Source organism: Toxotes jaculatrix, chromosome 15 (genome assembly GCF_017976425.1).
Source record: "Toxotes jaculatrix isolate fToxJac2 chromosome 15, fToxJac2.pri, whole genome shotgun sequence".
Lineage (NCBI taxonomy): Eukaryota > Metazoa > Chordata > Actinopteri > Toxotidae > Toxotes > Toxotes jaculatrix.
Window position 1 is genome coordinate 8610782 of NC_054408.1, and position 56651 is coordinate 8667432.

Consider the following 56651-nt stretch of genomic DNA (forward strand, 5'->3'; position numbering starts at 1 on the left):
TCCATTAACCTTTGCGGCCTGTAGCGTAATTCATGAGCCACTTAAGATAAATCAGGCAAACTGTTTGTATTACAACTGTAAGTTGAAACTAGTGTCGCCCAGGGAGCTGGTGTCACCGAAACTGCAGAGTGGGCCCTCAATGAACAGCGGAAACACCACGTCCTACCGTTTTTTTTTTTTTTATTCCAGGTGACACCCAATCAGAGCAACACTCGGGGCCGCGCCCAGCCCGTATCGGAACCCGCGGACGCGCCACAGGTAAACCACAGGTGTGCTGTTCCGCAGTTTGAAGGAGACACGGCTCGATCACGAAACTGTGGAAAATTAAGGCATCGCTGCTGAAGAATTAAGTGAAGATGGTGGAGTGAGCATGGCAGAAAATTAAAATTATCAAGTTTCAGAGGAGAAACTCAGTTTGTTCTCACTTCAAGTGATTTTCCCCCCTTCGATTCTAAAATTGAATGGCGTGATTGGATCTCAACGACGTGGATATTCACATTAGTTGGGACTGTGGAAAATGGATTCAAGCGTTACCACACGAAGAGGAGTTTTATTTATTATTTTCACAGTGTTAAGTCTTCTGCATGGCTCCAGAGGAGAAATCCCTCCCAAACCAACCGCCGGTGTCACGATTGTTCCCCCAGTCAAGCCCGACAATGAGCCCCAGGCCTATCCAGACGCAGAAACAGCAAGTTTACCGGTCTTTACTATGAATTATCCAAGAATTCAGATACCCTTTGAGATCACTCTTTGGGTGCTGCTGGCTTCATTTGCGAAGATTGGTAAGTAACTGCAAGATATGCTTGAACAGGTGGTTTAATTTACACTGAGGTGGGTTAAAATCCAAGTCTAAGAGATTATTTTGTGAATAATAGCTGTAACCCTCTCAGGGAGTATGCAGGTAAACCCCTTTCTGACAGAGTGTGCTCCTTTCTCATCAGCCCTGTTCCTGTTTTTGAACGTAAGTCACATGTCTTTTGCTCAGGCTTCCATGTGTACCACAAGATCACCATCTGGGTGCCAGAGTCATGCCTTCTGATCAGCATTGGTCTGATCGTGGGTGCCATCATGCACTCTGTCCACGAGGAGCCCCCTGCTGCGCTTTCCAGCAATGTCTTCTTCCTCTACATGCTGCCCCCCATTGTCCTCGACTCGGGTTACTTCATGCCCACCAGACCTTTCTTTGAGAACATTGGCACGGTCCGTTACACATCACCCACTGTCTCTGAGAACAAATTCAAGTTCTTGTTGTCACACAAGGACTATTTGACATTTTCCCTCTGTGTTTGTGCAGGTATTGTGGTTTGCGGTTGTCGGGACTCTGTGGAACAGCATTGGTATAGGCATGTCTCTGTTTGCCATATGCCAGATCGAGGCTTTTGGGGTGCAGGACATCAACCTCCAGGAGAACCTGCTGTTTGCCACCATCATCTCGGCCGTGGACCCTGTGGCTGTGCTGAGCGTGTTTGAGGACGTGTCTGTGAACGAGCAGCTCTACATCGTGGTATTTGGGGAATGCCTCTTCAATGATGCTGTCACTGTGGTGAGTTAGCTCAGGCAGAGACAATGAGGATGTTGAATTTGAGCTTATTGGGATTTTAAAACATTTCTGTGCTTTGAATGATGTTGACACGAAGCTGACACTTGTTGCAACACCGTGGTCTGCTTTGGATACCTCTGGGCTACTGCTTGTTTTGAAAACATACAGGGACAGCTTCTCCTGTACAAACACATAAAACAAAATTAGTGATCAATATCAGTCCCACAAAGACCCTACTATATGTGGTTTTTCTAGCCAGGTCTGAGGTCAGTATTTTACTTCATAAATAACACACATGTAGTTTATTATGGAGACCATTGTGACCCTGCCTACAGTTTAAAAACCTGTTTTGGACCTTTTAATTTTCAACACTACTATAATACATGAAACAGCAGGTTCACTATTGTGTTGCCTGAAGCTTTTCTATTCTTTTACACACTGAAGACTCAGCTCAGGTTTCGTATGATACTGTACAATGTGTTCACTCTCTTTTCTGGGTTAGTATGCATGTATGAGAACATGATGTGTGTGTGAAGGAAAAGGGAAAAGATTGCCCAACAGATAAATTATTCAAAAATGGAAGTGAGGGAATGTTTTCGGAGATGCCAAACAGATGTCTCTACAGTCCCAGGTCTGTTTTCCTTAGATGTCACCAAACCTGTTTCTGAGGTCAGTGTTTCATTTGGTTATAAGGGAGGAGTTAACACACACACACACACACACACACACACACACACACACAGTGCTGTCTGAAATTTGACTGAAGCGAGCTCATGCTCAAATTTCTCCACCTCGCCCTCACTTTATTGTGCTAAAACCCACCCACCTACATTAACCTGCTCTTAGCTTTGGTGTGGTGACCCCTTTGTTTAGTACACAGTAGCAGAGCTGATGCAGAAAGTGAAGACAAACATTTACCCAGGAGACAGGAAAAGCCCAGACATGGTATTTGTGTTACAGAATTGCACCAATCAAACAAGATGTAATATTTGACAAAAACACAAACACTTCTGATTTATTGAAAGCAATGCTGTCACCTGTGAGATGTTGTGTTGCTGGTGTTGACAGTTGTAGGGGCCCAGTGGAATTGTATTACTAACAAGTGTGTTGTGGTTGGTTAATTGATATTATTAGTATAACCACCATTGAAATGCAAAGGCAAGAGTTGCCGTCTTACTTTGCACTTTGTTTGAGACAGATGATTAAAAACAGGACCAGTAAGTTTCCTGTTTGCCTTGTCTCAATCATTCTAGTATGATCGAAAACGTCTTTGCCAGAGTGTTTGACAAACTTGTCCAGAGCAGAAAGGTAATTTTACTTATTTAGGGCTATTTATCAAGACAAAACAAACAACAACAACAACAAGCAAAGTAGCAATTTGCTAGTAAACATGAAAACCCTTGATCCAAATTGAATACCACAATAAAACTGTGACCAAGCTGAAGGTATTCTATTCTATGTATTTATTTTAAGCAAATCCTATGAAAAGACCAAAACCAACAATTTGGAATGGAAAACTTTAAAAACAAGTCAGAAATATATAAACTTTGATATAAAAAAAAAAGGTAAAATATATTTCTTAAACGCCTGAGCACTGTAGTTTTTAGCTAATGTTTTTCAAACAGGAGTATACTGTTCATTTGCTGTTGGACTACTTTCAGCTGCAGATTTGGTGCACTAGTGAGTATTTACAGCAGCAGGACGGTGTATGTGAATTTGATCCAAAATAAACTACAGTGCCTGTGTTCGTGGTAATGAAGGAACATGTCACACAATAGAGCTCTATGGCACAGAGGAACATTGGCTACACATACCTACATTCATCGTCTATGCAGAAGAGTAGGAAAAGGAATAAAAACTGGTTGCTCTGCCGAGTGTTCCTTTTCCATGAGTCATTCACTGTGCTTGGGGAAATTAGATTATCTAATTGCAAACAGTGCAGAGTAAATATTTCAATACATCACTCTTATCTGGAGCAGTGTTCTTAGAGGCCACAGCCCCTGACACCACCCATGACCTCTGACTGGGATGTGTGGGCTGGTGTTTGTATGTGCGTGCATTCAAAGCTGTGCATAAAAGAGTGTGTGTCTGCGTGAGTGTTTCTGCACGTTTGTGAACATGTGTGCATATGCTTTCAGGTGCTGTACAACATGTTCAGCTTTGTGGCGGACATGCCAGTGGTGGAGCCAGTGGACGTTTTCCTGGGCATGGCGAGGTTCTTTGTGGTCGGGCTCGGTGGGATGGGCTTTGGCCTTCTATTTGGCTTTGTGGCCGCCTTCACCACAAGATTTACTTCCAGGGTCCGAGAAATCGAGCCACTGTTCATATTCATGTACAGCTACCTGGCCTATCTGGTGGCCGAGCTCTTCACTCTCTCATCCATCATGGCGTGAGTAGATTTTAAAATGTTGACAGGCCCTGAATATTTTTAATGCTGCTAGAAAATGGCGAACTCACATGGTTGTGTATGTTTTTCTGCAGCATTGTTACCTGCGCCCTCACAATGAAATACTACGTGGAGGAAAATGTTTCCCAGCGTTCCTGCACAACCATCCGCCACGTGGTCAAGATGCTTGGCTCCATCTCGGAGACCCTCATCTTCTTCTTCCTTGGGGTCGTCACAGTAACAACAGAACACGAGTGGAACTGGGGCTACATCCTGTTCACGCTGCTGTTTGCCTTTATATGGAGAGGTCTAGGTAAGCAGAGGGCAGGGGGGTATCTGGGTCATCTTAGAGGTCAGGTTTTGTTTGACTGCACCTGTTTACCTTGTAGTGCTGTGAAGCAGTGTATTTAGGAGAGGATTCTTGTTTTCTTTGTATCGTGCACATACTCAACCACATGAGCGGCATAATTTAACATCCATCCATTTGTTTTACTGATAAACAGTTGCTGGAAGCAATGTACCAACAAATGTGGCAAGGGACAAACAAGGCAGGGAAACTGAAGACTACTAGCAAGGAAACAAGGATGTAAACTATGCAATATTTTTAAAAGAAATTGGCTATACAAGTGTTTTAATGGGTGAAAAAATGAATTCAACTGGTGTGTCAGGCATCAAGAATACACACTGTGTATTTTGGTGGGTAACACTGAATGTAAACACTGCCTTTGTTCCATAGGGTATATTATTTTTGCAGACCTCCAGTGGTTTAACATTTCACCTTGCTGCAGTTATGTACAGGTGTGAGACCCCATGACGTCATTGGGTGTTGCTTATCAGTGAACCCAAAGCAGATGTGTGACCATACCCCATAGTGATGCTGGGTGTGCTCAAGCCATGAAACTTTGAACCAGAGGGGAAAGCAAAAACAGTTTTTGAGCCTGGTGTCAAGTGACTCTTTAAAGCTGCATTGTCTTTTCCTTTTTTTTTTTTTTTACCTCTTGAGGCAGCAGAACAAGCTGTAAACACAACACTGAGAGATCACTGTCTGTGATTGTTAATGGTGAATGTAGCTAAATGTTAAATGTTAAGCCCGACTATCCACTCACCTTCTTGGTCTTCACCAGCTTGTGAGGAAGAAATTGGTGGAACGCTGTTACATTTATGAGCCAAACTCAATTTTTTTCAATAGCTAGTCACTATCTTTGTCTGCTGTTCGCTCCTGGGGAACAGCTACTTGCTGTGGTCTCTTTGTGGGTTCTTGCTGTGGCTGGAATCAAGGTTGATGAGAGAGAACTGAAACAATAAAGTTGGAGGATATAAAGCCAAAATAAGGAGTTGAAAGACGCTACAACGCTTGGAAAAGAGCTTTGAAGCATCTTTAAGGAAATGTAACTGAAAAAAACATGTTGACATTCTTTCCTCCCAGGTGTCTTGGTGCTGACCCAGATCATTAACCCTTTCCGCACCATCCCATTCAACCTGAAAGATCAGTTTGGTTTGGCCTACGGTGGTCTTCGAGGTGCAATTTCATTTGCCTTGGCTTTCACTCTTCCTGATACCATTGGCCGCAAGCAGCTCTTCGTCACTGCCACCATTGCCATTATACTCTTCACTGTGTTTCTTCAGGTAAGAGAGCGCACATGTGGTTATATGCAAAGTGTTGTCATGCTGTTGCTTGCTGGAAAAAGCTGTCACTGAAGTCTGCACATAAAGCAGTCTCTGAGTCTCAGAGAGACACAATAGACTTGAAACAGACTGGAGGTCTGTGTCACGATTTCCTTTTAAGCCTTGAACACACCACATGATTTAAAGTCCAGATAATAACTGATTTAATTATCTATTAAGTGGTAAGGGGTTTAGATTTAGTGCCCTTGTATTTCAACTCAATGTCAGATCAGTCTGACTTACAGCGACATCAAACAGATCTTTGTCCTCCAAAACAACCAAGTTTACAACAGAACAGCTTTGTTTCTGCTGCGATGAGGACTGTGAATCCAGCACCTTCCTCTGCATTGTCCAGTTAGGAATACTGTGATTAGTGTTTTTTTTGTGTAATGTCTCTATGTTGTGCTGCTTACACTGTGTACACAAATTCCATAAACTCTGGGTCATTAAAGTGAAATTAAGTAAAACCATCTTTATGACTAGAATCACTAAAGTTTACTAGTTGTCTACAAGTCCAGTCTGTGAAGGTCGTTCATTACAAGCATGATTCCCAGTCTTTTTTTTTTTTTTTTTGAGAAGACTTGTTTTTTTCCTCGTCTCCACAGGGCATCAGTATCCGACCTCTGATTGAGTTCATCAATGTCCGCAGAACCAACCGCAATCTTGACACCATCAATGTAGAGATCCACTGCAGGGTATGGCACAGCTTGTGATTATTGTACGTGTAGTGGAGAGTATGTTTTCGCGCACTGTGTTAACAGCTCTCACTTTGCTCTCAGCTCATGGAGCACACCATAGCAGGCATAGAGGACCTCTGTGGACAGTGGAGCCACTTCTACTGGAAGGACAAGTAAGAATGTTCTCTTCTCCTGTCTGCTCATTCTGCCCAACTACTACTCACTGCTCAACTGCTCCAAGCTAATCAAACCAAAGAGGAAGAATCTGCAGTTAAACTGGAAGAGAGAATGCAGTTTTAGGTTACCTGCTTTCAGTTTCCCTCTCTGTGGTTTTTGTTTGACGGTGCTTTTGTTCACGCTGCGACTGCGCGGGAATGTCGACCGCTAATTAGACTTTGGTGTCGTGTTCAGCTTCTGCCATCAGCAGCGACACTGATGTTTTTCTTCCTGAAGCTCTGAAATGTTTTCTTTAGTTCCTCTTTGGCTCTTCTGACACTTTCACATGTCCACCAGGTACATGATGCCAGTACTGTTAACAGCATGAAATTCCACTTTAACTTCTGTCAACAAATTTGTCTATCTGTTGTACATGTTAAGAACATACAGTGTTGTAGGTTATAGTACAGTATATCCACAAAATACCACATGTAAAATTACAAGCTTTGTTAGATACGTTATAAATTGTACATTATAGAACACACAGATGCTTTTTTTAAAATGGCACAGTAGACACCTTCCTTCATTATTCTACCGCTTTCCCTTTATCCCATGCCTCTTTTTTTCTTTTTTTTTGTGTTCCCTCTCTTCCTCTTGGCTTTGTTGACACACTTTTCATGCCAGTCTTGTGAGACTGGTTCTTCAAGCTGCAGATTGTAGATTATTTTTTTTTTAGGTAGTCAAAAAGTATTGGGACACAACAAGTTTTGGTTCTGTACTGTGGAAGAGTGTATTTAGAATGGAACATGGAATTTAAGCTTTAAGCACTTTAAAGAAAGAACTGTAGATATTTTTTGTGAGACAACATATTTGTGGTCAGTCTTTATAGATTTATGAGGAATAAATGAGAAAGTGGCTAAATGCCAGAGGGAATTCAAAGCAGTGGGAGACAGACAAACATGCTGGTTTTACCCTTTTTCAGGGGATCTGTTGATAATAAGACAAATTTAGAATACTGTACCTGTCTGATGCAATCATTTCTTGTCTCATTTTTAGGTTTATGAAATTCAACAGTCGAATCCTGCGTAAGATCCTGATCCGAGACAGCCGGGCCGAGTCCAGTATTGTGGCATTGTACAAGAAGCTAGAGCTGCAGAATGCCATGGAGATCCTGGACACGGTGACGGGAGACATCAGTGCCGCTCCGTCCATCGTCTCACTCTAGTATGAAACCTTCATTGTATTGCTGTGTTACTCTGACAGATATTTTCTCTTTATCTGTTTTTAAAATCTGTTTTCGTCTGATTTTTAGTGAGGAAAAGAAAAGCTCTTCTAAACCTAAGAAGAAGTTCCTGGCTGCTGACCTGAAGAACATGCATGACATCCTGTCCAAGAACATGTACAAGATCAGACAACGGGTGAGATTAAAAAATCTGGCAGGAGGATAACAGCAGTGTGTACACCATTCTGCTTTTTTTCCCCCTTGTTTTTTTTCACGTACCACACTGGTGGGAAGCGACTGAGCACATTTACGCAAGTACTGCAAGTATTGCGCTGTCTACTTCGGGGTCCCCTGTTGCCTTTCATTTGACAATGAGTTGTTAGCAGCTCCACCAAAGAGACATTTTCCCTCTGAACTTCTGGGATGGTTTCACTTAAATAACTGTCAGAGGTCCAAAGATTTTCAAACTATCCAATATTTCGTGTGAATGTTGGAGAAAATCCCAAAAATGAATACAAATATCTGTAGAGCCTGTGGCGAGCTTTGATATTTCCTCTTTCATATCCCATTAATCATCTCACATCACATCAGATTTATCAGAATGTGACCCGTTGAAGGTGGCCGACCCTTAGGTTGGGAACCACAAGATCAGATAAACCAGCTCCACCTCAACCATCTATAAATAATGCTGCTTTTACTTTGTTGCATCAGTATAAATAATCTAGTAATGTCGTGAGCCATTTTCTGTTTTATTAAAGTCGGGGTTTGAATGCAGGGCTTTAACTTGTAATGGAGTATTTTTACATGAATTTACTTGTAAATGATGGATCTGTGTACTTCTTCCACCACTGACCACTACACAGCAAACAACAATACTCAGAAACTACAGCCTCTTTGCTCTCAGGCTCTGTAAGACCGAGTAAAGGCAGAAACCTACCACCACTCTTAAATACATTTTCATTTTACCTGTTGTTGTAGTGAACTTCAAAGCTGCTGACAGTACATACAGTCATGTGAAATTTGAACTCTTGCTTGTTTTCCCTGGATGGAACCACAACAGCAGCAGCCCAGTCTCACATGTGCTTCTTCTTCTACAAAGCTCAAAATTTATCCAAGTTACACAATGAAGCCGCATGCAGCTTCTTGTTCAAATCAACTTCCATTTGGTTTTTGTATGAAAAGGAAGTAGGAGTTTTTTTTTTGGTTTTTTTGTTTTTTTTTTCCTGTCGTCTTCGTTTGTCAGATAAATCTATTTGTAATCAGTAAAGGTTCATTTTCATCCTTATTTTACAGAAAACAGAGCTGGACTCATCATCATAGATTTTATGTGACTCTTTCCTCATTCAAGTATGATTCCTCCAAGCACTGAAACTCGGGTTTGCATAGCCGCAGACAGCCGCCTGCAGTACTTTTCCATTAGTGACATGACATCATCCTTTAGAAGAGACGCTTTGATGGGTACACAAATAGAGAGCATGTGCTTCTGTTCTTAGGTAGACGAATTGTCTGATTATCTTAATAGCCCCTCTGCTCTTCACATATTTACAGCTGTGTCTTGCACAAACTGTGCGTCACTTCGGTCTGTGATGTTATTTGTTCTTACGTGAGCTGCTTTTGACATCCTTAGCAGTTCATGAGACAAACTGGTCATGTGTGCCTTTTTAAAAATCCTGTTGCATAAGGGTTATTGCATTGAACAACAGTGTGCCTTGTGCATTTTTTTTTATTTATTTAACATTAGATTAGATCTGATACAGTATTAGATCAAGATGTAAAATTGTGATGCTAGCCAAGAATTTTTGGAAATTTAAATTGTTTCATATTCTCTAACCATTTTGACCTCTTGTGAAATGGACAGGAGAATCTTATAGACATAAATCCTTTCTCTAAAGAACAACGGCTACCTTAAAGCATTTTAGAGGTGCTTTTGTTTGTTTTAAGTCTAACTAACAGCTGTGGGATATAAAGAACTATGTTGACAGTGATGGGTACTCTATGTACAAGAGGCTAGTGTTGCAGCTCGCAATGTCCAAACAGACAGAGACATGGACCCTTGCAGCTGAAACAGGTGTGGCCAGTTTTGGTTGAGTAATCTGAGCTTTAAAGAATGCTGCCTCCTCTCAATGAATATTAACTGTCTGTTTGCCTTGGCCTTTATTGTCTCCTTTGTCAGGATGTTACCAACCTTAAGGTTAAAGCATTGTGGCCACTTGTAGACCCATATGTGAATTTATTACAGAAATGGTGTAATTGTTGAAATGGAAGCAGTCAGCTTTGTTACGTGTGTGCGCGTATGTGTATAATGTTGTGTTTTGTACCTTTGTGTTTTCTTTATTCAGACGGTGGCATACACAAGTAAACATGCCCTGCCTAACGACAGCCAGACCAAAGAGATTCTGATCAGACGCCACACCAGCATTCGCCGCAGCCTCCGACCTGGCAGCTTCCAATCATCGGTAAGCAAGAAGCTTGGTAACAATGGCCGATATTGACCCATGATTCTTGTTACATGTGTTCTCAGCCTCTCAGTTAAAAGTAGGTAAGATAGGGTGGAACTGAACCTCATAAGACGCAGGTTTATTAGCTCTTGACGACACTTAAAGTATTCCTAGTCAAACATGAGGTTCACCATCTTTTTTTCTCATTTGTCATTCTTCCTCTCTGCTCTGCTGTGCCTTATTCATGTTATTCTCAGGCGGTGCCCAGATCTCATAAGTACTTCTCTCTTCCTGCTGGGAAGAGCCTGGACTCAAAATTATTTCCCCCTGAGAGGCAGAGCTATGCAGGTAAGCTTCTTAAACCAACTTCAAACCCTTAACATCCAGTTTTCAGCATTTATCTCTTTAATTAGATTTAAGCTTAGAAACCTTTTCAATGAGTGGAACTTGATCAGGTGTTTATTTGCATATCCTGTTGTTAGAAATCTTCACTGAAGCATTCATTTATAATTTTTAGACTGGATTGGATGAAAATTGTACAAACATTCATGAGCTTCAGAGGATGATGCTTAGTAAGTTTGGTGATCCAGTGACTTTGACCAGTTTCCTCTGGTGCCACCAGTAATTTCACAGACTGAAATGTCTCTGCAGATATTTGATGGATTTCCATGAGAACCCCCGCCCCCCCCAAATTCAGGCTGACATATTTGTCCTCAATGGAAACTTTTTAATCTGTGTTTTGTGTGTTTGAAAAATGTTTGGCTGCACAGCATAATGACTTGCCCACTAGTAAGTCAATGAAATTAACAGCTATAAGGTTAAACTGTGCCCACAAAGACTTCCTTTTTTATGCTGTATAAAATATAATGTGGTGTGATGGCATGATTCAATATACTGATACAGATGATCAAGAAACCATGTCAGAGGTGGACTACCCCTCCAGACGCTCTCGGTTTGGCCAGCCAGCACGCTCCTCCTCCAGAGCCATGATGCCTCTAAGAAGGCTGGGCACCCTAAAAGAAGTGCCCTCTGTTGATATTCTGGATGAAGGCAGGAGTGAGAGCGGCAGGACAGGGCGTGGCATGTCCAGAACGAACTCCTCCTACAGTGATTCTCGTGTGCCTGCCCCTCGCCGTCATTTCAGCTCCTCCGCTGACAATAACAGTGACTCAGCTGATAACTTTAGAAATCTGCATCATGAAGCACAGGAGGAGGAGGAGGAGCAGCAGCAGCAGCAGCAGCCTCCATCTGCAGCCTGGGCTGCTGAGCCCAGAGACAGCGTGACACGAAACCCCCTGCTCAGACGGCCTCAGTGGAACCCAAAGAAGATGTAGAAGTGTCCCTGGGCTTTCAGCAGCAGCTGGACTGCCACAGACTGAGTCTTGGGTTCTCAAGTAGCTCCAGGGCCTCTACATGTAACTGTGGGCTCACATCATGTAAAGGCCAATTAAATTAAGTGTGGAGATCCGTTCATTTCTTAATAGCGGTCATCCACCAAAATGAGCCAATGGACAGACGTCAGAAGGTCTCAGGCACATCAGAAGCAGAGTGCAATGAAGTGGATGAACTGTGTATGAACTGTCAGCAGTGAGTCATTCTGCCAGTTTTTTTGGTTTGTGTAGTTCTCTCAGCTAGTCACATAAATGTGAATATAAATGCTTTTTTATCTTCCCGTAGAATTTTTTAAATGTTTAAACGCGCTGTAAGTTATACTATTTTTACTGTGGCTAATTATTCCTTTGCTCTTCACATGTAAATATTGTAGTTTTTTGTATTTGTACTGCCTGTGGTGTGTTAACAGCTGTATGAGTGAGGATGCAAGTTTTGCAAATAGGCCATTTTCGTTCAACAAGAGGAAATATTGCTGTGTAGTACAGATTACTCTTGGCAGTAACTGGGGGCATGATGTGTCGGTTGAGCTCATGGATCCCACAAATCTGATTCCAATTTGTTATTGTTGTCTGTTTCTATAATAAATTTTCTGTGTTGCAGAAATGCAGTTTTCAAGCATTCTGATTAAAGCATGAGCATGACGCGATACTAAAGGCACCCTCCGAAGAGGAAGAGAAGACGGGGAGTGTGTACAGTATGTATGACATAGCTGGATGTTAACACGCACACTGAAACATTGACTTTAATGTTCCACCTACAATTCAAAACACCATAGACTCAAATGTACAAAATGCTTTTTATTCCTTTTGACTTCATGGTATGAATCTGGCATGTACTTCAAGGATTCAGTGACTTCTTAATATACATTTACAACATTTTCCTACTTAACCAGTTAGTATATGTTTTTTTTTTTTTTTTTTAACAACAGTGATGCCTGGAATTCACTTTAAAAACTTTGAAAATCAAAACAATTAATCTCTTCTTTAAATGTACATTTAAACACAGAAAGATAAATTAACACATTTCCATGATTGTAAAATTAAAGAGACAAAAACTAGAGCAAACATTTGCTCATATACCACCATAAGAACCATTTCTGACGCAGTGCATTAGAAGAAACATTTTGTATTGAGGTAAAAATGTGTAAACCAAGTTGGCTACTCCAGAAGTAGAGCAATGTGATCTACCGTGATGTGGTCAGGTAGCCCAGTTTCCCCACAGTGTCATCATATCTTATGAATGTCTGAAGCATAATTGCTGGAATGTGAAAGGATTATTACCTTCCTCTTCTTGTATTTTGGTGAAGCAGTAGAAGTTCTTTAGGTGTGTAGTGTATCATCAGCAGACCTACATACTTCAGGGAATTTGGACAATAGTGGTTACAGAATTATATCAAAAATCAATGTTTTCAATCAAAGCTCTCACATGTCATGTGTGCCAATACATGCCACATAAGCATAGGGGGAAGAAGATTAAACGTTTCAGCGCTGACTTCATCTCAGCGCTGCTCTTGAATTTTCCTTTCTCCCAAAGGAGGACTACAGTGCTGGTGATAACGAGCCATGCTTGAGTGGGACACATCGTTCCCACTGTGAGTCCTTCACAGCTGGCCTCCTACAATTAAGAGCACTTCTCTGAGTAGTGGATATGCATTGGTTGTCATAATTTTAAACTCATTCAGTTGCTCTGAGTTTCAGAGTTTGGCTGTTTTTGTCATTCCTCTCCCGTCCCATTTGGGGATCCTGATGAGCAGTAAACCTACAGCTGCTAGGGCCAGGACCACTCCCAGACTAGGTGGGCCACAGGGGCTGAACTCCTGAGCCAGACCAGAAAGGAGGGGAGCCAGGATGCGACCCACAGCAGTAACTGACTGCCCGGCACCAATCAGAGTCCCGCTGGCCTGTACCCCTCCCCTCTGAAGCTCTAGGTCTGTGATACATGTCCGTCCAATGGTGGTGGAAATAGCAAAAAAGGTAGAGGTGAGAAGCACCTGCCAGACACTGGGCGCAGTGGCATAGAGGAAAATAAGTGAGCAGGTGAGAACTGTGGAGTGAAGCAGCAGAGCAGGCATGTTATTCCTGTAGAGCTGCGTGACTGGCCCCACCAGGAACCCAGCCAGGGCCCCTAAGGTGCTGCTGTAGCTGATCAGATAGCCTGTTATCTTTGGTTTAAGTGAGAAACGCTCCTCCATGGCCAGAGAGAAGTTACTGTAGTACAGCATGATAGCTATGGCCATCAAAAGGCGCACCAGAAAGAGGTCCCACATGTCAGAGGAGGCCACCATGTGGATCTTGGAGCCCACTGATGACAGCTGTCTCCAGGCAGGCTGGAGCAGAGACATCTCCCTCCACCTGAGACCACCCTGGTGCTTCCCTGGAGCTCTGGATTCAGTGTCTGCTGCCAGCAATGCGTGGTGTCTATTTGCATGAGAACCGTTGTGCACAGACTTATTACAGTGGTTGTCATGACAACGTTTACTTGTATTGTTGCTGGAGTTAGTGTCATTACAGGGAACAAGTGTCTCGCTCCATGGTAGCATCCATACCAGACCTGGAATGATAAACAGGCAATGTTAGATAAATATTCCCAAAAGCGCTCAATGAAATTAGTTGGAGCTCTCTGCTCTCTCCCTCACCTGCATTAGTAAGGAAGATGGCTGCACAAGTAAAGGAGGAGGTATAAAAGCCTCCTTCATGCTCTGTGAGGTAGCCACCCACCACAGGGCCCAGGATGAAGCCAACACTGGAGGCGGCATTAAAGTGTCCCATCACCAGAGGGCGCTCTGACTCAGACACGAGGTCAGACAGCAGGGCTCTGCAGATTGACAGGGAGTGCTTGAACAGCCCTGAGACAGAGAGCACAAGCGAGAATAAGTAGCTGACTGATTTTCTGTACAGTGTGACCTGCCTTTAAGAGGGACAGAGGGACCTTGTTATATAAAATGACTTCTCACACCGCCAGTCATAATTACATTTTACCCAACAGGAAATGCCCATAAAAGTCATTTCAAGTTAATAGAATCTCTAAATAAACAATTAATTGATCCTTGTAGTTCCAAATTATTGCATTAAGCTGTTCAAACACTCTATGCTGCACTTTCCGTTAAGCAATATTTGATAACCATCTTACTAATTGTAATAATTACATGTTTAAATTCAAATATCCTCTGCCACTTTTGTTTGTTTGTTGCTTTATTTGATTTTTTGCACCTTTTATGGGCTTTGAGGTTGCCACATATTTTTGGACAGCAGTCCAACTTACCCACGGGTATCCGTGCGAGGACAAACAAAGCGATGCTGGTGGACATTCCCAGCAGCCCATAGCCTAGAGCGCTCAGCAGCAGACAGGTCAGCAGAGAGTACCTCCGTCCCACCACATCACTCCAGCTGCCCTGCCAAACACACACAGGAAATTACACACAACCACAAACAGAGATTCAACCAAACTTTCCATTATCTAGAGCATAATCAGAGAAGAGACTATGGATGTTTCTACAGTCCTGTGAAACATCTGGACAGGTGGAGCTGATGTCTGACTTTCACTGTAATGTATTAATCTGAGACTGATGACAAACCGAGAAAAAGTAGAAGCCTAGCTTTTGACATGTGGAATCCTACAGAGTTTTTTGAGTCTGTCTTTGAGTTGTCTGGGTGAAAGATCAGATGACTAAAAAACATGAAGCAGAAATCCCAAAACCCTGCACTTCCTCTTCACCGAGCAGCCCAGGCTGTTATACAAACTGTTATTAGATTCTTGCCCTCTCTCTCTTTCTCTCTCTCACACACGCACACACACACACACACACATATAACCATCTGATGAAATAATGAAATTAGGACGAATTGAGTTTACTGTGCTCTGGATGTAGCTGGGTGGGACGGTCATAGAGACCGAGCTGTTCGCGTAACCCTACGTCTGTCGGGACTCAGCCGGTCTGCCCACGGGAATCAACAGATGACTCCTTATCTGTTTAATTTGTCGCATGACCCTGGAGAATTAAACCAATTTCAGGAGCTGAGGGCGGCAGGAGAGAGACGTGGAAAGCTCAGAACCTTACGTCAGATTCCACGCTCATTGTAGCGTACTGTGCATTTCTCAACAGTTTGTATGTAGTCTGAATCATTAAGGGTTTGATATTTTATCATACCATCCTTAATAGTAAGTCCGCCCAGTGTCAAGAGCTGTCAAAAGGTGAATAATTCATTTCGGTGCAAAAAACTTTTATTTGTGGATCTGCAGCTAACTTGGAGTAGTTTGTGTGTGTGAATATACAAAGACTGGATGTATTGTGTGACCACAATCAACTTAAAACATCCAGTGTTTATTGTTTCCATGAAATACCAGAGATGATGTGGAATGCAACCATTTTGACCACTAACTGTGAGTATGCCTTGTCAAGCAGGAGAGATTGAATAGTGGGTTAGAGACAGAGACCGAACGCCAGATTTTTTCAGAAGGAAACCAAAGTCAAATACTTACAACTATTGTGCTTGAGAAGAGCTGTAAGATCCCATATGTAGATCCTGCAACAGTTTCATATTTGTTTTAATTCATGTTTAAAGCACATATAAAGCACAGAGCAGACAACAACTCATCATCAAAATGGTGCACATTACAAATCACATTTTCCCAGATTCAGATTTCTTGTTTGGTCGCACCACCTGTGTAAGTACGGTGGGCCAGAGAGCTCAACACACTACAGCTTGAGAAAACGCATGCAAACAGATAAAAACACAAGGGAAAAAAAACCCACAACAGACCTGAGTTCTCTTTTGCTCTGAGCAGCTTTCAGTGTTTCTGTATTTACTTGTGTTTTCTGAATTTGGTTGATTAAATGATTCATGACCTATAGTTTCAGGACTAATATTTACTGTTGGAAAAATGAAATGTGTGGTGCTTTGTTAGTGCAAATGTTTTGTTAGAAGTTATGTGTCCTCGTGACATCCCTTAAAAAAACTGATGATTATTTGCCTCTGTCTGTTTTTAAGACTTTTCAGAATGTTCCAGGTTGCTGCCTAATAATGCATCAATCACTCTGAGGACCCTACATCTGCTACTATGTAAGTTACATGAATTACTCTGTGTAATAGACACACCTTACCTACTATACCAGCCACAGTGGGACTGGCTCCAAGAGCTTTCACGTGATGGCTCAGCAGTGGGATGATCATGCTCACCCCAAACAAGTCCTAAAGAAACCAAGGGGGTGAAGGAGGAAGAATGAGGAGCAGAACTACCATTAACAAAAATTTAATCACACCATAGGCTAAACCCCAGAAAAAAAAAAAAATGTAAAGCCAGTGTCCAGTATTCTTCACAGAGAGTTTGGGGATAGTCGCATAGTCATGGCTCATTCTGTTTACCTGCATGGCTGAGATGAGAGCAATTCTTGCCAAACTCTTGATTGAAGTCACACAGCAATTCATACAGTGTTCTACCACTGCCCATTACAGTAATTGCTTAACTTTCAGAAGCATCACTGTCCCAGCAGTTTCTGTCTGCTCCCTCTGCCAAAAATCTGAGCTGCTTGGATTTTTTTAAAGCCACTTTTAATGTGATGCTCAATTAGCCAGCTATGCAGGCTGAAAAGTCAAGTAAGTTCTCTGAAAAAACGACTGCAGGTCGGCTGTTAAAACAACACGCTCATGTGGATTCTCGAACCACCGAACTGCTCTTAGATTAAATATTACAAATTTAAACTTGGGGTTCAAGCATGTCCTTCAATTCAAGTGTGCACCAGTCGTCTGTGATAGTGATGCTTGGAAGAGACGGCCCTAAACACACTCAGAGGTGTCACAACAACCTGCCCTGTTCTGTAACATCTCCTTTATTTAGTAGCTACACAGCTGTTCAGTTTTGGGTGACATTTTTCAAAATACCCAAATACACCAGATAAATGTGTACTTTAAATAATATTAATTAATGTCTCTTTAAGGTGGTCAGACTTTTCTATGCTGCATTCATACACTTTTTAAGACACTAAACATGCTTTGAAGGTTAAATACAGGTGAGGTGAGTATGACAGGTATTAATTTGAATTTCTTACTTCTTACTACCTTTTTAATTTCAATGCAAACACAGTTTTAGTACAGTTAAAGCATGGAGCACATTTCTGTACGTCTGAAGCGGTTGTGAAATATTTTTATTTATTTATTTATTTATTTTACATCACACCTTTGGAGTTATGAAAGCACGACTTCATGCACAGATCACTAAGACAGCCAAACCCAGCTACTCACCATGAAGCCCACCACACAGATACACTGTATAATCCTCGTCCGTCCTCCGGGTCTCTGAAATAAAGTGCTACATTTCTGGTTGTTCATCCTCCCGCTGTGACAGCACGGCTGCGGCCAAAGCGGAAGAGCTTCTCGGGCTCCACACCGAGAATGATCCAAACAGAAAAACCACGTCTGCGTCCCGGCGGTGGTCTCACAGGCAGGGGCCGGCGATGAACTGCCAGGTTTTGACCATCTACACAGATACGGCAGGTGTAAACGGTGGCGGGTATTAAAAGCAAGTGTAAAAGCTACGTCCCACGATAATGCTGACTGTATGAATCATGGTTTATTTCTCAGGCGCTGAATTGCCGTGTTGCCCGGTCCGACTCCCCCGCCGCTCCTCTGACAGATGGTTTCGTCCGCTGACGTCACAGAACAGGAAAGTCTTATTCATAACAAAGATTTTCCCTCCATGTTATTTATTCATTCCACATGCTTTATTTTATATTGAATTGCCAAACGTGCGATCAGCATTTTATTATCTTTTATAGGCTTCGTGATGCCGTATGTACAATTGATGAATAAAGCAAAAAGTAAATTAATTTGCGAAAAAGTAAAGACATGATTGCTCACCACCATGAGAAAGATTAATAAAATAAATGAATAATACAAAAACAATTTTAATCGCCATGCAATCATCCATGCCCTTTTAACTTTTTTTTTTTTTTTTTTTTAAATTTGGCCTTCAGAATGCATTGAGTAGCTGAGAACGTTACTCTTTCACCGCCTGCTGGACGAACTGGGGCATTCAAAAATATAAATAGCCCTCTAAAGAATATAAGGAGGTATACACCAGTATATTTCTGTAATCTTGGGAATAACTCCCATCACAAAGATCCAGCAAGTCAAGAAATTATGCTTCTGGTCATCTACAGAATCCACAGAGTTTGATGGTTGTTTCAGTTCTTGAATTTTATGTTTGAAGATTAAGTGGCCTCTTTGCTGTTGAAACTAACCAGTCAAAATATAAAATATATTCTAATAAAACATCAGTAAAGCTCCTAAACATAAGACAATCACTTGCAGTTACCAGCCAATTCACTGTATAAGCCTGTTCACTTAATAGGAAAATCACAGTTGCATGCCTGTTTTCTACTGTAAACATTAAATCTGCATCTTTAAGGCGAAAAATCAAAAATGTTTTTATGCAAGAAATGAAACCGAACTTAAAATGGTGGATTGGAAATGATGCTCACCGGCTTCCAAAATCCATAAAAATATAACTGAAAGTGATATTTGATAAAGTGCTGATCTGAACTTTTCATCCTTCAGACACGCACACAGGCTACACAGGAGAAGATGTGGGTGGAGTGTGTCTGGCTGAGGGCGGCCTGGGTCACATTAGTGTGTAAATTAGCCAGTGTCTACATATAGGTTCACTGCTAAATATTCCCCTTAGATGCTAATAAGCCAGTGGTTCACTCCAACTCGAAATGATTAGCACTAACCACAAAATAATTTTGTAATCCTGTTTGTAGTTTTACTTTAAATAGCCTTTGATGTGGTTACTGTTTAGGCTTTGTGAATTATTTTATAATATTGATTGATTTGCTTTCACGATTTTAAGCACCTTGAACTGTCATTGTGCATGAAAAGTGAAAAATAAAACTGACTTAGTGGTAATTAGTAAGGACACTGTTTTTGTGATCTGTATCTGAAACTTACAAAATGATAAATTTACAGTACAGTTTTGTGTAATTTTTGTAACAGTTTTATGAACTCACTTATATGTGTGTGTTTATACGTGTTTTTCAATGTTATTGTTACATAGCCTGAGGACTAGTTTAACTGTTTGTGAAACTTGATAATGATAATTTTCTATGTCTTCATAGTGTCTGATACAACCAGAACTTGTTTAGAAGATATTTGAAAGGTGCATTTACAGTCACTTTCATTATCCCAGTGCAAAGGAAATGACACTGGTGTCTGTGTCTGTTTATGTATATGTTGTACTGGTGGGGCAGAAGCTTTGGGCAGGGTGTTGTGGGATACTTTACCTCTCTTCTGTCCTTTCAGTCTCACCCTGCCTTCACATTCCCGTGTAGATGGTGGGTGTCCAGTTGCCACCGGTTATTTCTGCGATGATCCCCTCCCTTCACACTCTCCAACTGCTCTGCACGCTCAGCCCCACAGTGGAGTGAAACAGTCGCCTTCAATCAGACCCCAAAAATAGCCCAGGGGGTTGAGGGGCTGGGTGGTGGAGGCTGGCTGCAGACCCCAGTGGAGGGTCCAAAGGAGTCATGTGCACAACTTTGTCCTCCAATAACACAGAAAGAGGGAACAGGAGAGGAGAAGAGTCAAGATCCAGTAACCCAACATAAACCAGCTGTACAGAGTAACAACCCATCTTATTCAGTGGATATACTACAGTGCAAGAGGACTGACTGTTTCTGCCTCTGCTTGTCACATGCACTTACTGTAGTTGGAGGGGAAAATCAGACCGAGTGTGGGCATCCAGTAGCTGAGTGGCCGTTCAATCCAGGGACCATGAAGCTAAGTGTGGCGTTGTTTTTTGCGGGGCTCTTTGGGGCTCTGGCTGCTGTGTTCATCCTACTCTCTTTTGGAACTGATTACTGGCTGCTGGCCTCAGAACGCTGCCACCCAAATCCTGACGGATCTGTTGGCCCAGGTGGTGTGACTGTGGAGGTGGGTGTTGGACTTCAAACAACAGCAGATCAAAGAAGCTCAGAAGATTGTCAGATATATCATTTGCTTTGTCTACATGGAACATTAGCTGACATGTGTCTTTAGGTGGAAAAATGTTCATATTTGTAACCTTGAACTAGTGAGGGAATAAATAAGCCTAAATGTTCCATTGTTTTATAGAGAATTTCAACTTTAAATGGTGTTTTGTTAAGTTAAATATGTTTAAGGTCTAAAGGTTGACCCTTAAACTAGAATCAAAGCTGCTTTTTCTATTTTGGAAACTGTGATCAGTTGCTCCAGTCATTCTCTCAGTAGATAAATTGCAGGGCAAAGAGGCAGCCCTGCAGGCTCTCGTCACGTAATCAGACACTGTTTAATGTAGTGTGTGTGCAGCTATGCAGTGATTGAGACATAGCTTGTACCATGTGCCGCTATTATAGAAATACAAATACCAGTAGTCCCAGTGGTATGGCACTGTATTAAATATCACCGACTAGAACATACTTAGCTTTTCATAGTGGGCACTGATACTGGAAATGAGACATGATATCAGCACAATAAAACCAAAGTGCTACTGGGTGTATACAGAGCATTGTAACGCAGTATGATCTGTTATAAAGTAGTATTTTTAGAGAACAATATGCAATGTAGGATAAGGTTTGAAAAAGTTGTTTTCATTCTTTAGACAGTCCAGCAGGATTGTTTACACCCTATAGCACTGGCTCTCAACGTCTGGCTTGTGTCCCATGAAAACACCCTAATTTCAGTGTTCGTCACAGGTTTAATATGTTAATAGCAGCTAAACAAATTGACAGTGATCCCCAGGTTGGGAGTCACTGTCACTTTAAAACAAACTAACACTGCATTTGTTCAACAAGTTCTCAGACTGCTGATTTCAAAATAAAAACACACCCTGATTGGATTAACCTTGCTTCTATCAACCTCATGAACTTCTACACACCCTCTGCTCTAATTTCTCTTGGTTGGTTTATGGATGACGTAACAGGCAATTTAGGATGTGTTTTATGCTCACGTGCAAAAATAGTGACCAGCTTGTTTCCTGAATGGGAACATCCTCGGCCTGCACGCTCGCTCAGTGCCTTACCAAACCTGAATGAGGTTGATGGTGCTCGCTCAGCTTGACCCTTGACCTGGCGTAACAGCTGCTCTGTCCCACAGTGACAACGCACTGAACACCTGCCTCATATGATCTTGAACACATGATCCTGACATTGCTCTCACAGACTTTAATTACATCAACAGATAACATGGAGTGCACCTGCAACTGTGCTTGTACTGTATAAACCCCATACTGCAGACTTTCTATCATCCATTTACATTTGGTAATAAGTCATTATTCTTTCTTTTCTTCCGCTTTCCAGCCTGGAGATGTGGTAGTGCAGGAGGACAGCAGTGATATTACTCTGTACCATGAGGGTTTTTTCTGGAGGTGTTCCTTTGGAGGCAATATGGGTGATGACAACCTGCTATGGAAGCTCTGGTTCAGTGAGTGAGACACACTGACATTAACTTTAATTTGTCATTGTTTCCACAGTTCTATATTTTAAAATAACAAGAATAATTTTGTTTTTTTGTCTTCTCACCTCATTAAAACCCAATATGGTGAAAAAGTATTGTTGTGGTAAACCTTCCCTTTGAAGGTGACAAAATAAAGAAATCACCATATAACATTTTAAATACAGAATGTTAAAACATATAGCATATAATATATAATACACAATATATAATATTCTACGCGATGCTATACAGTGATAGAAATTTAGATCTTGGAAGAGATGTCTACTGAGGTAAAGCATAATTTTCTGTGGCAGACTTCTGAAACATGTCATCAGCTCATAACCCTGAGAAGAATTATAAGAAGTTTTAGACACACAAATTAAGGGACACTCTCTCAGAAAGGACAGTTTTTTAAATTTCCAATTTATCTTTTATGTTTCTATTCTCTGTCTTATGAAGCTAATGACTGGAAACCGTTCTCTGCCAATGTTATGTTTCCACAGAGTCAGGTGGTAGGGCTATGATTCAGTCATAGTGCATCTGTTTTTGATTTGCTGATATTCTGTCAGTAAAAACAGTTTGACGACATGGTGGTAGAAATCCTCTCATGTGACTCTTTAGAGGGAGTGCCATGTGATGTTATTCTGGTCGTTTGTCAGATGATTGTGCGTCGTCTATTTTCTGATGGGGACTTTGAATGGTGGTTCATTGTCAGAAACAGCCTCCAGCACTGACAGGACCTTGTGAGGGTCTGTGGAATTTCACATGGTGGAAGAAAAGAGAGAAGACAGTAGGGGAGGAATATAAAAACATAAAAGTATACAGTAGTCCTGTCTCATTGTTTCTCTATTGTCAAATTTAGCTACGTTCCAATACATGGAAGAGCTGCCACAAGATAAAAAGGAACCGCAGTTAAACTCTACAAACTTTAGAAAATAATGCTTATTTTTTGAAATAGCTGATACATACATCTTTCCTGTATGCCAATTAAACAATCAGCATAAAAGTGCAGGGAATAATACATCATGTTTTTGAGTTCTTTGCCGCATTATTAAATTGTATTTGTAAGTGAAGTCCTCTACTTGACAGCTGTGTTTGTTTACTTGATTTCATTCAATTTCTTTTCTGTGCTGATTTATTCTTTCTCTCTCCAGCAAATCAGCCACACTCAAAAGTATGCATGCACGCCTACCTCTTCCCGTTCCCAGTGTCTCACCAGACCCACAATGCCACAGAGTATGATTCTGCCATAAGTAAGTGTCTTTGTGCTTATTTATGTTTGCCTCCTTGCACAAAATGAGACTGTATTCCTCTGTAATTTAAAGGCTCTTTGTACAACTGGCTAATATTTCTGTCTTCCAGTCTACAGGGGCTTCTGGAGCATCTTTATGCTCATTGGTGTGGCAGCTGTGGTGCTTGGTGGGTTCATCATCATCTGTGCTGCTCCATTCGCCAGCCATCGCCTGTACAAAGCAGGGGGAGGCTTCTTCCTGGTATCCGGTGAGACTTTGAAATGGTTAAATCCAGTCTGTTTTATGCTTCTCTGTACCTCTGCTCAACTTTGTACTTTTTACTCCACTAGATTTACTTGACAGCTTTAGTTTCTGGCAAAGTTTCAGATTAGGATTTCACATTAAAAACATTTGAAATATTTATTGAATGCAGTGTATTGCAGAGTTAAAGATTAAACCAGTAGTTCTCAACCTTTTTGGATTGTGACCTCTGACCAAGAAACAATGTCTCAGTGGGGCCCCTTGTCACATTTCAAATGTCTATGTGTTGTTAGGAGCTCCACCAAAGAGATGTTTCCCCTCTAAGCTCCCGAAATGGTTTAATTCAAATAAATGTTTGAGGGGCAAAACTCTTCAATGTTTTACAAAAAAGCAAAACTTAGAGAATAATACAAAAATGGCAGAAGTTGTTTTGTCTTCTTTGCTATAACTTTGATCAGCTCATGATTTATCTTATCTTTGGAGGTGGTGAGAGACCTAGGTTTGAAACCTACTGGAGTAAACTACACTGACTGTATAAACTAATTCCTCCATGACCAGCAACAGTTAAATTTTGCTTACACATTGATGCATCAGTACCTAATACAATCTAATAATGCCACAAATAATAAAATATGTGTCACAGGGGCCAATTTTCTGCAGAACAACTATTTTTAATTTTAAAGGTTTAAGCACTTTTAGCTGATAATAGTTCTGTACTTTTTAAAATGCAGGCCTTTTTCCTGTATTGATGTAATTTTACAAGGTTGTGTTTGTACTCTTACTCAGGTAAAGGATCTGAATACCCCTCCCACCACTGGTTAAATATTTATTTTAGCCCCCCTTTTGTGGATCTGCTGGTCTATGAGTAATGTATATGAGTGAGTTTCAGTTGTCACAGTGTCACATCTCTTCTCTGCACCAGGTATTTTCTTGCTGTGTGTGGTGGTGATGTACATCCTGTGGGTGCAGGTGCTGGATGTGGTGGATGTCTATATAGACCACCAGCGCTCAACACTGTGTCCAGATTTCCACTTGTCCCTCAGCTACGGCCTGTCCTTCATGTTTGCACCCATTGGCATCTTCTTCTGCCTTCTGGCTGGCCTTCTTTTCCTCCTCATTGGCCGAACCATCCAGATTCACTACCACTGACTTTAACCAGCAGCGGGTTAGAGCAAGAGTAGGGTCTTGAGATGTTTGAAACACCAGTGTTTTTTTTTTTTTTTTTTGTTAGATTTTTTTTTTTTTTTTTACCAGCAGAACTTTGTTTTGTAAAAGCAGGAGTCTGTAGATACTGTGTGGCAGCTTGGTGGTGGACAGCACTGGACATTTTGTTCCAGGATAAAAACATTGCAGCCATTGTTGAGCTCAAAAATGTCATCATAATCACTCCACCCTGAGCTACATTCAGCTGAGCTTCGTTACATACAGTTCTGTGCTATCGATAGATGGTAGGCTTCATGAGGATCCCATCAAACCTGATCACATACAATATAAATAACTGTGGTGTATAACCTTGTTGTCTAAATCTTATGTGTTGATGGTTGTGAGGCTTATGAGTGTATATTTTTGAAAATGCAAAATTACCCAAAACTGAATGCTGATGATGATTCATTGAAGCATCTTTTGAATGCATGGGATTATGTTCCCTGGTTGAATAGCTAATTAAAGTATATATTTTACTTTGTGTAATGTTTTGGAAAAAACAAAACGATACTAATAAAAATGTGCATAATGACAAGCTTATGAGGTGGCACAATCATTTTTATATTCTGTATATACAGTAATGAGAGTCAGTGTTCTTGGAAAGAACGGAGGTCCAGCAGCCTTTTCTGTTTTCTATATTTTTGTTCTTGTCAACAAATCATGAAAAGTCCAACTATTTACACTGACAATGTAAACCTTTAAAAACAGATCACTCGTTTTTTTTTTTTTTTTCAAAAAGGTCCTGAATTAGGGGTTGACTGTAGTTTATAATTCAGTTGTTCAGTAATTGTGGATTAAAACATGTTTGGTGCTTGTTGGATTTTCTGATACCAAGAAAAATATAGAAAATCATCTGACTTATCCTGTAATATCATCAAATATTCACATTTCACTGAGTGTATCATGCTAAATATTTTCTTCTTTTTCTGCAATATTATTTTAATATTTCTGTACATAGAACATTTTCGGTCATTTTGTTCCAGTTTGACCAGTTTATTGCTTCAATGCTTTTATTATTTATAAGTGAAGCTTGAAGCATGAGTTACTTGCTTTTATGTGACGTTTTCATGTTCATGTTATGTGTTTGTTCTTTTACCATCAGTCCATTTTATCTGTGAGTTAAGTAGCGTGTTGTGAGACTCTGACAATATACCTGTCCAAATAAAAAGCACATATTTTCTGTGATATGTTTGCCAGTAAAATGACACGGTGAAGCTTTTTATCGCTGTAACAAAGAGCACTTTTCTATGAAATGGAATATTTTTAACAACGGTGTGGATAAATGCAAAAGATTCATACAATGTACCACAAGATGGCACTGTTGTCTCAGTTGATTTACACATCAGCTCACACCCTGAGAGGCAGAAATCCCATTTTGCTTATCTAGGTTCTATGTGGAGAGTATGTGGCGTTATGCATTGAATCACAACTTCAGAGGTAGGATCTGTAGATGAAAGAATTCACACCTTGTCTGACAGACGGATGGTAATTTCACTCATGAATGGAGCGTTTGATCAGGATCTGAATGGACTCCTGTGTCTATTCTCATGTGTCTGTATAAACTCTGTGCCTTTCGAGCATTATAATATACTTATCATACATGGGGAAATGCATCTGTGGTTTAACTTAAAATGCAGGACAGAGTGGCACAAAGAAAGGCACTGATTACTTTGTGAGACTGACTTTGCCCTCACAACAAAGTCAGTCTCACAAGAGAGAGTCACACCTCCAAATTTCTGAAATTCTTATTGCTGTCCATGTGAGACTAGCCACACCAAACTTCAGCTCAGTCATATGAGAAGCTACACAGGTAAACCACCACAGGTCACGAAAAGAGGCCACAGAGGTTGGCAGATGCTAATAAATTGTAAGATAAGATCACAGGATTTGTTCTGTTTCAGGTTGGAGCAGTCCTTTCAGCCAAGTCTACCCCTGGAAAGAGATTTCTTATCTGGTGGACTTCCTGGTTTAAATGAAATCCTAATAAGATAAAAAAAAAAAGTTTAATCATTTCTCTATCCATATCCAAGTGAGTGTGTGTGTGTGTATGTGAGAGAGAGAGAGAGAGAGAGGTTTAATGCAGGTGAGGAGCAAGCTACCTCCAGAAGAAGCCCGGGCCATGCAGTAAGTAATGTCATCAGAGTGGGAGTCCCAGCTGAATTCAGCACTGTTCTGCATGATTGCCCATGATAATTGTGTGTTGATAGGGAGCGCCGGAGATGGAGTATAATTTCCACCGAGAGATTCCTAAACAAATACCTGTGCTCAGCAGAGGGATGGAGTGCAGCAGGAGGTGAGGGGGAGAATAGCGGATGAGGGGAGATAGAGGATGAGAGGGTAACACTTCCAGAAGAGGTGGAGGGGGAGGAGGAGGAGGAGGAGGGAAAGGGAGCAGCAGTGTCATTGCAGGTCCATTTAGTCTGCACATATTGCAACCAAAGCAAGGCCCTGCAAGATACTGCACTTTGAAAAAACAAGAAGGAAAATCTCTGCACTCTGATAGCGAGACTGAAAAAATATGATCAGACAGAACAGAACAGGACTGAAGCAGCGACACAACAACACAATTAATAATATAATACTCACTAATGATCTGTCATCATCCAACAGATTGGTCATGTCCAAAGCCAAAAAATGCAAAAATAAAATGCAATACAATGAAATCAAGGAAAAAACAATGAATAAAAAATGTGAAAATGTGTTTTATACTAAATAAACTTTATTTGCATAGCACTTTTCAAACCTTTTTTTTTTCCTTTTTTTTTATTGTTTATGTAAAAACAATAAAATGCCAAAACAACAAAACAACAGAAATTATTAACTTGAGGGTTCCCTCCAGAGATGTTCTGAGACGGTGAGTACTCCGCTCTGCATAATAATTATTGTCTGACATGATTTTTTTCCATTTAATTGATTTACCTAATTAAACATAACATCTTCTCCTTGTCCCTCTTTTCAAAATCCAAAATCTCTGAAAATGTCAAAAATTTTCTTCTCAGAAGTTTAACCAATAGACACAAGATGTCTCCTATTTCACAGAAAAGTCCAGCCTGTGCATGTGCACGGAAGGCTTCAAGTCTCCACATCACACTTGTGTAAGCTGCATATCGAACGGCAGATGGTTTCAAACTTGCAATGTAACAAAATCACACTTGTGTGTACATGTGTTAAAGATTTAAGGTGAACACAGAGAAACTTTCCACCACCAGTAAAACGAACATGTTATCTACTGTCAAACTCTGCACACACGTTTTTCTGCACAGTGAAGGTCAAATAGCCGAGTGAAAAAACAATAAGAAGAACACCTCTTCGAGTTGAGGGGGACTTTAAATGTGACTAGGTGCAGAAGACGTGCTTTAAGCAGAAATACAAGTGAAGAAAACAGAGTTATAGTAGAAATTTAAAGAAAGTCACTGAGCAAGCAAAATGACGTTCAACAGAACTGGTTGATCCAGAAATTTTGGGCCCTGGCAGCATAGGATGCATCCTCTTTATTTTTAAGTCTAGGGCAGGTGAGTGCCAGTGTTGTTTCAATACAAGCTCTGAGGTTGCGTATGGCCAGAGAAGCCCAGATGTGTCCTGGAACTAGTGGCCATATGCCACATGCCTCAAAGTGGAAACAAATCTATTTTTGGCCATTTAGAAATAGAAAATTAAAGATAAATAACTTTGGCACCTTTTTCAGAATACAGTATATGTGTTGCTTGTGTGAAGGAATCAGAAAACAAAGTCTGCAGAAAAGCAGAGAGACGCTGTGGGACATGCTGAAGTCCTTCACTCGTCTGGTCGAGAAAAGAAGACAAGTTCGACTCTCAGTCAACACTTGTATATTTAACCTTGAGGGAGGTTTAAGTTAATTGGAAGACACTCTTTGCCTGAGTGCTCTCACCTCATGGCACGTAGTGTAGTTATCATAGCTTATCTTCCAAATGTATCATAATCCCACATGACATGCAAGTCAGATTTCATTTAAATCTGATTACTTTCAACTCTCAGAAAAAGCAAAGTATTTGAATTGCATGAACAATATGGCAAGTCATATTACACGCTGCTTTCCTCTTTAGAGATAGTTTTACATAATTTCCCATTCGTTTTGAAATAATGAATAGACAATGGGCTGTATAATTGTGAGAATTTACAATTCAGAGGACTACGTCGTATAATCACCATGCATTATTCAGAGAGTTGAGCACATAGGTCACCGGTGGCAGTGGCACAAAAAAGTAACTCAGGTCTTCAAACAAACAGTTGAAAATCAACACTTTTATTGTCGCTCAGCTTGAAACATCTCTTTGATGAGGCAACATATTCCTTCAAGATCACTGAGGAAATATAAAAAAGTACAAGCAGGGCATCCAATTATCTATATACCTCACATATTTTCTTTTCAGCAGTGAGGTTGTTTCAGTGGAGTCTGTGAGTTCAGAGGAACTCACTGATGTGTAAAGAGGCACAGTACAAAAATGGTTATTACACTGTTGGCCAGTGAAAACTACACCTGTACTGAGTGGATCCTTTCTGCCCCTCTAACATCCTCTGGCCTCACACCTCAGTTTGTGCATATAAATTACATTCCAAAGTGTGTATGGATAGCCCTTGTTCATACTCAAGGTCTCTTGTTTCAAAGGCATGCTAATGTCTTTCACAGTGAAACTCCTCTCAGCGGCCCTCTTTTAACTGCCAGGGCAACTGTGTAGGAGATGATTGGGACTCTTCAACCACCTCTCCTCTTGAATATTCATACATTTTTAATGGAACATATATTATATATATATATATATATATATATATATATATATATATATATATATATATCCACAAATCCTAAACAAAGAGAAGTTTCATTCAAGACTGGGTTACTCACGAGAAGTTGCTTTATTGCCTTTTTTAAAATTTAAAACATTGTTGTAGGTGTCTGTTAATCATTAAATAAATCTTTCATTTCTGACGTCCCATGCTTTTTTAAAAGATCCGTACTGTGGTAGCACCCACTAGTCACAAATTTCTCACTTTTTAATTCTTTCTCTGGGATGGCCGTGTTTCAGCACCGAGCACTTCAGCTTTTTATTTGGGTTTAGCTCCCCCTCGAGCTACTAATTAATGCTACAATACAAACAGCCGTTGGATTTGGTTATGAATATTCAAATATACTGCTTGCATATAATTTCTTATGCAGCGTTGTAACACAGGGCGTTGGTGAGGCAGGCAGCAGGGGCTCAAAGCCATTTGAGTTTTTCTGTATCATACCTATCTGTTCCGATCTGAACAGCAAGTCTGTCCCCACCTTTATTTAACAGAGACTTAACAAGGTGTCATGCTGAAATGTGACATGACATACTTGTCATTAATTTGACGTTTCCTAATTTCATTTCATTGTCTTGTTTTATGATATTGGTTCTTACATTTATTTTGTATTTCTTTTCAATTCTATAATCATTATTTATAACATCTCAGTGGTGCAAACATCTCGAACTGTCTTTCATAATTACCAAGCTATAAAATACACTCTAAAAAGGTTGTCATTTTCTCAGCAAAAAATGCAAGAGACTGTTCATTTAAACAAACAGTCAGTGTTCATTTGCATGAAGCACCAACAATTGTTTAACACATTTACACCATGTTTTTGAGCTTTAATCATTTTTGCAAAAGATGCTGAGTTTTATTCCCCTTTGTAAAGCTTTTTTGTTTGACAAAAGGGAACCAAAAAAGACTTATCATTTCCCTCTCAACATAATTTTTTTTTAGCAATCCCTACATCCATGTTCATTAACTCATAGTATAGAAATCTCACAATCTGACCAGAAATTAATAACTTTCTAAATTTAAAGGGAATTAACAACTCTCAGTAGATTTTCCTCTTTATATCCTCGGTCACAGGCTCACTTCACGCTGCTTTAAACCTCTCGTTCTGCATCCAGCACGTCTCAACGGTACCATAGAAATATTTGTTGTTCCGTTCTGCTGAACCACAATCCCTCACATGTTTATTAATGCCTTTTTACAAGGGGGCATTGTCATGTTTGTTAGCCTTAAACATGTCAACATGTAAAAAAAATAAACAGGCACAAGCACTGTTTACCATAATTAATAGAAACGAATATACAATTCTAATGTAACTATTCAAATGATTTCTACTGTCTTTGTTTCGCTCTTCATGTGAATTCATAAGAGTTGCTTAATATGCAACCTCACTTCATTAGAGTAACATTTATGAAAATGATGTATTATGTATTGAAATTACAGCAAAGCAAACACGAGCCTATTATTAACACTTGAACTACATCTGTACAGACATTAGAGTCATATCGCCTGGATATTAACAGAGGTGACGTCTCGCTAAAGTTACAACAGCACATCCAGACTTCTTGTGCTCAGATTTGTACAAAAACTTACAACAGCACTGACAAGAACAGGAAATCTTTCAGTGGCTTGAGGTAATGTATGTACACTGCAGTAATATGGCTCTGATTAGGAGAGGAAATAATTTAAAAAAAGAAAAGACACAAGTGAAAAAAAGAAGAAGAAGAAACTATAAAAATAAAAGGTTCATTTTGCAGTGTTCTAGATGCAGTACGTTAAAGTTCAACCATTGAAAACATCGTTAAATGTAACTGTAAATTTCACATGCATGCAGCAAATCTGAGAAATATTTTTAAATTAAAAGACACAGAAAGGACCACAATGGAAGACAAAAGAAACAAAGCTAAAATACAGACAGAATACTTTACCCGCTGGTTTCCTTTGAAATTTTGCAGGGGAGCAAAATTTGTTTTTCTGTTTCTAATGTAAGCAAGAGTAATGTTAGAGTCCTTTCTATTCGGCCCTGCAACCAACAGGCTTTACATGTGTCCTGATCCTGTCGAGGCTTCTGTGCTTTTATACTGGTTTCAACTTGCAAAAATTATACCTTTGACCCCAAGTAGGGCTGACATTCCTTGAAAGTAAAATCCTGTGTGTGGAGAGTGTGGAGTTTGGTTTTGCAATGGTAAAAGTAGTCTTTGTATTAATTGAAGTATAATAATATCCCTGGCTTGGATTTTGGGGAAAGGGGAAATCAGTGAATAATGTATCTCCATGCAGATGATAAATGAATATGTTCACATATTCATTTATTAATTTATACATTTGAATTGCAATTTGACTTGCTTTTATACTTTCCATTACTTGAGACATATGTTTTTTACTCTAGCATTAAATCTACTCTCCCCAACATGTGTTGATTTATTTACTATTGTGAAAATTCACTTTGAGATGGGATCTCATCTTTCCTATCACAAGACAGGTAAAATGTTACACCACTTCTCCCTTTGTCCTTTACTTTTTCCTGTTTGTGTGTGTACAACCTTATGAACAGTTCCTTTTACTGAGTCGCCTTCTTTTATGTACTCCTCTCTCCTTTTCTTTCTTGTTCATAGCTGAAGAAGAGCGGAAGAGGAAAGAAGTCCCGATAAACAGACTGCAAAGTTTTGCAAAGTTCCACAAAGTAAAAGGGGAAATGCCAGCTGAAGAGACACTGCTGGGCTTCAGGCAGTTGAAGTTGCACGCCAGAGGGACCATACATGGGCTGGTAAATGTTACCGTTGATAAATAAACATTATTTAAAAGATCTGTCAGCTCTTGTTAGAACGTAGCCGTGGTTCATTTGTTTCACTGCTCTGAGGGTATAAGGAATATTTAATCACTCCTCTGAATGACATGAATAATCACAGATACCGTTTTCTGGAAGCCACAGGCACACACACACACACACTGATACTGACTCGTGCACTTATGTTTAAGATTTACATACAATCTATTTAAATTTGAAAAACAATATAAAGTTTAAGTGTGACGTGTTCTGAATGATAATATGTAAAAAGCATTGTAATAGTTATTGTTAATGTAGAGTTACAGACACATAACTGAAACCTAGTGATGGATGTTTTCAACTCATAAACAACATTATTTGAATTAGACTGCCTAAACCACATATGACTGCGTTCCTGTTAATATAAATAATAGTTCAGTGGGCAGATTGTGCAACTTTAAGAAAGGTTTCAGAAAGACAAATGTAAGACATTTACAACCTTAAAATGATTCTAACCTTCAATTTAAAATATATTAAACAAATAAAGACACAGAGCATTTTGTACTTTCCATTTCTTTGACCTAATAAATCTGGACACTGCAAAAGATGATATACAGAAGAGGACAAAAGGAAATTAATTTAGAGAAAATCAATGTGCATCCTCAAGCAGATTTGCACACTGAACCGCTGCACTAATTCTTTTGACCTGGACATCCACTGCAAAGAAAGCTATTTAATTAATAATATGTTTATATATTATATAATATGAAGGTAGTATGATTTTAAAGAGAATAGTTTTTTGGGCACAATTGAAAAAAGGAAAGATCTGTTTTTAAAGCTGCTGTCATGTGATTAAGGGGATCACATGCAGTTTGTGCAAAGGATTATCTGTAGTGACAAATCTACTTAAAATGATCATGACTCTGCAGTTCATCTCACTTCTGCTGAACCTTTTAGCATGTTTTAAGCTTGTTTTGGTTTTAGGACTACAACTCTACTATTTTGGTTCATTCTCATCTCCCTCATAGTGATGTTTGCAGGTTGCAGTGGACAGCTGTTTTCAGCTAAGACCGTCTGCACACTCCCTGCTCAGAACCAAAGAACAGACAGACAAAGTTAGTGACTAGCTGTTGAACATAGTGGAGCACTGATCACCTAAAAAGTCAGATGTTTCCCTCTGGAGGTGGTGGAGACCAAGAACAGCACAAAGAAGAGAGTGAATACTGGGCTTAGACTTATGAGATGGACACAACTGTGCATTCAAATGAATAATAATGTTGCTGTTTCTGGCAGCAGCACTAGAAGTCTATAGAAAGTCTACATTACATTTTTTCGCCCACTGGAATGACCCACGAGCCCAGCCCTGTCAAAATGTACTGAAACAAGAGCATTAGTGGCACATAGTGGCAAATGAAGGTAGTTCTGCAACCTCACAAAGGCATTCTAAGGCAAGAATGGAAGTAAAGGTAAGTTACATGTTTCATGACACAAGACACGATTGATGGCTGTTAGTGAAACTTAAGCATTTGCATATGTCACTGGAGTTTTGTTGTGGATCCGTTGTATTTAACATCTACACATCCTCTAAATGGAGTTCGTAAGATCATCCAAACACCCACTCTGCAACTCTGGCGACAGAATGAAGAAAAATATCAACAATGAAATTAGTGGTTAGTGGTGAACAGGTGGTGCAGTGGTTAGCACTGTGGCCTCACAGCAAGAGGGTTCCAGGTTCAAACCCAGGTCCTTCTGTATGGAGTTTGCATGTTCTCCCTGTGCTTGCGTGGGTTCTCTCCAGGTACTCCGGCTTCCTCCCACAATACCAAAAACATGCATGGGATAGGTTAATTGCCCGTAGGTGTGAGTGTGTGTGTGCGTGTGTGGTTGTCTGTCCTTGTGTGTCAGCCCTGCGATTGACTGGCTACCAGTCCAGGGTGTACCATAGGCACCCATAGGCAGCTGGGATAGGCTCCAGCTCCCTGCGACCCTGACAGAGGATTAAGCGGTAGAAAATGAATGAATGAAATGAAAAATGAATGGTGGTGAACATACTTAGTAACTTTGCTGCTCTGTTTGTTTCAACCTGTGTCTCTGTTTGTTTTAGCCTGTGTGTAACCCTCCCTTGCCCTTCTACAATCAGAAGAAGATGTCAAGCTAGTCTCTTGCCCACTGGCACACAGGACACCTGCTTGTTGGCATGGCGACATCTGAGCCTCTGGGATGAGCAAAGGGGCATCTGTTCACCAGACAGAGGGGCTGAACGGGTTGCCCTTAGCAACAGGCTTCAGAGCAGGCCCTGGTATCTGCACACATATTGGATAAATTAGGAGGGTTTTCACACCGTGATTCGAAAATGATTTGCCCTAAATGTTACATGCTTTTCATGTTACGTAACACACTGACTATCTGTCGATCTATGCAATACATCTCGACTCGTACTAAGATAAGCTACGCATGTGGTTCATAGCCACTATCATGGTTCACCATAACCACAGTTACATAAAAACAAATGATAAAATGTGAGCTTTTTTTTTCTTTGCACATTTCATTGATTCATTTAATACTTTGGGTATGTGTTTTACTTAAATCAAATCTTTATAGAAACTCCGAGGTATTCAAGATAACTCTCCTGTTGTTTCATTGGTGGCGTTTGTCACCCTGCTAACTCACACTTTTCTGACTGTCAGGTTTGAAGATGCGTCACCTGCAGTTTTCTCCTTTTTTAACCTTCACCACCTGTAAATGCTTGAGCAGCATTTTACTCTCATTTGAGTCCCCGGGAATACATTTTCTCAGAGTGAGTTTAATATCTTTTTTTGCATTATGTGCCACAATGATGGATTGTCCTGATTGTAGATCTAAGCATTGACAAGACAGAGGAGGTGAAAAAGCAGGATAAACCGTCATTTGGTGGCGTTTGTCCAGCTTCACAGACCTATCAACACAGGACAATAAATCTTCTGAATGAATATATTTAACACTGAATCAATGTACACTGTAGCTTGAAGGTTAACCTGTTTTTTTTTTGTTCAGATTTGTTATTCAAATGCAGCCTGCCTGACATGGCAGCATTTGTCCATCTGCAGTACTTATTTGTGGTTCACTGATTGTCTGTGAGTTTCTGTAAAAAGAAAATAAAACATCCAGTGATCACAAATAAAATGGGGCTTGCCTTTTACATCTGAAGCCTCTCTGAAACGGGAATACTGAGCACCTCCATTTGTTGTAAACATGATCATTGCCAGAAAGAAAAATGTCTTCATAAATCAGAGACTGCAGTCCAAATGATATCTTCCTACCTCCTAATTTTTCATTTTTCATCATGTCATGATACACAGTCATTTTCCTACCTATATGAACGCAGACTAACTGAAACAGCCAAAGCCACTCTCTGTACAGTAAAGGACTCATAAATATTATCTATATCTATATCTATATATATACAGAGAGAGAGAGTGAGAGAGAAAGAAGTTCTCCTATAACACAGTTTGACAGAAAGGATGAAAATTGATGCAGCAGAACCAGAGATATTGTCTTTTTTGTTCTATATGTTCTTCTTCCTTTTCAAAGCCTGTTGCCTACATTACCCACAATTCAACTGGTCTGCTGACAGTCAGTCAGTTCCAGCAGTTCAGGTGTGTTAGGCTAGTAGCAGCTAATGAAACAATGGCCTGCTAACCTGAAGCACAGAGGTCTGGTAAGTTCATTTCTTGCTAACTCCACAGCCCTGCTATTTTTTTTCGTCTTCAAACTTCTAGACTTCAAACTCCGCCGACACTGATGCAAGTGACATACCTTGAGGCAGTTTATCAGATTTCTCACAGCTCCCTCTGGACCCACAAACAGCTTTACACAACTATTTTTTTTTTCAAATCTGCAGTAGTACTCCTCAAGATCTGTAAACAGACTCTGTCTTAACATGTCTTAAGGCACAACAATGCTTAAACAGCAATAGGTTCACTCCTTAACAACTCTGATCACAGGCAATCTGTCTTTTGCTTTTTACGAGTTTGGATCAAAATTTACATTGGCCTTCAGCGCTGCTTGTCACATCTCCAAATTACATTTCAAATGCTAACATTCAGAAACTTTGGTTTTAAATGCTTCAATTAGTAATTTCTAAAAGGTCAGACCAAGACTTTTCATCAAAATATGCATGAACAGCCACATAACACAACACCACCACCAAACAAAGGACTGTGCTTGCAATGTGGGAATATACTTTTTTGAAAATGCAAAACTAAAAGATCCATACTTTAACACTTTGATACTTGTTTAGGGATGGCAGTTAACCTAAGCTGCTTTTCACTTGCAGGCAACACATGAAGAAAATGCAAACCCCATACAGGAAGGCCACAGCTGACTGGGCTGCGAGAAACTATTTTGAGGATGAGAATGGAACATTGCAGTAAAAGGCAGAAAAGGCTTCTTTCCTTTAGAGACCAAGTGCTCTACATTCACGAAGAACACCGATGATGGGAATCAAGGTAAAAGCCATTTTCTCATATTGATTTCCCTTTTTATTTTTTAAGCCGACCAGAGGCAGATAAACATGAATGACGCTGGTTTTTCACTTTGAACTGGAGGAACAGCTCCACAAGCACCAGAGTGTCTTGTCTTGGGATTATGTGCCCCTTTTCTGTTAACAAGGAGCTGTGGCTACGAATCAGAGCTGCTAATGACTTAAAGAGCATATCAGCTATGGCTCGTTTGCTGAACAGCGGAGGAGCACGGAGCTTTGAATTTCTACTTTAATTAGGGATTGGCTAAAACATAGCTCCCTGTGGTCCTGACACATTACCAATACTCCTGTGCTCGGGTCTATTAGTGCTTAAAACAGTTCCACAAGGACTGCAGGTTATCCCACAGCTGTCCAATAAGTAATATATGAGAGTAATGTATCTTAAGTATTCTGTTGACATTGCTTATCTATGTACATGACTGAAGAGGAGCGCAATGCATTTCCTGCACTTTGTATTCAATGTATGCAGGTATTGACTGAGCTCTGTGTGGAGGTCACAAGTTCACCTTCATTCCTGAGCAGACATTCATATTCTTACATTGGGGGGAAAAAACAGTCATAGCCTCTCTCAATCAAGCCCTGATCAAGCACAAAGGCAGATCCGACTCTAAATAATACATGACTTGCCTTCCCATATATACTCCCCACTGGGACACTGAAAAGAGGGTGCGGGTTCAAACATCTTTCCTCATCTTCAAACGTCCTGCCTTCATCTTAGCTACTGCCAGATTCTCTGACACTGCTTCGTCCTGGAAGGGGTGATACTATTCGTTTCAGAGCGTGACTGTCCTTGTCCTCAAAGAGTCTTTTTGATTGGGAGACCACTCAGTAACACCCTGATTTCCAGACATTAGAAAGGACATGTGATAGACAAACTGAATGTTGAAACATTCTCAAGATCAGATTGTTTCTTTGGTAAACATTAGGAACTGTTTACAATAAGTGATATTTCTCTATTGTGGGCTGAAGTAAAATCAGATCTTGCAGATTGTTCTCCCAGAAGTAAGAAAACATCATTCAACATCACACAGACATCTGTTATAATTCAGATTACTAAAAATGATGGCATTTTGTATTTTTCTGTTGTTTATCTAATCATTAACAAACACCATGACCATTCTGCATTCACACAATGCCAGCAGATTGTTATTCTTACTTGGGAGGGTTCATGCAGTACTCTAAGATGGTTACCAACACTGTAAGCCTCGGAGTCACATCATTTAAATATCCTGAATTAGTGTTTTTGCTGGATTTGGAGCTGTTCGTTAAAAGTGGAAACCAGATACAAATAAAATGCGTATAGCTCCTTTTGTATTGGCTTGATTGAATGATCGATTGTAGTAGTATTAATATTTTATTTTATTTTGATGTACAGGAACTGCCAGCATTGACTCTTCTGCAGTTCTTTTTGCCAAATGGGATATATCCTCTCCATCAGAAATTCCGGATATGGAAGAAGCAAGTCCGTGGGTGAGTCGAGTGGAAAGGTTGATGAAGAAATGCTCAATGAGAGATTACACTGAGCTACAGACACTACTGACACAGCTAACCCAACGGTGGTGTCAGGACTTGGGTCTCTATTGTTCTCTTGTCATTGTCACTCTGTATGTCTTTTATGCACAGCTATTAGGGGATAGCAACGGTAAAACTTTGACTTGTAGTGAATAATTATCTCCGCTTTTTCAGTGGAGTGATTTTGCAAAGAATGCAAAATGCTAATTGAGGTCTGTGTTAACTTTTTCTTGTCCGAATCCTGGTCATTTGATTAGAACAAAATAATATTCCCTCTTCTTTGACTGGGAATGCAGACATAGGCACAGAGGGCGGGAGGCTCAGTGCTGCTACTCTTTGGCTGGTGATAAAGATTCAGCCTGTTCCTTTAGCTCCAAGTGTAGTCATGTGTATAATTGCTCTGGGACTGGAAATGCACCATGTGTGAATATAAAGGAAGGGCCATCTAAAAGGAGACACTGTTCAAACAATATAGCTTCGGTTTGTCTAAATGTCCCATGTCACAGAGAAGCTGCAGAGGATGGTGAAGGGTTCAGGATAGCAGCAATGAGCGGCGAGAGTGCGCAGAACTAACAGGCAAGAAAAAGAAGCCAGATAAAAGTGATAGAGGCCTGCTAATCACCACAGATTGTCAAAACAAAAACAAAACAGTACAAACAACAGCAAGAAAAAAAAGGGGACAGGAGGGTGCACCCCTGTAATTTAGCTCATTGTTCGTACATTAGCTGCCTAGTACCTACCTGTAGGTGGCATTACAACAGCTCTCCTGATGGCTTTATTTTTTGTTCTGTTTTTATTTTTTGTCATTTAGGTTGCCAAACAGGCCTATATGTTGGTGTTAATGTGTTTTCATGTAGGTGTTTTTCCACCAGAAATTTCAGGAATTTTAATTTCCTAAGAACTAACGTCCACAATTCTTTGGGCAACTTTGTCGTTCATCTTGGGTTGCTCCATCCTGGTTATTGCCAACCACACACTACAGCAAATAGAATACAAATATACTTTAGAATACAAAGATGTTGCTTCAGACAGAATTTAAATTACTGGAGGACCAGCCGTTTCACCAAAAATCAGAAATTGTGGTAGTAATTCTAACCAGGTGCGGGGGTGAAAAATTACCCACAAATACGCCCAGGGGGACACAGCAGGATTAGAGTTACTGACCAGGTAATGTTAAAATACCCCACTTCTAAGGAAGAAATAAATCCAGTTCAGATGTGGTGTTTGCTAATTTAAACCTGCATCAATTGATTTTCTGCCTACTTTCGGGAAACATAAACAAACTGTAAACAAAGTACCAAAATATTTTCACCATTTAAGTTTTTTTGACAAAGCTGTAAGTAAATAGTTGCTTATTTACACATCCAGCTAATACATCTCAATTTAATATTCATTTGTAGTTATTTGGAGTTTCTGGCCAAATGGTGAACGTAATGTAAGTCCAACTTTTAGTGTTTACGAGCTCCCTTCTTTAGCTGCTAAATGTTTCAGTATGTTCACCAGCTAGTTGGTAAGTGTTTGTCTGTTGTTTGGTGCTTGGCAGGTAGTGTACTGGTCTATCAGAGCTTTTTCACTGAAAACAGCTGCTTTCAGGGGCTGGAAATGATGCTAAGAGTGAACCAAAACAGTAAAGACTTTTTAGCTGCTCCACTGTGTTCACCAGCTAAATTTGTTTGTGTTCTTTTTGGTGCTCAGTTGTATACAGTGGATTTCAGAGCTTCTCATGTTGAAATAAGCTGCTACTCCAGTCTCTTTCCACTTCTGGGAGCTGTGCGCTCCAGCTGTGTCTGGAGCAACTGTGATGAGAGCCGTGAGACTGGGCATTGAAGTATTGGGACGTGTGCTTGAGTGACTGCGTAAAATGTAAATGTCTCATTGATCGTTTGGGCGAGGCAAGCAGTGACCCTGCTCTTATTGATCAGCTCAAGGCCAAGGGCAGGATGAGGCTGACAACTCAGACACTGACCTCTGCTGTCTTAACCTTGGCCTAAATCCAGAAAACTGCCCTTTAACCTTCGTCATGTGACCTTTGACCTCTTCAGGAGGCCCCCAGATGTGACCTGTGAGCAAAGTGTTTTGGTGTCTGGCTGTCCTCCCTCTCTCCTAGGCAGCCTCAGCCAGCATCTCCAGAGAGCTCAGGAGGAAAGGGCAGTGAATGCAACTTTACCTGAAAGGTGTGTGTGAGCGTGAGAGAGGGAGCAACGAAGGGAATTAAGAATGTTTTCTGTACACTTGAGAAGCAGTTGTAGGGTTACAAGTAATTACATCTCTACAAGATCTTTCATTAAAGGGGCAATATGTAAATCTAGTTTAAAACATTAAAAAATCAACTAACATTGCCAACAGAATGTGAAGAAATAACAGTTACGTCAAAGATGTCTATGTACTGTGTTGCTACCCGGCTAGCCCTGGCCAGTTCAGTCTCGTATTACCACTTTATACCCCAAGAGGCGTTAGTGAGTGAGTGATACATCCAGACTGCCCTCAGTCCAACATGAGAGAAGGAAGGAGTAGTAACTGCGAGTAGTCTATAAATCTCTTCTCTCAGCGACATTCCTCCTCCTTTTCTCAAGCTCAGCTATGGATGCTCTAGCTGCTCTCCCTCTCACTCGCCTTCCTCGTCCTCTACTCCTGCCAATTCATTAATGTAGCACTTCAGTCATTCACAAAGATGTTGCCTCTGGACATAATGCAGCCAGTGATTAAGTTTGCCACCACAGCATAATTGATAAAACAATTTTGTAACATAAATATGTAATTTTCAGGAGACAGGGCGGAGACATGAGACTGGTATCAATCTTTTCATCTAACTCTCAACAAAAAAAAAAAAAATCAAATGAGTGTTTACTAAGAAAATGTTTTCTTATGGCACTGTGAATGTGCTTTTTGTTTTCTTGCTGTGGTGTAGTTTGTGGGTACCAGACTAAACCAGACACAATCAACAGACCATGAGACCAATAGGTTAAAGGTGAGAGGTCATGGCCAGTCAGGATGCACTGCTGAATTAGTGTACAAGAGACAAAGCAAGCTGCCCCTGTTCTGTTCAGCAAACATCTTTGGGTCTGTGTGTGTGTGTGTGTGAGAGAGAGAGAGAGAGAGAGAGAGAGGGGTTTGGTAGGTTATTGATCACTACCACCACCCACCTTGTCCAATTGGAGGGAACACCTGAGCCTCTCCTAAATCAGTAATGACTTTGATAGTGGATGAAGCAGTGAGGGAAAAATAGATGATAGCCACATTATAAGAGGACATTTATTTCAGTTAGTGAAATTATACACTGACAGTCTGCACTTTGATTATGCTCAGGCTCTCTGCGTGTGGTATAAGGCAATAATGACTGAAGCAATTAACTCAACTGATCTTTTCAGTAACACCTGCAGCACAGGGGGCTCAATCACATTTTTTTTTTCAGAACAAAACAAGGAACAATTTCCATACTGCTAATTGTCTTGTTATGTGGTCCTGGTGTGTTAAAGTCTTTATACTGTAAGTTCACAGCCCCCTTTCCATCTCCAGTCGCTCCACATTGTGTGCTTATTGCCTTTATCAATCTACTGGAGCCCAGAACAAAGACCTTCGTGTTCAAACAGCAATTACTCTCTCATCTCCTGAGGCATCAGCACAGGCCTAATTGGATTTAAATGAACCCCCAAATTTCCCTTTGTTACAGCAAATAATATGCAAGGCTTTTTAATTAAGATCCTATATAAGCCCACGTGGAGGGTCCGTAGTTCCTTTCATGTCCTGCTTTTCAAATAGAGGTTTGGGCTTGCGTGGTGGACAGTTAGGTGCAGAGTTTGGCTCAGTGGGAGGTTCTATGTTGTGGTAGTGTTTGTGTGTGGGTGTGTGTGGGTATGTGTGTGTGTTGTGGGGGTTGTTGTCTATCAAGAGAGGTGGATCAGTTAATTAAAAAGGCTCTAATGTGATTGATCAACTTCTTTCATAAATCACACAGACACAAGAGGTTTTTGTCTCCTGTGCATTTGTTTAGTCTGTCCTCATATCACCTGGAAGACGCTCCATGTCTTCCCAGACCATAATCTTTATATATGTTAGCAATCAATCCATGATATTATTATTCACTATTGTTAAGTTTAAAGAGATCAAATGAAGTTCTCATCTTGAGTTGATATTTACAGTGAGTCTGCTAAACTGCATGGATATTAAAAGATAAAGATCATATTATTCTATATTTTTAATGTCTTGTTAGAAAATCAAAGACAATAACATGTGAGTCTGTCGCTCTTTTGTTTCCAGCTCTGTCTTTCATAAATTACTTTTATATAACTAAATTTACTTAAAATATATATATATATTTTTTTTTTACAAAAAATGGTTTGGGCTAAATCTAAATAAACACGTTATCTCTGAAGTCACTGTGAACTTTTTCTGTATTAACTAAAATCTTTCCCTAATCTTAAAGAAGTGCTGTGAGTGCCTTCAGCCTCAGATTAACACACATTTGGGAAGAAAACTGGGTTGGAATAAGATATATCAGACTTTGGCTACACAGACAAAACATGATAGCAGGAAAAAAAAAAGGCATTGTTTCGTTTTGGTCTTCCGTCTCATGGATCTTCATCTTAGGAACATTTGGGAAAGTGTTCAGTCCCATCAGCATTTGCACCTCAGGCACAACTTAAAGTTGAGGCATGTGTTTAACAGATGCTCAAGTGTGCAAAGAATCCTTTGCCTTTGGCATTGGTGTACAGACAGGGAAATGTGCTGAGTCTGGAAGCAGAGGTGTCAGCCTTTACACTTGGACTTTACAATGACAGTGAACACTTGCTGTTTCAAAAGTGATTCGACCGCAGCTAAAGAAAGTTTCCATAATGGATCATTATTGTATGATTGATTGATCGATTAATCTGCTGCTCATGTGGAGTATGCAGGAAGTCATCAGTCATGAATCATTCAACCTTTGACTTCATTACTTTGTTGAGTCAGCTTTGGCCAGTCACATTGCAATATTCAAGAAAGGATAAATGTGCCTCTAAATTTGGAATTACACTGTGGGATTTTTCTTTTGCTGTTATTATTGTGTGTTCTCTGGTCTGACTGTAAAATTGGGTTAAATGCCACTATAAGACCAAGCAAAATTCTCTGATGTATCAAATTTAAAGTACGGATTAAATTTTCTCATGCCTCAGTGAATTAGCAGAGGAAATAATGATGGATGATGGAAGAGAAGGGAAATCATCTTTTCATTTGCTGATAACAGAACTTCCTTTTCCTGTACCTCTACATACAGTTTAGGTCATTTCCATTACCTCGGCTGAGAGTTTGTAAGATAATGATAAAGTGCTGAATTGAATACACATTCACACTCTGCTTTCTGTGTGATTGCTCATTCTCTTTTCCTGAGAAAGAGAAGGAAACATAGAGATGAGCTAGGAAAATATTAACCTGGCTGCATATGATAAGTGGTGTCAAAAACTGCTGTGTTTCTACACATTGGTGTTACTTCATCATATGTGCAGGCAGATTTACATTCACAGCTCAAGCCTGTGTCAACATTACAGATTTTAAGAACAAACCCAATCATAGGCATCATTCAATAAACATGGACCATGGTCGTGTACGTGTAAGTGCATAGATGGTGAAAAAGATAGAGCTTTAGGTTTGTGGATGCAGTGCTGGGACAGAGAGGCGTGCGGAGTTGCAGCTGAAACTGTGTATTGAGAGGCTGATCAAGAGTGAATGGAGCTGTGAGGCTTTCAATCCTTCTCATTTCTCCCTCTTTTCAAGTCCGGAGAATTTGACTCTTATTCCATAAGGTAAAGTCAAACAGTTCCATGTGGTTTGTGAGTGAATTAATCATGATGATTAATTGGCTTTCAAGTTAAATATCCAGTGAGTGATGTCAGGCTGCCAGACATCAGGGCTAAATTGACAGGCCTTTAAGGAGAAGCAGATTGATTTACACAGCAGCTAATGAATCCCCCTCCACCCAGAAGGGGAGGAAAGGTAAACAAGTCTTTTCTTTTTCTTCCTCCCATCTGCCTTGTTCTAGTACACTTTGCTTTCAGTATTGAACTCTAACCTGGTTTTGAGACTGAGACTATTGATAAATTCCCTTTTTTTGTTGCCATCCCACTATGATAACAGGGCTGCTGAGAGAAAATGTGTGATGATCAACACGTGATGATGTTTTGTATTTACATCAGTTGGATAGCTTTCAGAAATTATACCCATGCTGTATGTCTGTGGATTGAAAAGTCCTTGGTGGATCTGTCTGCTACTTTGGTCCTGACTGAAATATCTCAGCAATGACTGGATCGATTGCCAATAAATGAAAGAGCTGTTAGATGGATTAACGTCTTATGTGGTACATATATTCTTGATGCCCGGGGGATAAATCCTTTGAATGACTTTGGTGATTCTCTCACTTCTCCTCTCGTGCCACCTCTCAACCTCAACATCTCCTAGATGGAGTGGCATCAGATTGTCTGTATTCCTGGTTCTCAGAGGATGAATCCTACTGTCTTTGTAAGCTGAAACTGGTTTCTTAATTTATATAAGCCATTCAAAAAGCATTATACACACAACCAACCACAACCTGATTTTTAAGCCAGTGTGGTACATAGAATTTACTGAATGTAATTCTTCACATTCAGTAAAGAAAGAACCAGTTTATGGAGACAGACAAGACCAAAGATTCCTCATCAATGCTGGTAGGTGTTTTGTTGTATCATCTCATTATAGAGGCTGTTGAGATGCTCGTAAACTTTCATCACAGCAGGAGCTCAGACAACAAGATCTTAGTCTGCAGGAGGATGAGGGTCACAGACTCACCGACAGTAATCTGATTTTGTATATTTACTGCACTCCTCTGGAAAATTGCTCCAAAAAGTTGGGAGCAGTTGGAGCATGCTAACGGAAGAATGTTAGAAGTCGCAGACTTTGAAGTTTTGCATATACCAGCAAATACTTCTTGGCTGGATCAACTCTAGAAGGCAGCTGCTCTTAAAAAACAAACAAACTTAGCAACAATCAAATGTTCTTGTGTGACAAGGAGCTCTAAATGTTCAGACAACCTAATCAGTTCAGATTTAAAGCGTTTGTCCATCTTTTGTCTCAGTCATAACTGTCACAGTCTGTGTTGAGATTTCTGAAATATTGCTTGTTGATTTGCTTATAAAACTGTTCAGACTGTGTGGGTTAAGTCAGGTGTCTGTTTATGAATAAAGACTTTAGAAGCAGTTTTGATTTATTTTGGTTTTGTTCTGTTAAACGTTTTGTGTACTTCTGTTCATGGGGGAGCATCAGTGGGAGCATCAGTGGGAGCATCAGCTAACTGTCCAGTAATACCCACTATTTTTGGAATATGCAACAGGAGGATCTGTACATGAGAACGCACATGTCTGAATTAGTTGAGAGTTTCAGTGGTAGCCTCACTAATTAGTTCACAGTCTTTCTCCGAAGAGCTGAGGGTATTCTGGACTGTTTGGTTAATAGTTTTCTTTACCCTGCCAGCTCCCTGGTACAAAGTCCGTGTAATGTCTGATTGAGCCCATGTGTGAATAGAGCAGGTTATTGTTCAGAGGATTCACAGCAAGCGAGTTGGCGTGTTGATGATGTTTCTATCATACGATTGGCACAAAACTGGAAGAATACAAACATGACAGTGATGAGGAAGGGTCACTGTCATGTCCTACCTCCGTTGCCACCTCTGGCAAATACAACAGCATGTGAAATGGCTACTCCTGACTTTATCCAGAGTTCATAAGAGAACAATAAGAGTCAGTCTTAATAGTCCTCTGAGCTTCCTTCTACTCTCTCTTTTCTGGATTGTTTACTCCTGAAATTAAGTTCTCAGGAGTGAACATAATTTCATTTAATATAGAGTTATTGAAAGAGGAAGAGGCAGCAAATTTGGCTTGGTTGTTAATGGGACAATGTTCACACAGTTTATTCATAAGCTGTATTTGTACCATCCTGTCTCATAACTGTCTGTAAACCATTCTTCTTCTGTGGAGCACCTTACACTGACAGAAGGAGTTTAAATAAACATTGAAAAAAAAAATTCTGTGTCTGCCAAATTTGAACTTGTCTCACAAATTTGTGCAGATTTACCCCGCCCTTGCGAGCCAATCCACAGATCGCAGAGCTGCTGTTGAAATGAATTGATTTTTACGTACTACCTCGCTATTTCTCAGTCACTACCCTCTGTTTCATCAAGAGCAGCATTTGATTGAATCACACCTCCAGTTGGTTTTACTTCTGTATGTTTTCTGTATTATTTTGCAGTACAAATTCATCATTTCCATGCTACATCTTCTAGCTGGTGTTGAAAGGTCATGGCTGGTGAAAAGCACAAGTACTAGAGGTGTTTTGATGTTCAGTGCTACCTATTCCCTCTCTCTAACCCCCCTGAGCCCCTCTGATCTACTCTTCAGCTCATTAAAACACCCTCTCCACCTCCACATTAGCATCAGAGTCATGGTCAGACTGCTTTGTGTTATAAGGATGGAAAACAATATCAATAACAACAACAAAAACAATAGTAGCCTTTGGTCCAGGGAGGAGAGGTGGAACAGGGTCTTTGATAACGTACATCAAAGAGAGACGCTGAAGTAGGCTGTGTTTTCACTGCGTGCATGCCAAGGTCGTCTCTGATCCTGCTCTTGTGGTGTTAGTGCTTGAGGCTAATCTAACGACACAAGGTGAGTTGCTGGGTCTGCAGGATGTTTCCTCAAGGATGGGAAGTCAAACACTGCAACCAGTAAAGGCTTGTCATAGGTTAAAGTTGCGCCCCCTGATTGACGTTCATTTCTTCTCTCTCCTTCTGTGAGCATGTGAGAGTGCTTGTGTATGTTTGAAAACCTTGGAATCCTTGAAAGTTTGAGAGCACAACTACCAATGCAGCTATGAATGTTTGTACAGCGTGAAAAAAGCACATAATTTACATTCTGTGCTCCGACTGGACAGTTGTTTTCTGGTCTGTTTCTGCCAGACATGCCAGCAATGTCTGCGATTTGTTTCCACGCGTCATTCTTCTTCTTTATGTCCTGGTAACTTGTTAAAGACACATCAGAGACAGTTGGGAAGCTGCAGGCTGCGGCTTTTCCTCCATTTTGTTTAAAGCTCCTTCACATAGTGTGAAGAAACTGTTTCAGCTAGAATAAATGCGACTGTGATTGACTCTCGTTTGATCACCCTCTAGACTGTGAGGGGTTGTGTTGGTTTACATGAAAAGACCAAAATTATACCTTCATTTGCCTTGATATAAAAATGTATTTTCTGTTGCAAAGTAGTTGCATAACTAATTCTTTATGAGGCATTTTTAAGTTGTAACTCGTGGCTTTATTAAGGAAAAAAGAAGTTCACACACCTAAGTATCAATCCGTGGGTTGTGAAAAAATCCATTTAACTGCTGTATATCTTTGTCCAACTGAACTTGCTTTGTCTTTTTTAGCTGGCTGTTCAATAATTCATCAGGGAAACCTCTCATCCAACTTGTAGTTATGGTTATAAATGTTAATATGTTGTTAATAAATGCGCTTTGGTCCAGATGCTCTGCAGCTGTTTGCTAGAAGGTAAATGGTTGAACACCCCATTGAAAGGGTCTTCTGGTGAGTTTAAGAGCAAACTAGACAAAAAACAAATCATACCAGTGAAATGGATTTGTAATAATCTGACAATCCAAAGGTTTGACATTACAATTAGAACTCACTATCCATGTACTTTTTCTGGAGCTTTCAGCCATGTAACATGGTCTTCATCAGCGCAGTTGCTCAGTTGAGATGAGATCTGTTGACATGTGACTTCAACAGTTGTTGTAATTTCAACAGCAGCATTTTGAGGACTTATTGATGTAAAAGTGAAGAATAAAAATTCATTCCTGTCCTCTGAAATATTAGTTTGACCAAACAATCCCAAATTAATGTCCATTTACTAGCTTTTTCTGAAGCTTTTAACCCTAGTGCTCAGTTGTCACTGAAATGTATCTATTAATGTGAACCTTGTATGGATGAATATTGCTCATTAGAAAGTGGTGCCAGTATAAATACACAAACGCTATTTTCAGCACGGCACAGTAAATAGTACATAGTATACCTCACCAGAACAGGGCTGAGCTGTCATACTAACAATATGTGTTTGATGAACTGTGTCTTAACACATCCAGAAAAAGATGTGATATGATCCTTCATATTCCAAATCTCATCAACACTGAACATAACCAGTCAGTCTGTATGTTGTCCTTCACCTAAGGACTAAATGTGTAACTATAACAAGAATTTAAAATTACTGCAATTTTAAACTAACTGAAACTAAAAATAGCTTTGTTCTCCCTCAAGGAGCACATGATGTGGGTTGTAACTCTTGAAGTGTGCAGTGTTGATGTCAAACTCTCCTCACTGTGCAGTGAATAAGTGTTAATTCCAAAGCCACATGGCATCATTAACCTGCTGCGTTTAAAGGTATTCACTGTATTTATTTAATTAGTTGCCACTGTAAGGTGTCTTGATTGACGTCTCAGCTGATCCACACAGTACTACTTGGTGCTGATACATTCACAGTAATGCTGAAACACAAGAGTGTTCTTTTGTTATACCATTTTCAAATTGCTCAAACATAGATTTAACATAAAAACTTATTATAAATTCACCCTACTGAATAATCACTGATTCTTTTTTATTTATAATTCATCTACAAACACTGTGTGCCTCTTTGTACACTGTCATTAATGGTAGGGAAATACAACAGACAAAAGGTAAATGAAATTGGGTCCATTCGTAATTGGATATAACAAATAAATTACACTTTATTATACCTACTGTGAAATTATGATCCATGATCTGCTGGAACATATTGTAATGGGAACATAGGATCATGACTCCAAATGCCACAATCTGTTCTGCTACTTGTATCAAAAGTCACTTAATATTTTAGTATCTGATACTTCCCTCTTTCCCTCCAAACCCTCCTGAGAAATCATCTTAACTACAGAGAGCCTTTATAACCACGTGCACCTCAGAGAAATCTGTCCATTCATGAAAGGCTCAGGGCCAGCCAGACTCAGCCAGACCAGCCCTTCAGGGACACCCGCTGTTTGACTTGGCTCACGACTGGGCCTGGGTACAGGGCTACAGTTGTCCGTAGCCACAGGCTGTAGAGCTGCAGGTATTTCCTGACTAAATTTCTCTGTCATACTGTTTGCAGTTGCATTCGAAGGACGGCAGGGGAACTTTATAGCGAGAACGTGGATGAAATCTCATTAGATGCCAGTGTGGGTAGACACAAATAAAACCGCAAATGTAGTCGCAGTGTTTTTTGTTTTTTTAATTTCTATTTCAGATCATGAGCTTTACTAAAAGCTAAGAGGAAATTAAAAACTCAAAGGCTTCCTTTCCTTTAATCCAACTTCCATGTCATATTTTTTTGGCAGCCATATAAGCACCATGTTGTTGTATGGGCTGTGACTTTGTCTGAATGCATTAAAGCTCCCATGTTTGGTTTAGAATAAATATTCATCATAGACTTCAATGCCATCATTCCAAGAACATCTTTCACCATTATGTTAATAGATACTTAGAAATTTCAGTCCCGGCACACACCTGCAGGCACCTGGTCACAGACACAAACACAAACCAAGAACACACATGCACAAACACACACTGAAAAAGAGAGATGAGTGATGTCTTTGTACCATTTCCCTGCTGTATTTTCTCCCTGCTGTTCCTTGTCACTTTGGCCCCTTTCAAATTATCCATTGGGATTAATGAATGTAATTTTCACACATTAACTTCCCCCCACTTGTACATAATGGGCCAGCCCACAACAGTGTTTAACCAGTGCATCTGTCCATTGGGTGTCATTTAAGTCACAGCAGGGGTTTGTAATTGACAATTGTTCCAGTGTGGTAAACACAACTGCCCCCTTCCTTCCCTCTCCTTCTAGCATCCCTCTGCTATGACTGATTCCACCACATCAAGTGCTTTTAAGAAATGAGTCTGTCCCAGCAAACTTTTCATGCCCGGTGAAGCATCTTTAAACTCAGTTACTGACTGAAGAGCGATGTAAAATGTCACATCACAGTGCATTAAGACACATGTTCAAACCTCAGAGATGTCGTCTGCCTTTAAATTTGAATATAATTGGTCATGTTTGTCTCATAGTTCTCAGTCTCTGTGAATGGGGACTTTGGAAATGGATATACTTTGATCATTTCCCCTCCATATCTGCTGTCTATCGCTCTCTCTGCTGCCCCGACTACCACACTTTGTCTCTCCTTCTCTCTCTCTCTCTCTCTCTTTTCTCCGTGGCTGCCTCTGCTTCTGATTTAAACACGCAGCAGGGGGTTGTGGGTAGAGACTCACGCTGTGAAGGATCCCTCTGACTCAGGGAGAGCTGAAGGTCAAACACACTCATGATCAGAACCGCAGGATGACACCGGAGAGGTGGAATATAAAGAGTAAGGGGATGAAAGCCATGGAGATAAGTTCTGTTCTCTCAGCAGTGTTTTCAGAGTAGACAGACAGTTCAGTTAATTCTGTAAACACCACATTGTATGGCTCACAGCGGAGGAAGACCATGACTTACCTGGTGTTATAGCTTCTACAACATGTATAAAATGAATCAATGAAAAGAAAGCAAGGTTTCAGATAATCAGTAATACCTGAAAGCATCCATTACCCGTATAGAGGAAGATCTTGCCATGGTCTCTGCAGAAAATATTGATAAACTTAATAAGTATGGTGATGCCAGCAACAGCGCTGTCATCCTTGCAACTTCATTTTTGTTTTGTCTGTGTGGTTTGTGTTTCTCTCTCTTCTTAATTAGATGGACTCTTGACTGACGAAACAAACAGAACTGGAACAAGAGCATGAACAAGAGAAAATCATCTGTTTCTTTGAATGGAAAACTCCTGGAGCCCAGATGAAGGTTTTTCCTTTTCTCCTTCGCAATTTTTGTTGGAAGCATTTGCATATTTCAAAAGTCTACCAAAGAAAATAGCCCGGGGGCAGAAATGGCCGATCTGCATATTGAAGACTCAACAGAGGGCGAAGAGTGGGAGACAGGGAGAGGGGGAGATGGGGATAGGGGGAGAGAGGCAGAGCGAGAGAACATCTCTGCGTAAATGATTTGAAGATGATCTAAAAGAAACAATAATGTCAATTAGCTGATGGTGTCATGCTCATTATGCTGGATTAATTGAAGTATTCACTACAACTAAAACAGCTTATTTGCTTAGTTGTCAAGCAGCGAGAGAGGGAGAGAGGGGAAGCAGAGAGAAAAATGTGCATCATAAGAAGGCCTCTTCACCCAGCTTCCTTCATGAATAACAAATAGAGGACCCAGTGCTGTGACCAGCCAGCACAACACATGAAAAACATTACTGCATTCCCTGAGTCGTCTGGTTTTCTCTACATTGCATTGGTAGGCTGGAAACATGAGAAACACTGTGCTGCTTTTTCACAGCTTCTCTGCACGTTTTCACTTTTACTTTTTACCGAATACAGCTCAGAAGTAAACAGGTTTTAAAAGCTGTGGAATAAATAACTGCTAAAAAAAGTACGAATGTTGTTCCCTGATGGACTTTTAGCAAGTTGTATCACTTTCTCATGAGTAACGCGTTTAGAAGTTGTAACAATGGCTTTATTAATGATTCATAAATAATTTACAAATGCTTTACAGACCTTTTAAAAGCTGTTAATTGGAGCAATGTTGCCAGTTGGGTTGCCAGTCTATGAAAAATCCGTCTAGCTGGTGTATATCCTCCTCCCACATGACACTTAATGTCATGTGGTTAATGATAATTAATCATTAATAACAGGTGATTAAAGTCTGCAGCTGTGAATGTGACTTTTGAAAATGAAAACTTATGTTTTTAAAGCTAGTTTAGAAGTTGTTCACTAATGACATGTAGACCTGTTACAACTGATTAATAAAACTACAAAACTAGATATATTGAGAATGGAATTATCTGAGGCTATTGGATCAGTGGGCTCAATTGGGAAGTGCAGGGGGCAGAGGGAAGGAGCAAAATCTTCACTTTCAAAGCAACCATTATGACATGTGGTGACATCTTAAATTTAATATTGATGCACTCTTCAGGACAAGGGACCTCTAAGAATGTGGAAGAATGTCATTAAATAAAAAAATAAATACTAGGTGTTGTGCCAGGCTGTAAAAAGACCTCTGGTTTGTGTTACACTTTGTGTGTTTGTGTAGCTCTTTAGTTCATCAGGGAGACCCCTCTGAAGGACTGTTTGATTACTTACCCTCAGGAAAGGGGCTGCAGAGCATCTGGAGCAAAATCAAAGTATTAACAAATTAATATGTAACATTCCCAACTGCAGACTTGGATTATTTCAAGATCCCTTCCTTAATTGCTAATTAACATTTATAACAAAGTGTCATGCTGGAGGACGATACAAACCAGTAGGGATTTTTCAAAGAGTTGCAACCCAAAAGTTGTTCTTATAGATGTCTAAAAACTTATCTATAAAGAATCAGCAAATTGTTTATTAACCATTTAAAAAGCCATTGGCTTCAACATATTAAGCTTTTACAAAGGGGTGCCATTTCAGAAAGTGGTACCCTGGTGATTCTTGAAGCTGGTGTCTGACATTAGAGGGTGCTTTAATTTCATGGACTCACAGAGGTTAAAGCCTCACGTAGCTGAATTCTCGCAATTAAACACAGCCGATTATTCACTGCGATGCAAACAGTTTGTTGTGAAGTCCATGGTCTCCTACAGCATGTGATAGCTTAGAACTGAGCTGGGCTGTATGAGTGAGTATGTCATTGCGCTCTCTGGAGATGAACACCTAAGTGTCATCCTGCCCACCTAAAAAAGGTCACTGGGCTCTTTTGAAGGGATGTTGCAGAACACGCTGCCCGGGTTTCATGATGCACTGGAAAATTAAACGGACAAAAATAAACAAAATATGAAAAATTAGTTCATTTTAAAATTCCTGAACTGTATCTTTTAGGACTGATAATGTCCCTGTATTACTCATTGAGTTTATTGTGACCTTAAAGTACATTAATACATTTTTAGAACCCTTTTAGAAATCTACATCTACTTTTGCTGAAAAATCATATAGCATAGGAGGTCTATTTGCATATTTCTGTTGCTACTGAATTTTACTTACTTTTTAATTTTTTCAACCTTAATTACATCCTAAAATCTGATACATCTAAATGTAAATCTGAACATGCTACATGAACATGATGGTGGGGAGGTCAGTTTATGTTGCAGATTGGACAAATGTATTTTTGTGTCTATTTATCTTTCACGTTTTGGATACGACCCAAGAGAAATCCCCTAAATAACATAAATTAGCAGACTTGTTGGGCTGCACCTGGCTCTGTCCTCCAGTCACAAAACTTCCTTCGCCTCAATCGATGCTTCAGTCTCTTAGGGCCCTTAAAACCGAGGTAGAAAATCCCCCACTACGGGCTTATTTAACAGGCCATCCATAAACCGACCCAGCACGGAAACATCCAATCAGAACTGGTTTGTGTTTTTCTGAGGATGGAAAAATCAAACTGCTGGATGGTTTTGTGCACCTTCAGCGCTCACCAGAGCGGCGCGTCACGCCACTGTGGCCTTTACCATATGAAAAGGAGAGCACATTAAGATGCAAGAGGCGTACAGACCTCCTGTTTAAAGCCGACTTGAGTATCCTTGACACAGGCCTTGATGCACTGTTTTTTTATAAAATAGATAATTCACGACTGTGTGGTATTATTTTGTCTGACATAATGAACTTTAATGACTTTATGACCTCAGAATTGGCTAAAGAATTGAAATAATAATGATGATGATGATGACAATAATAATATTTGAAGACGTTTTCTTTAGTTGCGAGTTTTTTCTCTTTTTCCTCAGATAATTCATGCATAGGTTGCTTTGCGCGTCCTTAAAAATACAACCACGCTATTCGTTGTGTGGTTTTTTTTTTTCTATTGTAATATTTTCTAGTATTCTGTTGATTTTTCCTGCAGCAAGAACTTTGTGCACCCGAGGCTCGACTCGCACCAACTCCTCTCTGGGCTGTGCGTCCAATCAGCGGGAGCTTTTCAGAGTCTTCCAGTTGTAATTGGATGGAGACGGAAGAGGAATACGCAGCCTTGGCACAACGTAAACACATGCTCGTCTCCTTCTCTCCGTAGAGGACGCACCGGATAGAGCAGATGGAGAGAGAGAAACAACACAGAGGACCGCAGAGGCTTTAAAGTTTTTGTCATTATCATTTAAACTCATTCAGATCGTTAATATCAGAGAATCGAGGTACAACTGAGCGGTCCAGCAGCTCCTCAGTTTGGCAAGGATCAAAGAACGTGTTCTGCCATATCGTCAGGTCTGTGGATTACGCACGGCGGGGCTCACGGGACAGAGAAAAGTTTTGAAAACTATCGTTTTGTCGCACAGGAATGCTTTAAAAAGTACGTTTTATCGCACAGATCTGAGCACGCACAAGTTGCTATTTATCTAAAATTATCATCTAAGCCTTCATGGAGTGATTTGACACTTTTTTTTTTACCAGTCGCGCAAAAATTTTGCTTATGCTTTTGTAGACTAAATTTCTAGGCTATGGATTAGAGAAAATTGGGACTTCAAGCATCATAAGAGATAAATACATATCAAGATATATGCTTTGGGGGATGGCAACAGCCACCTCAAGTCCATACCTAGCCAGCAGCAGGATTTTATCCGGCCCGGTCCTTCACTCTGATCGGAGGGGTGGTGGCATGCAGCCGGGCAGCACCGCTGTGACCACGGTTTCGAGTGGATACAGAGGGGATCCTTCAGTTAAGATGGTGCAGAGTGATTTCATGCAGGGAGCCATGGTGGCGAGCAACGGGGGCCATATGCTCAGCCATGCTCACCAGTGGATGACATCGTTGCCTCACGCAGCCGCCGCAGCAGCCGCAGCCGCCGTGGCAGCGGTCGAGGCCGGCTCTCCGTGGCCACCCAGCTCCCAGCCTCAAGAGGTGAAGAGAAACGCCGGCAGGGAGGACCTCCACTCAGGCTCCGGTCTGCACCACAGGTCCCCACATTTGGGACCACATCAGACGCACCCGGGAAGTTGGGGAGGCACCTCTGCAGCTCACATCAGCATCACAGAGGGGCAACAACAGCAGCAGCAGCAGCAGCAGCAGCCCCTCATTTACTCCCAGCCAGGCGGGTTTACAGTCAACGGGATGCTCAGCTCACACGCCGGGCAGAGCCTTATGCACCCGGGACTGGTACGCGGAGAGTCCCCGGAGCTGGACCACGGAAACCAGCACCATCACCATCACCACCATAATCACCACACACACCTTCACCAGCATCACGGTGTGAGCCATGATCCGCACTCAGACGAGGACACACCGACGTCTGATGACTTGGAGCATTTCGCCAAACAGTTCAAACAGCGGCGGATCAAGCTCGGTTTTACACAGGCAGATGTGGGCTTAGCTCTGGGCACCCTGTACGGCAACGTGTTCTCACAGACCACCATCTGCAGGTTCGAGGCGCTTCAGCTGAGCTTTAAGAACATGTGCAAGCTGAAACCTCTGCTCAACAAATGGCTGGAGGAGGCCGATTCCACGACCGGGAGCCCGACCAGCATCGATAAGATCGCCACCCAGGGCAGGAAGAGGAAAAAGCGCACATCCATAGAGGTGAGCGTAAAAGGCGCGTTAGAGAGTCACTTCCTCAAGTGTCCCAAACCTTCTGCGCAGGAGATCAACTCTCTGGCGGACACTCTGCAGCTGGAGAAGGAGGTTGTCAGGGTCTGGTTCTGCAACCGCAGGCAGAAAGAGAAGCGCATGACGCCACCTGGACTCCCACGTACCCCTGAGGACGCATACTCACAGGTGGGCAGCATGGGTCCTGACACACCGTCACCATCCATAGACTGCAAGAGGATGTACAGCGACACGTGAAAATAAACAAAGTGACGGACAAGAAATCTGAACAACGTGAAGTGTTTGAATAGATTTTTAGAGAACTGTTTCCCTCGATGGCTAGAATATTTGGTTAACTTTTCTTACAGTACATATGTCCGCTGATTCACAATAATGTTATCCAGTGTGTGTTCATTTCAGAGCAGGGCAGATGTCTACTTTTATGCATCGTCTGGCATTTTTCTGCACTATGAATCTTTGGGACCGAAAATTAAAAGCCTAAATGAAATCTGAAAGGAAAACAAATTTTAAGTCTTTTAAAGTCATTTTTTTCCCAAAAGATCACAGCCCACAGAAAAAAATAAACATTTCAGAGACTTTAAGGCCAGACAGAACAAGTTCTTTACAAATCTGTGTTGTTAAAAATAAAAGTTCCCTTGTAATGCTGCAGATTTTAATGTCCCACAGGCTAGACTGGGCTGTAACCTACATTTGAAATGAACCACAGTGATTTGATGCGCTTTATTCAGGATTAAGATGTTTTTTAATGAGCAATAATTTATCTTCCTTTAAAGGTGTTTCT

General features: G+C 40.6%; 4 protein-coding genes across 5 annotated transcripts; 3 read left to right on the forward strand and 1 right to left on the reverse strand.

Annotated features, from left to right (window-relative positions):
* Positions 1–275: 275 nt before the first annotated feature.
* slc9a2 (solute carrier family 9 member 2) lies at positions 276–11420 on the forward strand. 2 transcript variants are annotated; one of them, XM_041056802.1, is made up of 13 exons: positions 276–782; positions 986–1200; positions 1295–1543; positions 3679–3929; positions 4022–4239; positions 5353–5552; positions 6197–6286; positions 6371–6441; positions 7481–7648; positions 7737–7842; positions 9986–10102; positions 10342–10432; positions 10988–11420. In XM_041056802.1, exons 1-13 carry the CDS (start codon positions 518–520, stop codon positions 11416–11418), a joined length of 2472 nt encoding a protein of 823 aa, XP_040912736.1. In that variant the 5' UTR covers positions 276–517; the 3' UTR covers positions 11419–11420. The 2 variants fall into 2 exon arrangements, with proteins under 2 accessions (XP_040912736.1, XP_040912737.1); XM_041056803.1 differs by having other exon boundaries at positions 1370–1543.
* A 922-nt stretch (positions 11421–12342) lies between these two features.
* mfsd9 (major facilitator superfamily domain containing 9) lies at positions 12343–18078 on the reverse strand. Its single transcript, XM_041056804.1, has 6 exons — positions 17716–18078; positions 16578–16665; positions 15956–15999; positions 14738–14867; positions 14112–14321; positions 12343–14026 (listed from the first exon to the last, which is right to left on the reverse strand). The coding sequence occupies exons 1-6, from the start codon at positions 17800–17802 to the stop codon at positions 13170–13172; spliced, it is 1416 nt and encodes a 471-aa protein (XP_040912738.1). The 5' UTR covers positions 17803–18078; the 3' UTR covers positions 12343–13169.
* A 2166-nt stretch (positions 18079–20244) lies between these two features.
* tmem182a (transmembrane protein 182a) lies at positions 20245–25802 on the forward strand. The gene is made up of 5 exons (XM_041056806.1): positions 20245–20403; positions 21786–21909; positions 23076–23174; positions 23284–23421; positions 24337–25802. Exons 1-5 carry the CDS (start codon positions 20245–20247, stop codon positions 24561–24563), a joined length of 747 nt encoding a protein of 248 aa, XP_040912740.1. The 3' UTR covers positions 24564–25802.
* A 29024-nt stretch (positions 25803–54826) lies between these two features.
* pou3f3a (POU class 3 homeobox 3a) lies at positions 54827–56107 on the forward strand. Its single transcript, XM_041057475.1, has one exon. It carries the CDS (start codon positions 54827–54829, stop codon positions 56105–56107), a length of 1281 nt encoding a protein of 426 aa, XP_040913409.1.
* Positions 56108–56651: the final 544 nt, after the last annotated feature.

Coding starts and splice junctions, on each gene's coding strand:
- slc9a2 (XM_041056802.1), top strand. CDS start 518: ATGGATTCAAGCGTTACCACACGAAGAGGAGTTTTATTTATTATTTTC. Junction 783..985: donor GGCTTCATTTGCGAAGATTG/GTAAGTAACTGC, acceptor TCTTTTGCTCAG/GCTTCCATGTGTACCACAAG. Junction 7,843..9,985: donor TGTACAAGATCAGACAACGG/GTGAGATTAAAA, acceptor TTCTTTATTCAG/ACGGTGGCATACACAAGTAA.
- mfsd9 (XM_041056804.1), bottom strand. CDS start 17,802: ATGAACAACCAGAAATGTAGCACTTTATTTCAGAGACCCGGAGGACGG. Junction 16,666..17,715: donor TCTGTGTGGTGGGCTTCATG/GTGAGTAGCTGG, acceptor TGGTTTCTTTAG/GACTTGTTTGGGGTGAGCAT. Junction 14,868..15,955: donor TCTTCTCAAGCACAATAGTT/GTAAGTATTTGA, acceptor TGTGTTTGGCAG/GGCAGCTGGAGTGATGTGGT.
- tmem182a (XM_041056806.1), top strand. CDS start 20,245: ATGAAGCTAAGTGTGGCGTTGTTTTTTGCGGGGCTCTTTGGGGCTCTG. Junction 20,404..21,785: donor CAGGTGGTGTGACTGTGGAG/GTGGGTGTTGGA, acceptor TCCGCTTTCCAG/CCTGGAGATGTGGTAGTGCA. Junction 23,175..23,283: donor AGAGTATGATTCTGCCATAA/GTAAGTGTCTTT, acceptor TCTGTCTTCCAG/TCTACAGGGGCTTCTGGAGC.
- pou3f3a (XM_041057475.1), top strand. CDS start 54,827: ATGCTTTGGGGGATGGCAACAGCCACCTCAAGTCCATACCTAGCCAGC.